At 44.8% G+C, this 72,089-nt stretch overlaps 1 long non-coding RNA gene and 1 pseudogene across 3 annotated transcripts; one reads left to right on the top strand and one right to left on the bottom strand.

Moving 5' to 3' along the window:
* Nucleotides 1–39,980: 39,980 nt before the first annotated feature.
* On the top strand, nt 39,981–45,700 carry LOC147959310 (uncharacterized). 3 transcript variants are annotated; one of them, XR_015611430.1, is made up of 4 exons: nt 39,981–40,960; nt 41,148–41,360; nt 41,769–42,923; nt 45,135–45,700. It is a non-coding gene; the product is annotated as an uncharacterized LOC147959310 (long non-coding RNA). The 3 variants fall into 3 exon arrangements; XR_015611431.1 differs by having other exon boundaries at nt 41,148–42,053; nt 42,838–42,923; XR_015611429.1 differs by having other exon boundaries at nt 41,148–42,923.
* A 16,447-nt stretch (nt 45,701–62,147) lies between these two features.
* LOC147959309 (uncharacterized) lies at nt 62,148–64,661 on the bottom strand (annotated as a pseudogene).
* Between the last annotated feature and the right edge of the window lie 7,428 nt (nt 64,662–72,089).

Raw genomic sequence — 72,089 nt, 5'->3', positions numbered from 1 at the left:
GTGAAACCTATGGCCCCCGGGTCTATTCTCATCATATCAATCTCCATCACTTTAATATTGCTTTGCTTTTTTACTTTGCCTTTACTTTTTACTTTGCATATTTATATCAAAAATACCAAAAATATTATATCTATCAGATCTCACTCTCGTAAGTGACCGTGAAGGGCTTGACAACCCCTAATCGCGTTGGTTGCGAGTAGCTATTGTTTTGTGCAGGTACGAGGGACTTGAGCGTGGCCTCCTACTGGATTGATACCTTGGTTCTCAAAAACTGAGGGAAATACTTATGCTACTCTGCTGCATCATCCCTTCCTCTTCGGGGAAAACCAACACAAGCTCAAGATGTAGCAAGAAGGATTTCTGGCGCCGTTGCCGGGGAGTCTACGCAAAAATTCAACATACCAAGTACCCATCGCAATCCCTATCTCCCTCTCTCTCTCTCTCTCTATCCTCCCTCTCTATTTGCCTCTTTTGCCCACTTGCTTTTTGTTTGCTCGTGTGTTAGATTGCTTGTTTGTCGCGATGGCTCAAGATAATACTAAATTGTGTGACTTCACCAATACCAATAATAATGATTTCCTTAGCACTCCGATTGCTCCTCTTACCGATGCTAAATCTTGTGAAATTAATACTGCTTTGTTGAATCTTGTTATGAAAGATCAATTCATCGGCCTTCCTAGTGAAGATGTCGCTACTCATCTGAATAGCTTCGTTGATTTATGTGATATGCAAAAGAAAAAAGATGTCGATAATGATGTCATTAAATTGAAGCTATTTCCTTTTTTGCTTAGAGATCGTGCTAAAGCTTGGTTTTCATCTTTGCCTAAGAATAGTATTGATTCATGGAACAAGTGCAAAGATGCTTTTATCTCTAAGTATTTTCCTCCCGCTAAGATCATCTCTCTTAGAAACGATATTATGAACTTTAAACAACTTGATCATGAACATGTTGCACAAGCTTGGGAGAGAATGAAATTAATGATACGTAATTGCCCTACTCATGGTTTGAATTTGTGGATGGTTATACAAAAATTTTATGCCGGATTGAATTTTGCTTCTAGAAATCTTTTAGATTCGGCCGTGGGAGGCACTTTTATGGAAATCACTTTAGGAGATGCTACTAAACACCTAGATAATATTATGGTTAATTATTGTCAATGGCATACTGAAAGAACTTCTAATAAAAAAGTGCATGCAATAGAAGAAATCAATGTGTTGAGTGGAAAGATGGATGAACTTATGAAATTATTTGCTACTAAGAGTGTTTCTTCTGATCCTAATGATATGCCTTTGTCTACTTTGATTGAGAATAACAATGAATCTATGGATGTGAATTTTGTTGGTAGGAATAATTTTGGTAACAACGCTTATAGAGGAAATTTTAATCCTAGGCCTTATCCTAGTAATCCTTCTAATAATTATGGGAATTCTTACAATAACTCTTATGGAAATTATAATAAGATGCTCTCTGATTTTGAATCTAATATTAAAGAATTTATTTCTTCGCAAAAGAATTTTAATGCTACGATTGAAGAAAAATTGCTTAAGATTGATGATTTGGCTAGGAACGTTGATAGAATTGCTCTTGATGTTGATTCTTTGAAACTTAGATCTATTCCACCTAAGCATGATATCAATGAGTCTCTAAAAGCCATGAGAATTTCAATTAATGAGTGTAAGGAAAGAACCGCTAGGATGCGTGCTTCCAAAGATGCCTTTATTAAAACATGTTCTTCCAATTCCTATGAAAATCAAGATGAAGATCTAAAAGTTATTGATGTGTCCCCAATTAAATCTTTATTTTACAATATGAATCTTAATGAAACTAAATATAATCTTCCTTTACCTAGAAGGCGTTCTAAAAATTCAGAGTATTTAGATCTTAATGATGAAATTGATAAAAGTGGGATTGAAAGAAATAAAAATTGATAGAAGGTCTCCTGTAGCTTAATGCTGAAGCGCCGATCTTCGTCCAGGTGAGGCCTGTCGCACTGACCTCGGTCGTCGTTGCACCAGCTGCACTCCCCCGGGAGACTTTCGTTGTCCGATGACGACATTTCCTACGTTCATAATTCAAAGATTAAACTTGTACAATTCAATATATGTACTATAAAAATTAAAATAGATCATTATTATTCATCACGGGTTGACTATCGGTCTGCCGAGTCTATATGGTGGAGACTCTCCCTCACTGATTCCTCTATGACATTTGCGACTATCGGTGATGGTCGTTACTCCTCCTTCCTCTAGTGCATAACAAAGGTCTAGCACAAGGAGAAGAAAGAGAAATGACCCCCACGACAACAGTCGGGATTCTTCGTCCTCTCATATATGGTGGAGCCTCGACAGACTTAAAGTCAACCGGAAATATCATTTAATTATCTTTCTAAAAAAGGACATAGCGAGCGCCTGAAATTTGCGGGGGCAGAAATATACATGTTTTTATCTACATCATATGATCATTCAAACTTTGATGGCCATTGCATTTCAATGGTTGAAAATATGAGCAAAAACATTTTAAAATATCTTATAGGACTCATATTGACATGGAGATTTGGCTGGTCTCACCTCGAGGTCAGAGGGGGTCGATGACGGGGACGACGGCGGGGATGATGGAGGGGCTCCTAGATTTCTGCAAAAACAAAAACCCTATAAGCTATCAAGTAATCAAATGCATACGCCTTGCATAGTGCTCTTCAATTTTAGCATTCAAAGTAGGAGTAGTTTTCCAATTTGAGCATTCAATAAGCAAAACCAAATCATAAAATAAATTAGTATTCAAATTAGCATGCATTCAATAAGCAAAACTACAACATCTTTTGCGTACGTACATCGTCGAATATTATCACTAATACATCTCGAATAGTATCATACATATAGCATCGCTAATACAGCTAGAACAGTAGCGCCCGACGGGTATCGGCGCGGGCGGTGGACACCCAAAGAAAAGGAACCATCACAGGATCATAGCTGCAATGAGATCCCTGAAGAACATGTCAGGTATTGTCGAACCTTCCCTCCAATGCAACCATGTAGCGACAGACGTGCTCGTCCTCCTCTCTGACATGGTGACGTACCACCGCCACGGTGTCCGAAAGCTTCGGCACCGCCACTGGCCCACGCGACCGCCACCAAACCCTGTTCGGGTCAATGATGGGCTGGCGCCTCACCAAGCTACGCCCCTCGGAAGATAGCACCTCTCAATACCAGCCCGGCGGAGCCTAGTCCCGGACATGGCCCCTCTGATCAAGCAGGCCTCCTCTGCCGAGTCGACGACTAGGATGCGGGATAGGCATCGTCGACGTCGATGCAGGAATAATTGCTTTAACTAAAAAAATAAAATAGTCCTATTAATTTTCTTACTAAAAATAAACTACTTCTATAGTAAAATAAAGTAATTTTATTAAATCAACTAGTTCAACTAAGCATTTACTATAAATAAAATAAAGTACTACTTACTAAAAATAAACTAGTTTAACTAGTTCTATTATTTTTCTACCTAATTCTATTAAACACTTACTAAAAAACATCTAATTCAACTAATCTAAAATGCACACTAACCTAACATCTAATGCACTAACTTAAATCAGAGAATGTTCAAGTAAAGTAGTATTGCTTGGTTTTTTTAAAGAAATGTTCAAATAGAAAATTTAGTAAAAAAGTAAAGGTTTTGCCTAATGCATTCTTCATATAGAAAATTGTTACTCTGTAATTTAATAATTTAGTACTGTGACTATACATAATAATCTGTACAAATTACTATTATATATACATGGAAAAAATACGTACATATATATATATATATATGAAAAAATGAAAAAAAGAGAGCCAGGGCGGCGGCGGTTCACAGCGGGGCCGGCCGGCGGGGGCGGCTAGGGCATCGGCGGGGGCGGCGAGGGCGTCGGCGGGGGCGGGCAACGACGACACGAGCGATGGCGACGGAGTGCGGGGGCGCGCGGGGGCAGGGGCACAGGCGACGAAGACGGAGTGGGCAGCAGACGTCAACGTTGCGGGCGGCGGATGGCGACAGCGCAGGCAGCGGACGGCGTCGGCGTGGGCTCCGAGGCGGGGGCGACGGTGACGGCGTCCGGCAGCCTGGCGGCGTCGAGGAGGCACGCGCGTCGTCGAGGGAAAACTACAAGATGAAAACCAAAATTTTCACAAGTGTTCCTTATATACATGAAGCTTTACTCCCGGTTCTTGACACGAACCGGGACTAATGTACCCCTTTGGTCCCGGTTCGTAACACCAATCGGGACCAAAGCCCTCTTTTCAGCAGCCCAAAGGGCGGGAAACAGAGACCTTTGGTCCCGGTTGGTGGCACCAACCGGGACTAAAAGGGTGCATTGGTCCCGGTCGGTACCACCAACCGGGACCAAAGGGGGGCATTGGTCTCGGTTCATGGCACCAACCGAGACCAATGGCCTTGGGCAGCGGCATGGTGGGAGTTTAGTCCCACCTTGCTAGTTGAGAGAGTACCGCACCTGTTTATAAGGGGCGGTGCGCCTGAGCTATCGAGCTCCTCTCCAAAGCAGGCTTACGGGCCTAGCCACTCCGTATCTGCCTGTGGGACTACTGGGCCTTCTGCGGGCATGAATCCTGGCCCAACAGGCTGGTTGGGTTTCTAGTCATATTCAGGCCGTGGTGGCCCAATAGGCGGCATTTTTAAAAAAATTCCAGTATTTTTGTTTTGTTTTTTTCATTATTTATTTTCTTTTGTTTTTTGCTTTATTTTTTTAATTCTTTTTGCTTTTAGGTCAGAAAAATTATAAACTTTCTGTTAGTGTCATTAGTTTTGAAATTTGAATAGTTTAAATTTGAATTCTTTGAAATTTGTGTGAATCACTAGTTTGTGATTAACTTTACTATAAAAATAGTTTTTGGAGTGATTCTTTTTCCTGCTATTTAATATTACCGTGTTTTATTATTATATTCAAAAACAGTTTTTGTTATTTTAGTTTCTAACAAAAAAATCTTTATGATAATTCTTTTTGTTATTAAAGTTTCTAACAAAAAAAGATCTTTATGAAAATTCTTTTTGCTTATAATGTTTTGAATAGAAAATACTTTGTTAATTTTAGTTGTGTAAATTTTATATAATTTTAGTTTCAATAATACTACAAATGATTTTTTTAGTTGCATAAATTTTATCTAATTTAAGTTGCATAAATTTTATTTTTTATTGATTCTTTTAGTTGATTCATTTTCCTATTAGAGTTTTATTAAAGCTTTTTAGTTGATTCTTTTTGCTATTGTAGAATATTATAGTTTTATTTTGGTTTTTTTGGGTAAAAAACACCTTTGGTCCCGGTTCCAGATACCAACCGGGACTAAAGGTGGCGGGCCAGGAGCAAGGTCCATTGGTCCCGGTTTTTGTCTGGAATCGGGACCAATGGTCTCAAACGAACCGGGACCAATGGCCCCCGAGGCCTGGCCCGCGCCCTGGTCTCATGAACCGGGACCTATACCCCCATTGGTCCCGGTTCATGGATGAACCAGGATTAATGGGCTTTCCCTGCCTGGACCAAAGCCTGTTTTCTACTAGTGTTTGTACGGAATGGGAATGTGAGAGGCACATGACATATAATCCATTGTTAGGTTAGGGTTTCTCTACCTCCCGCCGCCGGCCACCGCTCCGCCTCCTCTTCGATGGCCCTAGGTGTGATGCCCCCGATTCAATCATACACTAATCATACACGCAAATGTGTACGATCAAGATCAGGGACTCACGGGAAGATATCACAACACAACTCTACAAATAAAATAAGTCATACAAGCATCATATTACAAGCCAGGGGCCTCGAGGGCTCGAATACAAGAGCTCGATCATAGATGAGTCGGCGGAAGCAACAATATCTGAGTACAGACATAAGTTAAACAAGTTTGCCTTAAGAAGGCTAGTACAAACTGGGATACATATTGAAAGAGGCGCAAGCCTCCTGCCTAGGATCCTCCTAAACTACTCCTGGTCGTCGTCAGCGGCCTGCACGTAGTAGTAGGCACCTCCCGAGTAGTAGCAATCGTCGTCAACAGTGGCGTCTGGCTCCTAGACTCCAACGTCTGGTCGCAACAATCGGGTATAGGAAGGGGGAAAAGGGGGAGCAAAGCAACCGTGAGTACTCATACAAAGTACTCGCAAGCAAGGAACTACACTACATATGTATGCATTGGTATCAAATGGAAAAGGGGTAACATATGTGGACTGAACTACAGAATAACAGAATAAGAGGGGGATAGCTAGTCCTATCGAAGACTACGCTTCTGGTAACCTCCATCTTGCAGTAGAAGAAGAGAGTAGATGGTAAGTTCACCAAGTAACATCGCATAGCAAAATCCTACCCGATGATCCTCTCCTCGTCGCCCGGTTAGAGAGCAATCATCGGTTGTATCTGGCACTTGGAAGGATGTGTTTTATTAAGTATCCGGTTCTAGTTGTCATAAGGTCAAGGTACAACTCCAAGTCGTCCTATTACAGAAGATCACGGCTATTCGAATAGATTAACTTCCCTGCAGGGGTGCACCACATTTCCGAACACACTCAATCCCCTTTGTCCGGACACACTTGTCTGGGTCATGCCCGGCCTCGGAAGATCAACACGTCGCAGCCCTACCTAGGCACAACAGAGAGGTCAGCATGCCGGTCTAAATCCTATGCGCGCAGGGCTCTGGGCCCATCGCCCATTGCACACCTGCACGTTGCGTACGCGGCCGGCGAGCAGACCTAGCCTTCCTTATACAAGAGCAGGCGATCCAGTCCAACCCGGCGCGCGCCGCTTAGTCGCTGACGTCACGAAGGCTTCGGCTGATACCACGACGTCGAGTGCCCATAACTGTTCCCGCGTAGTTGGTTAGTGCATATAGGCCAGTGGCCAGACTCAGATCAAATACCAAGATCTCGTTAAGCATGTTATTTTGAAGTAACAGCGGACGCCGACCAGGGCCAGGCCCACCTCTCTCCTAGGTGGTCTCAACCTGCCCTGTCGCTCCGCCACAAAGTAACAATTAGGGGCCGTAGGGAACCCAGGCCCACCACTACCTGGATGGAACCACCTGCCCCTTCAACCCCCAACATCGGAATCACTTGCGGGTACTCAACGAGCCGATCCGACTTCAGTCACAACATGTAATATGTATAAAGTATATAGTATATACCCGTGATCAACACCCGACGTGATCACGGCCCGATAGTATAGCATGGCAGACTGACAAGAATGTAGGGCCACTGATGGTAATCTAGCATCCTATACTAAGCATTTAGGATTGCATGTAAGGTATCAACAGCTCTAACAACAATGACAGGCTATGCATCAGAATAGGATTAACGGAAAGCAGTAACATGCTACACTACTCTAATGCAAGCAGTAGAGAGAAGAGTAGGCGATATCTGGTGATCAAGGGGGGAGGGCTTGCCTGGCTGCTCTGGCAAGGAGGGGTCGTCAACAACGTAGTCGATCGGGGCACCAGCAGCGACGTCAGTCTCGTAGTCTACCGGAGAGAAGAGGGGGAAGAAACAATGAATACAATGCAAACAGATGCATATCGATGCAAGACATGACAAGTAACGGTGCTAGGTGTGCCCTAACGCGGTATGAGGTGATACCGGTGAAGGGGGGAAACAACCGGGAAATATCCCCGGTGTTTCGCATTTTCGGACAGATGAATCGGAGGGAGAAAGTTGCGTGTTCGCTATGCTAGGGATGCGTGGCGGGCGAACGGGCTGCGGGGATTCGTCTCGTCGTTCTGAGCAACTTTCATGTACAAAGTTTTCCCATCCGAGTTACGGATTATTTTATATGATTTTTCAAAGATTTAAATATTTTCTGAAATTTCTGGATTTAATTTTAATTCGAAAATCTCAGTGGAAACACTAGGTGCACCCGGTGCAATGCACCCACAGTGCGCCACCGAGGCTGACAAGTGGGGTCAGATGGCCTAGTTGACGCAGTCAACAAAGACTGGTCAACAGAGTGAATAGTGCATGCGGGTCTCGCATGTCAGTGTCACATGTGCTATTTTAATTTTATTTTCTTTAACTAGGTTTAATTTAACAGGGTGGGGGTCCAGTAGTCATACTCTAATTAGAGGTGGGTAGTGTTAAAGGGGGATTAGCCCCATGGTTAATTTGGGCCGGCCCCAATGGACTGAGGCCGCCGCCGGTGGCCTCGGCTAGGCATGCCCGCGCATGCAGGGGCCGGCGACGGCGCGACCGATAGCGGCGACCAGTGTCGCGGCGTGGAGGCCAGAGGCACGCGGGGGGAGCCGAGCTGCAGGTAGGCGCGGGCGCACGCAAGCAAGCGCGAGCGGCTACAACAGAATAGCGGCGGCGGCAACTAGCAGATCAACAGCAGCGGCTGCGAGCAGTAGCGAAGCAAAAGAGCAGCTATGACATGAGCAGCGGCAGTAGGCAGCGCAATAGCAAGCAAAGAGCAGCAATGGCGGCTTAAGGAACAGCAGCAACACAGCAATAGTACTATGCACACACATATGTACGCATACACACAGGCTCGGGTGAGCTCGGGGACGGAGGCTACGGCAACGAAATCAAAACGAATGAAGGGGGGTCCGGGGGAAGAAGCTCACTGCGAGTTCATTGGCGTGCTCGGGGAGGGTCGGGGTTGACCGAAACGGTGGTAATCGACGATGGACGACGACGTACATGACGAAGAAGACGATGATGACCCACAAGTATAGGGGATCTATCGTAGTCCATTCGATAAGTAAGAGTGTCGAACCCAACGAGGAGTAGAAGGATATGATAAGCGGTTTCCAGCAAGGTATTCTCTGCAAGTACTGAAACAAGTGGTAACATATATTTTTGTGATAGGATAATTTGTAACGAGCAACAAGTAACAAAAGTAAATAAGGTGCAGCAAGGTGGCCCAATCCTTTTTGTAGCAAAGGACAAGCCTGGACAAACTCTTATATAGAGAAAAGCACTCCCGAGGACACATGGGAATATCAACAAGCTAGTTTTCATCACACTCATATGATTCGCGTTCGGTACTTTAATAATTTGGTATGTGGGTGGACCGGTGCTTGGGTACTGTCCTTGCTTGGACAAGCATCCCACTTACGATTAACCTCTATTGCAAGCATCCGCAACTACAACAAAAGTATTAAGGTAAACCTAACCATAGCATGAAACATATGGATCCAAATCAGCCCCTTACGAAGCAACGCATAAACTAGGGTTTAAGCTTCTGTCACTCTAGCAACCCATCATCTACTTATTACTTCCCAATGCCTTCTTCTAGGCCCAAATAATGGTGAAGTGTCATGTAGTCGACGTTCACATAACACCACTAGAGGAGAGACAACATACATCTCATCAAAATATCAAACGAATACCAAATTCACATGACTACTAATAGCAAGACTTCTCCCATGTCCTCAGGAACAAACGTAACTACTCACAAAGCATAAACATGTTCATAATCATAGGGGTATTAATATGCATATAGGATCTGAACATATGATCTTCCACCAAATAAACCAACTAGCATCAACTACAAGGAGTAATTAACACTACTAGCAACCTACTAGCACCAATCCCGGACTTGGAGACAAGAATTGGATACAAGAGATGAACTAGGGTTTTGAGAGGAGATGGTGCTGATGAAGATGTTGATGGAGATTGCCCTCTCCCGATGAGAGGAGCGTTGGTGATGACGATGGCGATGATTTCCCCCTCCGTGAGGGAAGTTTCCCCGGCAGAATAGCTCTGCCGGAGCCCTAGATTGGTTCCGCCAAGGTTCCGCCTCGTGGCGGCGGAGTTTCGTCCGAGAAGATGGCTTGTTATTTTTTCCCATCGAAAGACTTCATATAGCAGAAGATGGCCACCGGAGGGCCACCAGGGGGCCCACGAGGTAGGGGGCGCACCTAGGGGGGTAGGGCGCGCCCCCACCCTCGTGGGCAGGGTGTGGCCCCCCTGGTGAATCTCTTCCGCTGAGTGTTTTTTATATATTCTGAAAACTTCTTCCGTGAAGTTTCAGGACTTTTGGAGCTGTGCAGAATAGGTCTCTAATATTTGCTCATTTTCCAGCCCAAAATCCCAGCTGTCGGCATTCTCCCTCTTCATGTAAACCTTGTAAAATAAGAGAGAATAGGCATAAGTATTGTGACATAATGTGTAATAACAGCCCATAATGCAATAAATATCGATATAAAAGCATGATGCAAAATGGACGTATCAACTCCCCCAAGCTTAGACCTCACTTGTCCTCAAGTGAAAAGCCGAAATCGAAAAATATGTCCACGTGTTTAGAGATAGAGGTGTCGATAAAAATAAAATATGGACATGAGGGCATCATGATCATTCTTAGAACAACAACTTACATAATTCTTGTCATATGATTTCTTATGCTAGAGTAATAATTCAATCACAATTTCAAGTATGAATCGTAAACTTTATTGAAAACTAACAAACTATAATCTCAGTCATTGGAGCAATTGCAATTTATCATAACATAGGAAAGAGTCAACGTATAAGAGCTTTTCAGCAAGTCCACATACTCAACTATCATATAGTCTTTCACAATTGCTGACACTCGCGCAATACTTATGGGTATGGAATTTTAATCGGACACAGAGAAAGATAGGGGCTTATAGTTTTGCCTCCCAACGTTTTACCTCAAGGGTAATGTCAACAATAATAGTTCATGAAAACTCACATCCAATTAGCCATATATACTAGGATCTTTCCAACATACTGTGCTTGCCAAAGGATAAAATGTAAAAAGGAAGGGTGAAGATCACCATGACTCTTATGCAAGGTGGGAGATAAAAGTAAAAGATAGGCCCTTCGCAGAGGGAAGCAGAGGTTGTCATGCGCTTTTATGGTTGGATGCACAAAATCTTAATGGGAAGGAACGTCACTTTATATTGCCACTTGTGATATGGACCTTTATTATGCAGTATGTCGCTTTTATTTCTTCCATATCACATGATCGTATAAAGCTTTTTTTCTCCCACACTAATAAGTCATACATATTTAGAGAGCAATTTTTATTGCTTGCACCGATGACAACTTACTTAGAGGATCTTACTCAATCCATAGGTAGGTATAGTGGACCCTCATGGCAAGACTGGTTTTAAGAGTATTTGGAAGCACAAGTAGTATCTCTACTTGGTGCGATGAATTTGGCTAGCATGAGGGAGAAAGGCAAGCTCAACCATGTTGGATGATCCATGACAATATAATTTATCTCAGATGTAAGAAAACATAACCCATTACGTTGTCTTCCTTGTCCAACGCCAACTCTTTAGCATGTCATATTTTAATGAGTGTTCACAATCATAAAAGATGTCCAAGATAGTATATTTATATGTGAAGACCTCTCTTTCTTTATTACTTCCTATTAATTGCAACGATGACCAAAACTATGTTTGTCAACCCTCAACAACTTTTATTCATCATAATTTTTCTATGTTCGCTCATTACTCTCCATAAGACTCACATGATCTCTTTGTTTCTTTTTATTCTTTTCTGTTTTTTGTTCCCTTAGGATCATGGCAAAATAATCAAGCCCTTGACTCAACACTAATCTTTATTATATAGCTCACGGACTCGATTACATAGAAGAATTATAAAGCAAAACTCACAACTAGATCATACTGAGAACTTTTATTCTACTAGATCAAGATATTACCAAAAGGATCGAACTAAGAAAAACGGTAAAGATAAAAGTGATGGTGATACGATACTGGGGCACTCCCCCAAGCTTGGCAGTTGCCAAGGGGAGTGCCCATACCCATGTGATTATGTCTCCTTTGTTGGTGAAGAAGGTGGAGTTGTTGATGATGGATAGTCGCACATCGAGCGCAGGAGGTCTTCTAACTTGTGGATAATGCCCTTGAGTGCGATGATATTCTCCTTCAACAAAATATTTTCATGTGTGAGATACTTATTTTGTATACGAGCTAACTCAATCATCTTGAAAGATTTCATCTCTGTTGGGGTAAGAAGATTGTGATCAAGTTGAAGGGTGTCTTCTGTGCCAGAACTTGGTCCTCCATGGCCTTCTTGATCCCTTCATCCTTGTTGATCTCCATGGGTTCTTCTCTCTTCAGCTCTATCTTCATTAGCCAAGCATCGTTGCCCTCATGGTTGGAGGAGGAGGGAGACGACATAGTGCCTGGCCTTGACAACCCTGATAGAAAACAGCTCGAAGCAAAGACAGGAGATTTTTGTGTGATACGGGAGTCGAAACCCACGGGAGATTATATAATGAATTTTTACCGACCAAAATACGTAATGTGTAAGAAAACGGAGTCCGGAGAGCACACGAGGTGCCCACGAGGCAGGGGGCGCGCCCAGGGATGTAGGGCGCGCCCTCCACCCTCGTGCAGCCCTCGTGTCCTTCCCGGACTGCTTCTTATTTTTCTATTTTTCTAAATATTCCAAAACAGAGAAATATTGCCTTAAAAACTGTTTTGGAGTCGGTTTACTTACCGTACCACATACCTGTTCCTTTTCGGAGTCTGGGGCGTTCCGAAAAGTGTCCCTTATGTATTCCTCCGGGGTTACAGTTTCAATAATATTGGTTTCAACATTTATGGGATTACCTGAGATATGATGTTTGATTCTTTGACCGTTCACCACCTTCGGATTTGTGTCTTCGAAGTTGTTGATTTTTATGGCACCGGAACGGTAGACCTCCTCGATAATGTAAGGACCTTCCCATTTAGAGTTGTATTCTTTTGTCATGCCATCTTTTAACTTTTTCTTTAAACAACTTGGCATTTTCGTAGGCTTGGGTTCTCCATTCATCGAGTGAGCTAATATCAAATAACCTTTTCTCACCGGCAAGTTTAAAATCATAATTGAGCTCTTTAATAGCCCAATATGCCTTGTGTTCTAGTTCGAGAGGTAAGTGACATGCTTTTCCATAAACCATTTTATACGGAGACATACCCATAGGATTTTTATATGTAGTTCTATAGGCCCATAATGCATCATCAAGTTTCTTGGACCAATTTTTTCTAGATCTATTAACAGTCTTTTGCAAAATTAATTTGAGCTCTCTATTACTCAATTCTACTTGACCACTAGACTGTGGGTGATAAGGAGATGTAATTCTATGATTAACATCATATTTAGCAAGCATTTTACGGAAAGCACCATGAATAAAATGTGAACCACCATCAGTCATTAAATATCTAGGGACTCCAAATCTTGGAAAAATAACTTCTTTAAGCATTTTAATAAAAGTGTTATGATCAGCACTACTAGTTGGAATAGCTTCTACCCACTTAGTAACGTAATCAACAGCAACTAGAATATGTGTATATCCATTAGAGGAAGGAAAAGGTCCCATATAGTCAAAGCCCCAAACATCAAATGGTTCAATAACGAGTGAATAATTCATAGGCATTTCTTGACGTCTACTAATATTACCAATTCTTTGACATTCATCACAAGATAAGACAAACTTACGGGAATCCTTGAAGAGAGTACGCCAATAAAAACCAGATTGCAATACCTTATGTGCAGTTCTATCTCCAGCATGGTGTCCTTCATAAGCTTCGGAGTGACACTTGCGTAGGATCTGTTCCCGTCATGCTCAGGTACACAACGTCTAATAACACCATCTACTCCTTCTTTATAAAGATGTGGGTCATCCCAAAAGTAATGCCTCAAATCATAGAAGAACCTTTTCTTTTGCTGGTATGTGAAACTGGGTGGTATAAACTTAGCAACGATGTAGTTAGCATAATCAACATACCATGGAGCAGTATTAGAAGCATTTATGACATTTAATTGCTCACCGGGAAAGCTATCATCAATAGGAAGTGGGTCATCAAGCACATTTTCTAACCTAGACAAGTTGTCTGCAACGGGGTTCTCAGCTCCTTTTCTATCAACAATATGTAAGTCAAATTCTTGTAGCAAGAGAACCCATCTAATAAGTCTAGGTTTAGCATCTTTCTTTTCCATAAGATATTTAATAGCAGCATGATCAGTGTGAATAGTTACATTAGAATCAACAATATAAGGTCCGAACTTATCACAAGTAAATACAACTGCTAAGAATTCTTTTTCAGTGGTAGCGTAATTTCTTTGAGCATTGTCTAGGGTTTTACTAGCATATTGAATAACGTTTAATTTCTTATCAACTCTTTTCCCTAGAACATCACCTACAGCATAATCACTAGCATCACACATAATTTGAAAGGGTAAATTCCAATCAGGTGGCTGAACAATAGGTGCAGAGATTAATGCTTTCTTAAGAATTTCAAATGCTTCTACACAATCATTATCAAAGACGAATGGTATATCTTTTTGTAATAAATTAGTCAGAGGCCAAGAAATTTTTGAGAGGTCCTTAATGAACCTCCTATAAAATCCGGCATGACGAAGGAAACTTCTTATACCTTTGATGTCCTTGGGACATGGCATCTTCTCAATAGCATCAACCTCAATACCTCTTTCAGAAACTTTGTGCCCCAAGGCAATACCTTCATTAACCATAAAGTGGCACTTTTCCCAATTCAAGACAAGATTAGTTTCTTCACATCTCTGCAAAACTCGATCAAGGTTGCTCAAGCAATCATCAAAAGAAGATCCATAGACGGAGAAATCATCCACGAAAACCTCACAAATCTTTTCACAAAAGTCAGAGAATATAGCCATCATGCATCTTTGAAAGGTAGCAGGTTGATACGTCTCCAACGTATCTATAATTTTTGATTGCTCCATGCTATATTATCTATTGTTTTGGACTATAATGGGCTTTATTTTCCACTTCTATATTATTTTTGGGACTAACCTATTAACCGGAGGCCCAGCCCAGAATTGCTGTTTTTTGCCTATTTTAGTGTTTCGGAGAAACATAATATCAAACGGAGTCCAATCGGAATAAAATCTTCGGGAATGTGATTTTCTCACCGAATGTGATCTAGGAGACTTGGACCCTACTGCAAGGGATCAAAGAGGAGGTCACGAGGGTGGGGGGCGCCCCCCCTAGGGCGCGCCCCCCTGCCTCGTGGGCCCCTCAGTGCTCCACCGGCGTACTCCTTCCTCCTATATATACGTACGTATCCCCAAACGATCAGAACATGAGCCAAAAACCTAATTCCACCACCGCAACTTTCTTTATCCACGAGATCCCATCTTGGGGCCTGTTCCGGAGCTCCGCCGGAAGAGGGCCGTCATCACGGAGGGCTTCTACATCATCCTAGCCCCTCAGATGAAGTGTGAGTAGTTTACCTCAGACCTTCGGGTCCATAGTTAGTAGCTAGATGGCTTCTTCTCTCTCTTTGAATCTCAATACAAAGTTCTCCCCCTCTCTTGTGGAGATCTATTCGATGTAATCTTCTTTTTGCGGTGTGTTTGTTGAGACCGATGAATTGTGGGTTTATGATCAAGTCTATCTATGAATAATATTTGAATCTTCTCTGAATTCTTTTATGTATGATTGGTTATCTTTGCAAGTCTCTTTGAATTATCCGTTTGGTTTGGCCAACTAGATTGGTAGTTCTTGCCACGGGAGAAGTGCTTATCTTTGGGTTCGATCTTGCGGTGTCCTTACCCAGTGACAGAAGGGGCAACAAGGCACGTATTGCATCGTTGCCATCGAGGATAACAAGATGGGGTTTATTTCATATTGCATGAATTTATCTCTCTACATCATGTCATCTTGCTTAAGGCGTTACTCTGTTTTTAACTTAATACTCTAGATGCATGCTGGATAGCGGTTGATGAGTGGAGTAATAGTAGTAGATGCAGAATCGTTTCGGTCTACTTGTCACGGACGTGATGCCTATATACATGATCATGCCTAGATATTCTCATAACTATGCTCAATTCTGTCAATTGCTCAACAGTAATTTGTTCACCCACCGTAGAATACTTATGCTCTTGAGAGAAGCCACTAGTGAAACCTATGGCCCCCGGGTCTATTCTCATCATATCAATCTCCATCACTTTAATATTGCTTTGCTTTTTACTTTACATCTTTATATCAAAAATACCAAAAATATTATATCTATCAGATCTCACTCTCGTAAGTGACCGTGAAGGGCTTGACAACCCCTAATCGCGTTGGTTGCGAGTAGCTATCGTTTTGTGCAGGTACAAGGGACTTGAGCGTGGCCTCCTACTGGATTGATACCTTGGTTCTCAAAAACTGAGGGAAATACTTACGCTACTCTGCTGCATCATCCCTTCATCTTCGGGGAAAACCAACGCAAGCTCAAGACGTAGCAAGAAGGATTTCTGGCACTGTTGTCTTAGTATGCCACAATCATCCTTGCTGTACACACCTTTTGAGAGAGCCATACATGAATTAAAATTTGATAGAATACTCTATGTGCTTCACTTATATCTTTTGAGCTAAGTAGTTTTGCTCTATGTGCTTCACTTATATATTTTGAGCTAAGTAGTTTTGCTCTATATGCTTCACTTATATCCTTTTGAGTGTTATAATTTTGCTCTGTGTGCTTCACTTAGGTCTTTTAGAGCACGGTGGTGGATTTGTTTTTAAGAAACTATTGATCTCTCATGCTTCACTTAAATTAATTTGAGAGTCTCTTAATAGCATGGTAATTTGCCTAATAATAATATGCTTGGTATTCAAGATTTGTGAAACTTTCTTTTGAGTGTGTTGAATACTAACAAAATATTGAAGCATGATAATTGTTTTGAGATATGGAGGTGATAATATTAAAGTCATGCTAGTTGATTAGTTGTGAATTTAAAGAATACTTGTGTTAGAGTTTGTGATTCCCGTAGCATGCACGTATGGTGAACCGTTATGTGATGAAGTCGGAGCATGATTTATGTATTGATTGTCTTCCTTATGAGTGGCGGTCGGGGACGAGTGATGGTCTTTTCCTACCAATCTATCCCCCTAGGAGCATGCGCGTAGTACTTTGCTTTGATAACTTCTAGATTTTTGCAATAAGTATATGAGTTCTTTATGACTAATGTTGAGTCCATGGATCATACGCACTCTCACCCTTCCACCCTTGCTAGCCTCTCTAATACCACGCACCTTTCGCCGGTATCATACACCTACCATATACCTTCCTCAAAATAGCCACCATACCTACCTATTATGGCATTTCCATAGCCATTCCGAGATATATTGCCATGCAACTTTCCACCATCTAGTTCATCATGACACATCCATCATTGTCATATTGCTTAGCATGATCATGTAGTTGACATGGTATTTGTGGCAAAGCCACCGTTCATAATTCTTTCATACTTGTCACTCTTGATTCATTGCATATCCCGGTATACCGTCGGAGGCATCCATATAGAGTCATACTTTGTTTTAGTATCGAGTTGTAAATAAATAGAAGTGTGATGATCATCATTCAGTAGAGCATTGTCCCAATAAAAAAGAGAAAGGCCAAAGAAAAAAAGAAGACCCAAAAAAGAAAATAAATAAAAAGGGGCAATGCTACTATCCTTTTTCCACACTTGTGCTTCAAAGTAGCACCATGATATAGCGAGTCTCATATATTGTGCTTCAAAGTAGCACCATGTTCTTCATATAGAGAGTCTCATATGTTGTCACTTTCATATACTAGTGGGAATTTTACATTATAGAACTTGGCTTGTATATTCCAATGATGGGCTTCCTCAAATTGCCCTAGGTCTTCGTGAGCAAGCAAGTTGGATGCACACCCACTAGTTTCTTTTGTTGAGCTTTCATACATTTATAGCTCTAGTGCATCCGTTGCATGGAAATCCCTACTCACTCACATTGATATCTATTGATGGGCATCTCCATAGCCCGTTGATATGCCTAGTTGATGTGAGACTATCTTCTCCTTTTTGTCTTCTCCACAACCACCATTCTATTCCACCTATAGTGCTATGTACATGGCTCACGCTCATGTATTGCGTGAAGATTGAAAAAGTTTTGAAAAAGTTAGAGTATGAAACAATTGCTTGGCTTGTCATCGGGATTGTGCATGATTTAAATACTTTGTGTGGTGAAGATGGAGCATAGCCAGACTATATGATTTTGTAGGGATAACTTTCTTTGGCCATGTTATTTTGAGAAGACATAATTGCTTTGTTAGTATGCTTGAAGTATTATTATTTTTATGTCAATATAAACTTTTGTCTTGAATCTTTCTAATCTGAATATTCATACCACAATTAAGAAGATTTGCATTGAAATTATGCCAAGTAGCACTCCGTATCAAAAATTCTCTTCTTATCATTTACCTACTCGAGGATGAGCAGGAATTAAGCTTGGGGATGCCTGATACGTCTCCAACATATCTATAATTTTTTATTGCTACATGCTATATTATCTATTGTTTTGGACAATATTGGGCTTTATTTTCCACTTTTATATTATTTTTGGGACTAACCTATTAACCGAAGGCCCAGCCCAGAATTGCTGTCTTTTGCCTATTTCAGTGTTTCGGAGAAACAGAATATCAAATGGAGTCCAAACGGAATAAAATCTTCGGGAACGTGATTTTCTCACTGAACGTGATCCAAGAGACTTGGACCCTACTGCAAGGGATCAAAGAGGAGGTCACGAGGGTGGGGCGCCCCCCTAGGGCGCGCCCCCTGCCTCGTGGGCCCCTCAGTGCTGCACCGACGTACTCCTTCCTCCTATATATACCTGCGTACCCCCAAGCGATCAGAACAGGAGCCAAAAACCTAATTCCACCGCCGCAACTTTCTGTATCCACGAGATCCCATCTTGGGGCCTGTTCCGAAACTCCGTCGGAAGAGGGACGTCATCACGGAGGGCTTCTACATCATCCTAGCCCCTCTGATGAAGTGTGAGTAGTTTACCTCAGACCTTCGGGTCCATAGTTAGTATCTAGATGGCTTCTTCTCTCTCTTTGAATCTCAATACAAAGTTCTCCCCCTCTCTTGTGGAGATCTATTCGATGTAATCTTCTTTTTGGGGTGTGTTTGTTGAGACCGATGAATTGTGGGTTTATGATCAAGTCTATCTATGAATAATATTTGAATCTTCTCTGAATTCTTTTATGTATGATTGGTTATCTTTTCAAGTCTCTTCGAATTATCCATTTGGTTTGGCCAACTAGATTGGTAGTTCTTTCCATGGGAGAAGTGCTTAGCTTTGGGCTCGATCTTGCGGTGTCCTTACCCAGTGACAGAAGGGGCAGCAAGGCACGTATTGCATCGTTGCCATCGAGGATAACAAGATGGGGTTTATTTCATATTGCATGAATTTATCTCTCTACATCATGTCATCTTGCTTAAGGCGTTACTCTGTTTTTAACTTAATACTCTAGATGCATGCTGGATAGCGGTCGATGAGTGGAGTAATAGTAGTAGATGCAGAATCGTTTCGGTCTACTTGTCACGGACGTGATGCCTATATACATGATCATGCCTAGATATTCTCATAACTATGCTCAATTCTGTCAATTGCTCAACAGTAATTTGTCCACCCACCATAAAATACTTATACTCTTGAGAGAAGCCACTAGTGAAACCTATGGCCCCCGGGTCTATTCTCATCATATCAATCTCCATCACTTTAATATTGCTTTGCTTTTTACTTTGCATCTTTATATCAAAAATACCAAAAATATTATATCTATCAGATCCCACTCTCGTAAGTGACCGTGAAGGGCTTGACAACCCCTAATCGCGTTGGTTGCGAGTAGCTATCGTTTTGTGCAGGTACAAGGGACTTGAGCATGGCCTCCTACTGGATTGATACCTTGGTTGTCAAAAACTGAGGGAAATACTTACGCTACTCTGCTACATCATCCCTTCATCTTCGGGGAAAACCAACGCAAGCTCAAGACGTAGCAAGAAGGATTTCTGGCGCTGTTGCCGAGGAGTCTACGCAAAAAGTCAATATACCAAGTACCCATCACAATCCTTATCTCTCGCATTATATTATTTGCCATTTGCCTCTCGTTTTCCTCTCCCCCACTTCACCCTTGCCGTTTTATTCCCCCCCTCTCTCTCTATCCTCCCTCTCACCAATAATTTCATCCTTACTAGGTAATTCTTCTTCACGGTGTTGTCTACTAAATTTAGAGAAATTAAATTCGTGAGTCATATCATCTAAACCGATAGTAACAACATCCCTTTTGCAATCTATGGTAGCATTAATAGTGTTTAAGAAGGGTCTACCAAATATAATGGGACAAAAGCTATCTTGTGGGGAACCAAGAACAAGAAAATCAGCAGGATATTTAGTTTTCCCACACAAGACTTCAACATCTCTAACAATTCCCATTGGTGAAATAGTATCTCTATTGGCAAGTTTAATTGTGACATCAATATCTTCTATCTCAGCAGGTGCAATATCATGCATAATTTCTTTGTATAAGGAATAAGGTATTGCGCTAGTACTAGCACCCATATCACATAAGCCATGATAACAATGATCTCCTATTTTAATAGAAATAACAGGCATGCCTACCACCGGTCTATTTTTATCTTTAGCGCAAGATTTAGCAATTCTAGCAGTCTCATCAAGGAAATGAATAACATGCCCATCAATATTATCAGACAAGAGATCTTTAACAATAGCAATATTAGGTTCAACTTTAACTCGCTCGGGAGGTGTATATGTTTTAATATTGCTTTTATGAACCATAGTTGAAGCTTTAGCATGATCCTTTATCCTAATAGGGAAAGGTGGTTTCTCAACATAAGAAGTAGGAATAATAGGATCATTATAAGTAATAGTCTTTTCTTCAACTTTAATAGGTGCAGCTACTTTTACTTCTATGGGAGGATGATATTTAAACCACTTCTCCTTGGGGAGATCAACATAAGCAGCAAAAGATTCACAGAAAGAAGCTACTATCTCGGAGTCAAGTCCATATTTAGTGCTAAATTTATGAAAAATATCGGTATCCATAAAAGATTTAACACAATCAAAACTAGGTGTCATACCTGACTCCTTACCATTGTCGAGGTCCCAATCTTCAGAGTTGCGTTTAATTCTTTCCAATAAATCCCATTTGAATTCAATAGTCTTCATCATAAAAGAGCCAGCACAAGAAGTATCAAGAATGGTGCGATTGTTACCAGAAAGCCGAGCATAAAAATTTGAATAATCATTTCTCTTGAGAGCTCATGATTGGGGCATGAATATAACATTGATTTAAGCCTCCCTCAAGCTTGAGCGATGCTTTCTCCTTTGCGAGGTCAAAAATTATATATATAATTGTGATCACGATGAACAAGATGCATAGGATAAAACTTCTGATGAAATTCCAATTTCAATCGTTTGTAATTCCAGGACCCCATATCATCACATAGCCTATATCATGTCGTTGCATCTCCCTTCGAAGATAAAGGGAAGACCTTCTTCTTAACAACATCTCCGGGTACACCTGCAAGCTTAAATAATCCACAAACTTCATCCACATATATTAGATGCTCATCGGGATGTTTTGTTCCATCTCCTAAAAAGGGATTAGCTAGCGGTTTTTCTATCATACCTGAAGGAATTTCAAAGCAGACATTTTCATTTTCAGTAGGTTCAGTAGGTTGAGGAGCCACTCTTTGATCTACTGGTCGGGGTGAAGATACCCCGAACAAGCCCCTCGGAGGATTACTTTCCATAGTAACAAGTGACAATAAATTTCAGCACACTATATAAATTTTTCCTTACCAAATTCCACCTACCAAAGGCGCTTCACTCCCCGGAAACGGCGCCAGAAAAGAGTCTTGATGACCCACAAGTATAGGGGATCTATCAGAGTCCTTTCGATAAGTAAGAGTGTCGAACCCAATAAGGAGCAGAAGGAAATGATAAGCGGTTTCCAGCAAGGTATTCTCTGCAAGTACTGAAACAAGTGGTAACAGATAGTTTTGTGATAGGATAATTTGTAACGAGCAACAAGTAACAAAAGTAATTAAGGTGCAGCAAGGTGGCCCAATCCTTTTTCTAGCAAAGGACAAGCCTGGACAAACTCTTATATAGAGAAAAGCGCTCCCGAGGACACATGGGAATATCATCAAGTTAGTTTTCATCACGCTCATATGGTTCACGTTCGGTACTTTGATAATTTGGTATCTGGGTGGACCGGTGCTTGAGTACTGTCCTTACATGGACAAGCATCCCACTTATGATTAACCTCTATTGCAAGCATCCGCAACTACAACAAAAGTATTAAGGTAAACCTAACCATAGCATGAAACATATGGATCCAAATCAGCCCCTTACGAAGCAACGCATAAACTAGGGTTTAAGCTTCTGTCACTCTAGCAACCCATCATCTACTTATTACTTCTCAATTCCTTCCTCTAGGCCCAAATAATGGTGAAGTGTCATGTAGTCGACGTTCACATAACACCACTAGAGGAGAGACAACATACATCTCATCAAAATATCAAACGAATACCAAATTCACATGACTACTAATAGCAAGACTCCTCCCATGTCCTCAGGAACAAACGTAACTACTCACAAAGCATAAACATGTTCATAATCAGAGGGGTATTACTATGCATATAGGATCTGAACATATGATCTTCCACCAAATAAACCAATCAGCATCAACTATAAGGAGTAATTAACACTACTAGCAACCTACTAGCACCAATCCCGGACTTGGAGAAAAGAATTGTATACAAGAGATGAACTAGGGTTTTGAGAGGAGATGGTGCTGATGAAGATGTTGATGGAGATTGCCCTCTCCCGATGAGAGGAGCGTTGGTGATGACAATGGCGATGATTTCCCCCTCCGGGAGGGTAGTTTCCCCGGCAGAACAGCTCTGCCGGAGCCCTAGATTGGTTCCGCCAAGGTTCCGCCTCGTGGCGGCGGAGTTTCATCCGAGAAGATGGCTTGTTATTTTTTTCCATTGAAAGACTTCATATAGCAGAAGATGGCCACCGGAGGGCCACCAGGGGGCCCACGAGGTAGGGGCGCGCCCAGGGGGTAGGGCGCGCCCCCACCCTCGTGGGCAGGGTGTGGCCCCCCTGGTGAATCTCTTCCACTGAGTATTTTTTATATATTCTGAAAACGTCTTCCGTGAAGTTTCAGGACTTTTGGAGCTGTGCAGAATAGGTCTCTAATATTTGCTCCTTTTCCAGCCTAGAATCCCAGTTGCCGGCATTATCCCTCTTCATGTAAACCTTGTAAAATAAGAGAGAATAGGCATAAGTATTGTGACATAATGTGTAATAACAGCCCATAATGCAATAAATATCGATATAAAAGCATGATGCAAAACAGACGTATCAGACGACGATGGCGAGCGTACGAGGCGGCCCGGCTTGCGCCGCTGCCCGGAATGGACGAGGTCGAGCGAGGCAAGCCTCCTGGATGCAATCCCGAGTGACGGTGATGACGGTAGTCACGGAAATGATTGTGAGGCAGCGGTCATCGCGAGTTGTTCGAGCTTGGATTCGAGCAGAAGAGGAGGGCGCCGATGGGGGGAAGAGGGGGGAAAATATGAGGGCGATCTAGGGTTTCGGGGGGGCATCCATATAGGGCCAGGGGCAACGTGGAGGGCATCCACGGCCATGGCGCCCTGGATGTGCGCCACGCCATGGCCCCTGCCTCCCCCTGTACGTGGTAGGGGAAAGGCTGGTAGTGGGCTGGACATGTGCACACTAGAGCCCACTTGGGCAGTACTAGTTTAGGCCTTTTCTCTTTTTTATTGCATTTTCTTTTCTGTTTTCATATTTAGTCTCAGCTTTGCATTTTATTTTATTACCAAATGACTTTGTTCACATTGAAACTTGGCACATAATCACTAGGTAATATTTTGCATTAGCTCACAAAGTTGAGTGTAACCGGAATAAAAAGGTGATGTTGGTCCATAACAATTGATTCTAGGGTCTAATTTGTAGGTCAAATAATGTTGGTGTCAACATGATAATAGATCAGGGGAATTTATAGAATAATTTGAACATTTTAGTTTTATTGTTTGAGAAGTTTTAAATTTCATATATTATTTGAATTTGAAATCAAGTGGAGTTTCAAATGAGAAATTGTTCAAAGTGACTAGGCACAGTTTTGGCAAAATGGTTAGCTTGACCTCAAGGATTATTGTAGCTTAATTATCCGGACGTTACACTAGGGCTATGGAGGCGTGATGGACCCCAACCCTTGCTGGCGGGAGGGATCTTGCTCCATTTAAGGTGTTTTTGTGAGTTCATTTAGGGTTTGTGTCCTGGCTAGGAAGACAAGGCGGTGGCGGCTTGGTGAAGATGGAATAAGATTCTCCCCGCCTAGTTCCCGTTCTGGTGATGCGTTTAGCTTCGTCAGAGGGACGTGTGGAGATGTGTACCGGCGGATCTCACGGGATTATGTCGGTGCTAGTCTTCGGTGGATCCGAATGGATCCCGTCTTTCTTTGTTTTCGTTCGTGAGTCTACAGGTTGGATCGTTTCAATCTATAGTTCTTTTCATCGACGACACTTGATGTTTTGGTGCGCTGGTGCAGTGGGGTCTTAGCACGACGACGGTTGCCTTAGAGAAAGTACAATAGTGGGCTTATAGCCTGCATACATGGCAATTTTACCCATGTGGAGGAGAAAGACATGAAATAAGGGGAGTGGGCTCTCATGCAAGAGCCTAGCTATATGCGTGCTCCAAGGCAGATGCAATAAATGTGAGGAAAGAGATATAGAGAAGATGAGAAGAAGTACTAATCTCATAGCCAACCTTATAGCTAACCTTATTGTATGAGTGACTATATGTGTTGGCTATATATAATATGGCAACATCTTATAGCCAGCACTTGGCTGTATTATTAACCATGCTCTTATCCACGGGCTTTGTAGGCACGAACAAGGGCTCAGCCTTTTGGAAAAATGACATGTGTCATCCATTAATGCAATGTGAAGTCGCTAACTGATACGTCTCCAATGTATCTATAATTTTTGATTGCTCCATGTTATTATATTATCTATTTTGGATGTCAATGGGCTTTATTTTACACTTTTATATCATTTTTGGAACTAACCTACTAACCGGAGGCCCAGCCCAAATTGCTGTTTTTTTGCCTAATTTAGGGTTTCGAAGAAAAGGAATATCAAACGGAGTCCAAACGGAATGAAACCTTTGGGAACGTGATTTTCTCAACAAATGTGATCCAGGATACTTGGAGTGGGTGTCAAGAAACAAGGGAGGAAGGCACGAGGCAGGGGGCGTGCCTACCCCCTGGGCGCGCCCTCCATCCTCGTGGGCCCTCCGTTGCTCCACCGACGTAATTCTTCCTCCTATATATCCCCGTACCCCCCAAACATCCAGGAGCACCATGAAAACCTAATTCCACCGCCGCAACCTTATGTACCCGAGAGATCCCATCTTGGGGCCTTTTCTGGAGCTCAGCCGGAGGGGGCATTGATCACGGAGGGCCTCTACATCAACTCCATGGCCTCTCCGGTGATGTCTGAATAGTTTACTTCAGACCTACGGGTCCATAGTTATTAGATAGATGGCTTCTTCTCTCTCTTTAGATCTCAATACAAAGTTCTGCTCGATCTTCTTGGAGATCTATTCGATGTAATCTTCTTTTGCGGTGTGTTTGTCGAGATCCGACGAATTGTGGTTTATGATCCAGATTATCTATGAACAATATTTGATTCTCCTCTGAATTCTTTTATGTATGATTGATTTATCTTTGCAAGTCTCTTCGAATTATCAGTTTGGTTTGGCCTACTAGATTGATGTTTCTTGCAATGGGAGAAGTGCTTATCTTTGGGTTCAATCTTGCGGTGCTCGATCCCAGTGATAGAAAGGGAACCAACATGTATTGTATTGTTGCCATCGAGGATAAAAAGATGGGGTTTATATCATATTGCATGAGTTTATCCCTCTACATCATGTCATCTTCCTTAAAGCATTACTCTGTTCTTATGAACTTAATACTCTAGATGCATGTTGGATAGCGGTCGATGTGTGGAGTAATAGTAGTAGATGCAGAATCGTTTCGGTCTGCTTGTCTTGGACGTGATGCCTATATACACGATCATACCTAGATATTCTCATAACTATGCTCAATTCTATTAATTTGTCACGCCCTCGATGCGGCTATATCTCCCACGTGTCGAAGCACGACTTAGAGGCATAACCGCATTGAAAGCAATGTCGCAAGTGAGGTAATCTTCACACAACACATGTAATACAATAGGGGAAAAGATACATAGTTGGCTTACAATCGCCACTTCACACAATTACATGAATAAAGCATTACATCATCCAGATACAATCAAGGTCCAACTACGGAACCAAAATAAAAGAATAACCCCAAATGCGACAAAGGTCCCCGATCGACCCCAACTGGGCTCCACTACTGACAAACTAGAACGAAACAACACAAAGGACAAGATCTTCATCGAGCTCCCCCTGAGCTGGGTTGCGTCATCTGTACGGACTCATCGGCACCTGCAAGCTGGTTTTGGAAGTATCTGTGAGTCACGGGGACTCAGCAATCTCGCACCCTCGCGATCAAGACTATTTAAGCTTATGGGTAAGGTAAAGGTAAGAGGTGGAGCTGCAGCAAGCGACTAGCATATATGGTGGCTAACATACGCAAATGAGAGCGAGAAGAGAAGGCAATGCACGGTCGAGAAACTATGATCAAGAAGTGATCCTAGAACAACCTACATCAAGCATAACTCCAACACCGTGTTCACTTCCCGAACTCCGCCGGAAAGAGACCATCACGGTAACACACGTTGTTGATTCATTTTAATTAAGGTCAACTTCAGGTTTTCTACAACCGGACGTTAACAAATTCCCATCTGCCCATAACCGTGGGCACGGCTTTCGAAAGTTCAAATCCCTACAGGGGTGTCCCAACTTAGCCCATGACAAGCTCTCACGGTCAACGAAGGATATTCCTTCTAGCGGGAAGACCCGATCAGACTCGGAATCCCGGTTACAAGACATTTCGACAGGGTAAAATTAAACCAGCAACATCGCCCGAATGTGCCGACAAATCCCGATAGGAGCTGCACATATCTCTTTCTCAGGGCACACTCAGATTGTCTTAGGTACGGGTAGGCCAGCCCAGAGTTGCCCCTGGTGGCCACCGGCAGCTGACAGGTTGGACCAACACTCAGAGGAGCACTGGCCCGGGGGGGTTAAAATAATGATGACCCTTGAGTCTGCAGAACCCAAGGGAAAGAAAAGGGGTAGGTGGCGAATGGTAAAACCAATGTTGGGCATTGCTGGAGGAGTTTTACTCAAGGCGAACTGTCAAGGGGTTCCCATTATTACCCAACCGCGTAAGGAACGCAAAATCCGGGAACATAACACCGGTATGACGGAAACTAGGGCGGCAAGAGTGGAACAAAACACTAGTCATAAGGCCGAGCCTTCCACCCTTTACCAAGTATATAGATGCATTAATTAAATAAGATATATTGTGATATCCCAACAAGTAAACATGTTCCAACAAGGAACAACATCTCCATGTTCCAACAAGGAACAAACTTCAATCTTCGCCTGCAACTAACAACGCTATAAGAGGGGCTGAGCAAAGCGGTAACATAGCCAAACAACGGTTTGCTAGGGCAAGGTGGGTTAGACGCTTGGTTCAACAATATGGGAGGCATGATAAGCAAGTGGTAGGTATCGCAGCATAGGCATAGCAAAAGAGCGAGCATCTAGCAAAGCAAAGATAGAAGTGATTTCGAGGGTATGGTCATCTTGCCTGAAATCCCGCAAGGAAGAAGAACGAGTCCATGAAGAAGACAAACGGACGTAGTCGAACGGATCCTCACAAACGCGACGTTATCGGAACCAACCCGAAGAAGCAACACCGGAAAGAAGCAAACAACATAGTAAACAACCATCACATAATCATGGCACGATGCGCAAACAAGTATGATGCATGTCCGGTTTAATGAGGCATGGCATGGAAAAGGGCACAAACAAAACTACAAGTTAAATGGAGCTCAATATGCAATGAGTTTCATATTGATGGAACACCACATCAAGTTATTTAGTTCGATCTCGTTTATGTACCCAACAATATTAAATGTTGTTAAACATGGCAAGAGGGTGAAGCAAATGAAAACTACCTATCTAGGCAAGTTTAAATGAGGCCGGAAACAACGACCATCAATTCCGGAAACTCCTCATATGCATATATTAGGTTTGGTCCTGTTCTGCCCTAAACCATATTTTATAGTTATTAAACATGCAAGATGATGCCACCATGTTAAACTAGGCAAAATTCTACCCCATTTACATATAAAGTTTATTAAATTCGGAGTTACGGTTAATTAGTTATGAATTAAAGCATTTTAACATGGCATAGGAGCAAATTTAATCAAATAACATTTTAAACATTTCAAACATAGATGAAAGTTGGATATAATGAATCTAGACAAAATTCTAAGCAAGTTTCATATATAACTTATTTAGATCCGATGCACGGTTCATGAGTTATCATATGCATGATCCACAAGGGTTTTTCTGCAAAAATGCTCTCCTCTGGAAAAATAGACAAATTGTAGATCTGGAAAAAAAACAGAGGCGGGCCGAATCGGACTGGGCCAACAGTGCACAGTGGGGTTCTCACCCAGTGGGCCTTTGCCCAAGGCGGTGGAAACAGCAGGCCGGGCAACTGGGCCGGGAGCTGGGCCTTCGGGCACATCGGCCCACGCGGGGCCCACACGAGAGGCGCTATTCCTCCTCGTGCCCGCACGAACCGAAAGGCAGAGACGGCGGCGACGGCGCACGCCAGCGAGGGCACAGCAATGGCGGGGAGGTCGCGGTGACATGGGGATGGCTGGATCTGGCCGCGCCGGGTCCATTCCGGCCGGATCCAACGGCGGTTTGTCGTGGGCGTCGGCGAGGGAGCCCTGGTGGCGGCGCTGACCACATGGAAGCGCAGAGAGGTCACGGAGAGAAAAGAGAAGAGAGAGAAAAGGGAGAGGAGAGGGATGGGGTCGACCTGTTGGAGCTCGTTGCAGCTCCGGCGAGCAGCTCCGGCGAGGACGTCGACGGGGCCTGGTGCGGGAGCTCCCTCCCCTGGAGCTCGGGGACGAGGGAGCGGGAGGCGACGCGGGGGCTGTCCCGAGCCCCAGATGGGCTCAGGTGGGCCGCGGCAGGGATCGCAGGGCCGGCGGCTGTGGGGAGCGCTGGGGTGAGGTGGCGACACCACATGGCGGCCCAGGGGTGGCTGGAGACGGCCAGGGGCGACGTGGCACGCCCAGATTGGTCCGGGGCACGGCGGCGGCGGCGCCAAGTGGCGGTAGGAGGCTGGATGTGCACGGAATTCGAGGAGGAGGTGGGGATTGCGGCTGGCTAGAGGTAGGGGATAGGTTTAGGCTAGGTTTGTCCAAAAATGGGATAGGGAAGGTGTATATATAGAGAGAAGGGGCTAGGGTTAGGGGGGTTTCGGAGCCCTCCGATCGTAATCGAACGGTTCCGGTCGGAGGGGGGTTTAGTGGGCTGGACTCGGGCTGTGTAGGAGGGTTGGACTGAGAGGAGAGAAAAGAACTGCAGCCCGACACGGGTTTCCGAAGACCGAAAACGTCCGACGAAAATACCGGCAACGGTGCCGCTATATATATAACGGTTGGGCTATCAAACGAGCTCCGAATGCGACGAAACTTGACAGGCGCTCTGTCTACACTATAATAAGACCGCATGCCAAGTTTCATCCCATTCCGAGAACATTTTCCAGCCACTTATAAAATACTATCTCGGACATGCCGCGGGCGCGTGCAAGTGTGGTTGGGCTCAGAACGGACAACGGAGAGAACTCGGAGAACCCGGACGGATGCAAGTTTCGAAAACATGATGATGCAATGCAGATGATGACATGGCAAGATGCAACATGCAAGCGAATGACAAGGCAACAACAGCGAATAACTGGAGGACACCTGGCACGACGGTCTCGGGGCGTTACAACACTCCACCACTACGAGAGGATCTCGTCCCGAGATCTAGAATGGCACCGGAGGGAAAACGGAAGAGAAAGAGAAGAGGTAAAACTAAGTTGCTCCTTTGACCAATGAGTGAAACCAAAGAACCTTGCAAAAGTTAAACAAATTGAAAGAAAGAATACAATGGAGACGAACGAAGTTGAAAACACTCCGTTAGAAAAGAGGGACAAGGAAGAACAACTTCGAGCAGCACTCCGGTTGAGAAGTTATGCAAGACTTGATAAGGCGAAAAGAACTTGAGCAAAAGGCACAACACTCCGGTTAAATGGATAAGCATGAAAAGAACATGATCCTGACAAGAACAAGAAGAAGGTTTGAAGAAAGCAACATCACAATGCCTCCAAAAGAAGTGAGAGAATGGAACTGAATGAACGGGGGAGAAAAAACAAGGTCTTGAGAGAGCACGCTTACACCAAAAGCTAGAACGAAGTTGTTGGGTTATCAACAACGAAAAGGATAAGCTTGATATGGACTTATAGAATACATCTCAAAATTATGAGGTGACAACCTGCCATTCACGGGAAAAAGAATTGGATTGATAAGAACAAGGAGACGAGAAGCTATCTCACCGGGAGGATAAAGAAGAGCTTGGGTCCTTTATAAGCACCATAATTAGCAACAATCCTTAGGGAAAGTTTTAGGTGAAATATAACCCAAGATAACTCCAATGAAGAGATTGATGGATTTACAATACCCCATTCTTAACAACCTGTGAATCATGAAACATGAACTCAAATATCAAGAATGATGTAAAACCACCTCCAATGATATGGTAGAAAGAAATGCACTCCGGATTGCAAGATGAAGAAAGCTTGAGCTCCTTAGAAAAGAAACTCAATGAAAAACTTCTAGACGGAAATAAATCCTTGATGAACCATCATGTAGAGCCTCCATGAAGAACTCCGGTAACAAAAGAATAAAAAGAAAGAGAAATTGAAAACACAAGGTGAATCCTTGCAATGGTTTAGATGGATCTCCGTGATAATTAGAGCTTGGAACTCCGGGAAAGGAAAGATAAAGCATCTCGAACTGAGAATATGATATGATGAACCACTCTGGAAAAAGGAATTAATCACTTGGATGGAACAAGAATAAGAATTATGTTAAGCGTATCCTTCAACAATTTAATTGCTAACAAGCAACAGATTTGGCATACTACTTATCCTCGTAGAAAGACTAAGATAGATATAGCTCAAACTTGAGAAAGTCTTCAATGATCCACCGGTAGAATTTGAAAAGCACGAATGCATAGATATGATACACGAAGGAAGAAAACTCTTGAACGAACCACCGTAAGAATTGAAAATGAACGAATAAAAGATAACAAATCACCGGGAAGAATTTGCAGATGAACGAAGATGCTTGAGAGAAACTAGATACATGAGAACGAAGGGATCACGAACTGATTAAAGATCACTTGAACGAAGCACCGGTAAGATTGAAGAACGAGAGCTGAAAGTTGAGAATGAATAATATTTGAAAAGATGGATTCCGGATAACAAATTGAGAATACTCTTGAATTTGCTCCGGATAGTTGAAAAGAATTCTCACAATCCAAAAACAACTATGAGAGGATGGCAACAAGCTAGAATCACGAATCTTGAAGAGAATGGAGCAAGATATGGAGGAAAAATTCTTCTTCGGTCTTCAAGTGTTATGAAAGACGATGAGAGACACCACCATGAATTATTGAGACACTCCGGAATGAAGAATGGAAAAGTTGATCCAACGATGAAAAGAATTTGAAAGATCTTGAAGAAAAGCATTTGACTGATGATAAATCATTCTTACGTCAAACTTTGAGATGAATATGAGCATAACTCCGGAAATTAGAAGAGTCAGGTAAGATCCTGGGAAAGACCTGTGGGTTAGGGCCCACTCAAAAGATACACCGTTGAACTATTTAAAAGAGAAAACACCGGTTGAGTTAAATGGTTTGAATTAGATAACATCCTCAAAATAGCTTGAACGGATTAAGAGTGGAAACACAAATCTTCGAGACATCTTCAGCACTCCGGAACAATTGAATAGCGACAAATGAATGAATATGAGTAGCACCGTCAAGAGAAGGTATTTGAAATGAGGAAAGGGGATATAATCGACAAATCTTGACTTGAATCCACCAGAGAAGAGAAGAAACAAAGAATGATAACTTGAAGCTCCGTTAGGATCTTCATGAGAATCACCGGATAAGAATATTGACGGAAAAGGATGGAGAGACTTCACAAGAATAAAAGGATACTTGATTAAGAAATCCGAGTCCTTGAGGAAAAAGGGTGGGTGGGTGGGAAAACAAAGGCAACTTGGAGACGGATGAAACAAACACCGTTGAGAAGAACTGATACTTGATCTTGCGGTTGTTGAAATGATCGGATCCACTTGAAGAGAAGTACATCGGTTGAGAAGAAATTTAGATGACAAGCTCGATGATCGAGAAGGATTAGTATTCCCATAGAAATATGAGAACACCGTTTAGAGAAGGTATGGAATCAACATTTGACTTCGAAGAAACTCGAATACCACAACTCAAAACAAAAACAAAGGGTTGGCTTGCAGAATAAGCCGGAACAAACATATGATAGAGATTTCGCCCGAAGTTTTCGTGGTGGGGCCTACACGGGCTCGATCGTACAGCACCATCGGGGGGGCCCGAGCCATCAGTGAGATACCACTCTGGAAGAGCTCGGATTCTAACCTTGTGTCAGACCCGCGGGCCAAGGGACAGTCTCAGGTAGACAGTTTCTATGGGGCGTAGGCCTCCCAAAAGGTAACGGAGGCGTGCAAAGAATAGATTTTTTGTTTCTCCATACAGAATTAGTTTCTTCAGATTCTGACGTAACAAACAATTTTTATGAGACATAAGAACCCCCATAAAAATATTTTTTACTTTACTAGACTTTTGAACTTAGAACACTAACAGGTCAAATTTTAGATTTTTAAGATTTTTATTTTAATAAGTAAAACAAGTCAATACAAGGCAGTGCACATGACATACGAAGCGTCCCCAAGTCGGCATAGCCAAGGACTCTTTAAGACACAACGAGACTACTGTAAAACCGACCGTGAATAGGCGGACCACTAGACGTCGAACCCCAATTTCATATCATACATCCGTCGGAAAGATATCCTAAGAGCTACTTGAATTCCCACCGATGAAACTCCCGAACCTTTCTGGTTATGCAATCAGGTGTTGGGGATACAGGGGAAGCATAATATCTCACCCAAAACTAGCAAATCCTACATCCAGCTGTATCCATCCTTCAACACATAACCAAGAAACCTTCGGAAATCATCTACCTCAACCTTCGAAAAGCATCCGTTATACAAGTTATGGCAATACTCCCGAACTCCCGCCCCAGTACTGGGTGGCGTCGAGGTTATCTCACCAACGAACTGCATAAAAGAGATTTTCGATGTCAGCGTACTAAACTCAGGTATTCCAGAATTGCAACGATAAAATTATGACGGCAACACCTTAGAGCTCAACTCCCCAGGACACTGCCACAAAACCCCTGACAGGAGGCACCAAGACAATGTTCTCGTCACAAAACCATCGGAACGATTCCAAGATACCCGCGTGATCCTAAAAATTTTTTTAGTGAAATTTGAGAAGAGAAGAGTCAAAACTCTACGTCAGGATGCCTTACCAGAGCCATGAGGAGACTGGGGAGTAAAAAGAATTCCTAAACTCTCCGATATATAATTCCTAAATGACTCAAAACATTTTTCTAGACTCAACAGCGGCTGCTAAAAACGATCAAGCAGTGGGGGCTCCTAAGGTCGGGGAAGGCTCTGATTACCAACTTGAAACGCCCTCGATGCGGCTATATCTCCCACGTGTCGAAGCACGACTTAGAGGCATAACCGCATTGAAAGCAATGTCGCAAGTGAGGTAATCTTCACACAGCCCATGTAATACAATAGGGAAAAAGATACATAGTTGGCTTACAATCGCCACTTCACACAATTACATGAATAAAGCATTACATCATCCAAATACAATCAAGGTCCAACTACGGAACCAAAATAAAAGAATAACCCCAAATGCGACAAAGGTCCCTGATCGACCCCAACTGGGCTCCACTACTGACAAACTAGAACGAAACAACACAAAGGACAAGATCTTCATCGAGCTCCCCCTGAGCTGGGTTGCGTCATCTGTACGGACTCATCGGCACCTGCAAGCTGGTTTTGGAAGTATCTGTGAGTCACGGGGACTCAGCAATCTCGCACCCTCGCGATCAAGACTATTTAAGCTTATGGGTAAGGTAAAGGTAAGAGGTGGAGCTGCAGCAAGCGACTAGCATATATGGTGGCTAACATACGCAAATGAGAGCGAGAAGAGAAGGCAATGCACGGTCGAGAAACTATGATCAAGAAGTGATCCTAGAACAACCTACATCAAGCATAACTCCAACACCGTGTTCACTTCCTGGACTCCGCCGGAAAGAGACCATCACGGTAACACACGTTGTTGATTCATTTTAATTAAGGTCAACTTCAGGTTTTCTACAACCGGACGTTAACAAATTCCCATCTGCCCATAACCGCGGGCACGGCTTTCGAAAGTTCAAATCCCTACAGGGGTGTCCCAACTTAGCCCATGACAAGCTCTCACGGTCAACTAAGGATATTCCTTCTAGCGGGAAGACCCGATCAGACTCGGAATCCCGGTTACAAGACATTTTGACAGGGTAAAACTAAACCAGCAACACCGCCCGAATGTGCCGACAAATCCCGATAGGAGCTGCACATATCTCTTTCTCAGGGCACACTCAGATTGTCTTAGGTACGGGTAGGCCAGCCCAGAGTTGCCACTGGTGGCCACCGGCAGCTGACAGGTTGGACCAACACTCAGAGGAGCACTGGCCCGGGGGGGTTAAAATAACGATGACCCTTGAGTCTGCAGAACCCAAGGGAAAGAAAAGGGGTAGGTGGCGAATGGTAAAACCAATGTTGGGCATTGCTGGAGGAGTTTTACTCAAGGCGAACTGTCAAGGGGTTCCCATTATTACCCAACCGCGTAAGGAACGCAAAATCCGGGAACATAACACCGGTATGACGGAAACTAGGGCGGCAAGAGTGGAACAAAACACCAGGCATAAGGCCGAGCCTTCCACCCTTTACCAAGTATATAGATGCATTAATTAAATAAGATATATTGTGATATCCCAACAAGTAAACATGTTCCAACAAGGAACAACATCTCCATGTTCCAACAAGGAACAAACTTCAATCTTCACCTGCAACTAACAACGCTATAAGAGGGGCTGAGCAAAGCAGTAACATAGCCAAACAACGGTTTGCTAGGGCAAGGTGGGTTAGACGCTTGGTTCAACAATATGGGAGGCATGATAAGCAAGTGGTAGGTATCGCAGCATAGGCATAGCAAAAGAGCGAGCATCTAGCAAAGCAAAGATAGAAGTGATTTCGAGGGTATGGTCATCTTGCCTGAAATCCCGCAAGGAAGAAGAATGAGTCCATGAAGAAGACAAACGGACGTAGTCGAACGGATCCTCACAAACGCGATGTTATCGGAACCAACCCGAAGAAGCAACACCGGAAAGAAGCAAACAACATAGTAAACAACCATCACATAATCATGGCACGATGCGCAAACAAGTATGATGCATGTCCGATTTAATGAGGCATGGCATGGCAAAGGGCACAAACAAAACTACAAGTGAAGTGGAGCTCAATATGCAACGAGTTGCATATTGACGGAACACCACATCAAGTTATTTAGTTCGATCTCGTTTATGTACCCAACAATATTAAATGTTGTTAAACATGGCAAGAGGGTGAAGCAAATGAAAACTACCTATCTGGGCAAGTTTAAATGAGGCCGGAAACAACGACCAACAATTCCGGAAACTCCTCATATGCATATATTAGGTTTGGTCCTGTTCTACCCTAAACCATATTTTATAGTTATTAACATGCAAGATGATGCCACCATGTTAAACTAGGCAAAATTCTACCCCATTTACATATAAAGTTTATTAAATTCGGAGTTACTGTTAATTAGTTATGAATTAAAGCATTTTAACATGGCATAGGAGCAAATTTAATCAAACAACATTTTAAACATTTCAAACATAGATGAAAGTTGGATATTATGAATCTAGACAAAATTCTAAGCAAGTTTCATATATAACTTATTTAGATCCGATGCACGGTTCATGAGTTATTATATGCATGATCCACAAGGGTTTTCCTGCAAAAATGCTCTCCTCTGGAAAAATAGACAAATTGTAGATCTGAAAAAAAAATAGAGGCGGGCCGAATCGGACTGGGCCAACAGTGCACAGCGGGGTTCTCACCAAGTGGGCCTTTGCCCAAGGCGGTGGAAACAGCAGGCCGGGCGACTGGGCCGGGAGCTGGGCCTTGGGGCGCATCGGCCCACGCGGGGCCCACACGAGAGGCGCTCGTCCTCCTCATGCCCGCATGAACCAAAAGGCAGAGACGGCAGCGATGGCGCACGCCGGCGAGGGCGCAGCAACGGCGGGGAGGTCGCGGGGACATGGGGATGGCCGGATCTGGTCGCGCCGGGTCCATTCCGGCCGGATCCAACGGCGGTTCGTCGTGGGCGTCGGCGTGGGAGCCCTGGTGGCGGCGCTGACCACGTGGAAGCGCAGAGAGGTCAGGGAGAGAAAAAGAGAAGAGAGACAAAAGGGAGAGGAGAGGGACGGGGTCGACCTGGTGGAGCTCGTTGCTGCTCCGGCGAGCAGCTCTGGCGAGGACGTCGACGGGGCCTGGTGCGGGAGCTCCCTCCCCTGGAGCTCGGGGACGAGGGAGCGGGAGGCGACGCGGGGGCTGTCCCGAGCCCCAGATGGGCTCAGGTGGCCGCGGCAGGGATCGCAGGGCCGGCGGCGGTGGGGAGCGCTGGGGTGAGGTGGCGACGCCACATGGCGGCCCAGGGGTGGCTGGAGACGGCCAGGGGCAACGTGGCACGCCCGGATTGGACCGGGGCGCGGCGGCGGCGGCGCCAAGTGGCGGTGGGAGGCTGGATGTGCACGGAATTCGAGGAGGAGGTGGGGATTGCGGCTGGCTAGAGGTAGGGGATAGGTTTAGGCTAGGTTTGTCCAAAAATGGGCTAGGGAAGGTGTATATATATAGAGAAGGGGCTAGGGTTAGGGGGGTTTCGGAGCCCTCCGATCGTAATCGAACGGTTCCGGTCGGAGGGGGGTTTAGTGGGCTGGACTCGGGCTGTGTAGGAGGGTTGGACTGAGAGGAGAGAAAAGAACTGCAGCCCGACACGGGTTTCCGAAGACCGAAAACGTCCGACGAAAATACCGGCAACGGTGCCGCTATATATATAGCGGTTGGGCTATCAAACGAGCTCCGAATGCGACGAAACTTGACAGGCGCTCTGTCTACACTATAATAAGACCGCACGCCAAGTTTCATCCCATTCCGAGAACATTTTCCGTCCACTTATAAAATACTATCTCGGACATGTCGCGGGCGCGTGCAAGTGTGGTTGGGCTCAGAACGGACAACGGAGAGAACTCGGAGAACCCGGACAGATGCAAGTTTCGAAAACATGATGATGCAATGCAGATGATGACATGGCAAGATGCAACAGGCAAGCGAATGACAAGGCAACAACAGCGAATAACTGGAGGACACCTGGCACAACGGTCTCGGGGCGTTACATAATTGCTCGACAGTAATTCGTTTACCCACCGTAATATTTATGCTCTTGAGAGAAGCCACTAGTGAAACCTATGGCCCTCGGGTCTATCTTCCATCATATTAATCTTCCAATACTTAGTTATTTCCTTTGCCGTTTATTTTACTTTGCATCTTTATTTATCTTTATCATAAAAGTACCAAAAATATTATCTTATCATATCTATCAGATCTCACTCTCGTAAGTGACCGTGAAGGGCTTGACAACCCCTTTATCGCGTTGATTGCGAGGTTCTTCTTTGTTTGTGTAGGTGCGTGGGACTTGAGTGTGATCTCCTACTAGATTGATACCTTGGTTCTCAAAAACTGAGGGAAATACTTACGCTACTTTGCTGCATCACCCTTTGCTCTTCAAGGGAAAACCAATGCAGTGCTCAAGAGGTAGCAAGAAGGATTTCTGGCGCCGTTGCCGGGGAGATTCGCGCCAAGTCAAGTCAAGATTTGACTCCCAACAACGAGTCATTTTTGGCGCCATTACCAAGTCAAAACATACCAAGTACCCATCACAAACTTTTATCCCTCGCATTACATTATTTGCCATTTGCCTCCCGTTTTCCTCTCCCCCACTTCATCCTTGTCGTTTTATTCGCCCTCTCTCTCCGTTCCCCTTCTCTTTCCCTCTTTGCCTCTTTTTGCCCGTTTCTTGTTTGCTTGTGTGTTGATTGCTTGCTTGTCACGATGACTCTACCTAGATTTGGTGATCTTCACCTTAAAAGGTTAGAAGAGATCGAAAGCAATATCAGGAGTTTTATGGTTTTACAATTTGACCATAATAATTTCTTTAGGAACGAGCTTAAGGAACAAAAAAGCTTTATGGGTTATATGAATAAAGAGCTCGATGATATGTCTACAGAATTTTATGGTTTGAAATCTCAGATTGCTCATCTCAAAAAATTAATTGCTGAAGTTTCGGATAAGCAGGCCACCCTAGTTAATAAGATGGCCGCTAAGCCGGAAAAATTTTATGATAAAAAAGATGAAGATCTAAAAGTTATTGATGTGTCCCCTATTAAATCTTTGTTTTGCAATATGAATCTTGACAATGATGGGGCTGAAGATGAGCCACCTTTACCTAGAGGGCATTCCAAAAATTCGAAGTCTTTAGATCTTGATGCTAAAATTGTTAAAACTGGGATTGAAGAGGTCAAAACTTTAAATATCAATGAACCCACTCTTTTGGATTTCAAGGAATTTAATTATGATAATTGCTCTTTGATAGATTGTATTTCCTTGTTGCAATCCATGCTAAATTCTCCGCATGCTTATAGTCAAAATAAAGCTTTTACTAAACATATCGTTGATGCTTTGATACAATCTTATGAAGAAAAACTTGAGTTGGAAGTTTCTATCCCTATTAAGAAAAACTTTGTGTGATTTGCTAGGTTTCTGTGATTTTAATGATTGTTCTTTAAACTTGCACAGATTCCACTATTAAGAAACCTATGGGAAGAATTAATGATGTTCTTATTGTTGCAAATAGGAACTATGTGCCCGTAGATTCATTGTTCTTGATATAGATTGCAATCCTTCATGTCCTATTATTTTCGATAGACCTTTCCTTAGAATGATTGGTGCAATTATTGATATGAAGGAAGAGAATATTAGATTTCAGTTTCCATTAAGGAAGGGCATGGAACACTTTCCTAGAAATAAAATTAAATTATCATATGAATCTATTATGAGAGCCACTTATGGATTGCCTACCAAAGATGGCAATACCTAGATCTATCTTCGCTTTTATGCCTATCTAGGGGCGTTAAACGATAGCGCTTGTTGGGAGGCAACCCAATTTTATTTTTATTCCTTGCTTTTTGCTCCTATTTAGTAAGAAATAATTTACCTAGCCTCTGTTTTGGTTGTGTTTTTTGTGTTTAGTTAGTGTTTGTGCCAAGTAGAACCGTTGGGAAGACTTGGGGAAAGTCTTTTTGATCTTGCTGTAAAAAACAGAAACTTTAGCGCTCACGAGAATCGCTGCCATTTTTATTTGGAAAGTGCTATTTAGTTAATTATTTTTGCAGATTATTAATAGATAAATTCCTCATGTCCAGCAATTTGTTTTAGAATTTTTGGGGTTCCAGAAGTTGCATTAGCTACAGATTACTACAAACTGTTCTGTTTTTGACAGATTCTGTTTTTCTTGTGTTGTTTGCTTATTTTGATGAATCTATGGCTAGTCAAAGAGTTTATAAACCATAGAGAAGTTGGAATACAGTAGGTTTAACACCAATCTAACATTCTTAAGAAGTTGCTCCCCACTTCTACCTATTCTTTCAACATGCACACCATCCACATCAGCTTTAGGCCACATCATCAATCACTTTGCAAAATCAGCCAATCCCTACCGTCATGGCATTGAAAAAAAACTGATCCAACATCATCATCGTGGCATGTATGCTTTAAAAAAAATCCCACTTTGCCCTCCCGCTGGCCCGCCGCTCATACCGCATAGGGCAACCCAATCTTCCCACCTTCCAAGCGCACGACCGCCGGTTCTCCCGCATATTTGATCCCAATTCCCAACCCAGCCTGACACCGCTGGAGCGCCGCCCTTCCTCCTCTCCTCGCTCTGGTTTCCTCCTCCTCCCGCTGCGCACTGCACCGACGGTGACCACGCCTCCACCGTGCCCAACACGTGTGCCACCGCTCCTGTACGCCTCCTCTGCCCGGCCAAATCCCGCCATCATCTTGAGGCCAGCGCCTCTGCTCACCGGGTAATGTCCGCCCATCTCACTTGCCCGCGCCGCCTGTCCACCACCACGCGCTGCAGCCCATCCACCGACGCGCGCTGCCACCATCCGTCGTCTGTTTCGGCCGACCGGCGACCGCCGGTACCACGTCTCCTAGGCACGGTTCCACTGCTGCTGCCCCAGGTCGTCGAGGAGCAAGAAAAATCGGGCTGGTGCACCCATTTGTCTGCTCCGAGCCTCTAGGCGCGGTTGCGACGCGGACCGTCCATTGTTTGATCACCGGCGACCCAGAATGTCAGATCGTGGACGAGTCAGCATGCCATTTTTTAGCAAAAATCAAGCATGCCTTCTCCCATTCTCTGCAACGCTTCCTCCAACCATCCCCAAATTTGTCGTTCGTTCTTCTCTTCACAGTGAGCATCTCATCCGGTCATCAACCATTGCAATTGCGAGGGGTTTGCAAGGTAATGGCCTGACACAGCCGCATAGATGTCATACTAGGTGAGTACCTCTCCGGTCGCATCCTCCTCTACGCTGACTATTTGGACAACCACGGTGACCTCCTCAACGACATGGTCCTCCTCTGTCTAAATCCAGCCACGTAAGAGCGATTAGTGTTTCTTGATTTCAGTCAGTTGTTGAGCCTATCTGGCTACCCAAGCATACACCAATACTGCCGTCAAGCCTACACCAATATTGCAGTCAAGTTATACTGCAATTACTAGCAGTCGTCCCTCTTCAGGTAACAAATTGTATTTCTTTGTAACCTTCATCTGTTGGTGAATGATTGGCAATGTATTGTGTATTTAGATATGTGATTTTGAATTATAAGTGTACCTCTGCATTAGTAATTTTCCCCCGCGAGAGCAAAGATCAGTCTATACACTGCAACATAACTTAACTTTCTCCATGCCCTTTCTGTTTTTCAGATTTTGCAGAGAGGGGGAAAAGAGCATGTTAAAATAAGATCGCCAAGAAAATAGGTAAAAGAAAATTTCACCCAAGATTTATTAATGGATCGGTTGTCCTATATACTAGAGATGGTGAGTCTGATTTGCCTACGAAGTTGTCTAGCAGTGTTGTGATATCTCTCTAATGTCCATTCAAGTACTTGATGAATAGGCATTGCACCATATTTGAGGGTAAGATCTCCTATATCGATCACTAAACTTTCTTCATTTTAGTACTATTGAACCATATATTTATTTGGCTTAGTTTGTCTTTGCAAATTTTGATGGAACTACTATTTAGCTACTCCACTTATTTTAAATTATCTTGAAGTAGAAAAAATATGGAAGGCCAGTCTTTTGGTTGCCCAAATAATTCCTTTTACTAACTAAGCAAGCTGGGTTTGCTAATGTTGTCTGTAACATTCATCTAGCCTCATCGTGATGGAAGAGGGGTTAGTGGATAAAGGACAGACGTGGTTGGGGCTTTATTAATTTAAAGCCAAGCAGAACTTGCGCTTTTCATTCTAACTTTATTGCCACATTAGTGCAATTTGATCTTATCCCTTCGGTTGCAGATATCTGATGATTTTTATCTGGCAGGTCTATTTGTCTTCACTTGAGATAACATAAGGCTCTAATTGGCCCAGTATACAACCAAGGGTGGTTAGATATTTCTGATTTATTAGAAAAGTCTTAAATGCACAAGGATATTCCAACATTTTCTTTGTTCAAATGTATTAGTTATACTAATATATTTGCCTCATTGCATTTTACATGTCTCCCCCAAAATTTACTGTTTTGGAAGATGATTATGGTCACACTGAACAAAAGAGAGACCGATACATGTTCAATGCAATGCTTATAAGAAAGGGACATCATACTGAAGTAGGTTATGCAAGTGTTCATTCCTAATTGTGTACTTAAATTAAAAAGAAGTTACTATTTGCATATTTAATATTTTTAAGTCATGCTTGTGAATGTTTCATTCCTTTTTAGGTGATAATAATCAATTTCCTCTTATATACAGGATGTGCCTCTTTTCATAATTACTTTGAATAATTTATCTCTACAATGTATGTACTGCAGATTCGCTCTTCTTGAACATTTGCAATAAATATGATGACTTCCTTACCTATAATTTATGAATAATTTCGTCAAACTCACTATTAGCAACAGTAGTCTGTGAATTGTGTTGCTTATTATTTACTGCTTTAGTCATGGAGAAAATCAAACCACAAGTTTTGTTATTTCCTCTTCACCTGATGGGTGTATAAATGCCTTTGTTGTTCGTTGTAAGACAAACACTTAAGCATTGTAATAGAATGTTAGCATGACTTCTCCTATTTTATAGATCCTTTTTATCATATATATTTCTTTGTTTCAGTGTAATACTCTTAAACATAGAGATCTTATATATGTGAAACGAGTGCTATTTCCTTATCTTGCAGTTGCATGATCTATTTCTGCCCAGTTGAACTTGCCTAATTAAAAAAAGTCTCTCTGTCCATTTGAACTTGCTTATGCACTACACAAGTTCCCGCTGCAATGCGCGGGGAATCTTCTAGTATAAATAAAGAATGAGTTCATTACAGTACCTTGAAGTGGTGTTTTGTTTTCTTTCGCTAACGGAGCTCACGGGATTTTCTATTTTGAGTTTTGTGTTGTGAAGTTTTCAAGTTTTGGGTAAAGATTTGATGGATTATGGAACAAAGAGTGGCAAGAGCCTAAGATCGGGGATGCCCATGGCACTCTAAGGTAAAATTCAAGGACACCGGGACATCCCCTCTTTCGTCTCCGTCTATCAGTAACTTTACTTGGAGCTATATTTTTATTCACCACATGATATGTGTTTTGCTTGGAGCGTCTTGTATGATTTGAGTCTTTGATTCTTAGTTTACCACAATCATCCTTGCTGTACACACCTTTTGAGAGAGACTCACATGATTTGAAATTTATTACAATACTCTATGTGCTTCACTTATATCTTTTGAGCTATATAGTTTTTCTCTAGTGCTTCACTTATATCTTTTAGAGCACGGTGGTGGATTTGTTTTATAGAAACTATTGTTCTCTCATGCTTCACTTATAGTATTTTGAGAGTCCTTTAGAATAACATGGCAATAATAAAAACTTTCATATAAGTGCATTGAATACTATGAGAAGTTTGATACTTGATAATTGTTTTGAGATATGGAGATGGTGATATTAGAGTCATGCTAGCTGAGTAGTTGTGAATTTGAGAAATACTTGTGTTGAAGTTTGTGATTCCCGTAGCATGCACGTATGGTGAACCTTTATGTGATGAAGTCGGAGCATGATTTATTTATTGATTGTCTTCCTTATGAGTGGCGGTCAGGGACGGGCGATGGTCTTTTCCTACCAATCTATCACCCTAGGAGCATGCACGTAATACTTTGTTTCGATAACTAATAGATTTTTGCAATAAGTATGTGAGTTCTTTATGACTAATGTTGAGTCCATGGATTATACGCACTCTCATCCTTCCACCATTGCTAGCCTCTCTAGTATCGCGCAACTTTCGCCGATACCATAAACTCACCATATACCTCCCTCAAAACAGCCACCATACCTACCTATTATGGCATTTCCATAGCCATTCCGAGATATATTGCCATGCAACTTTCCACCGTTCCGTTATTATGACACGCTTCATCATTGTCATATTGCTTGCATGATCATGTAGTTGACATCGTATTTGTGGTAAAGCCACCATTCATAATTCTTTCATACATGTCACTCATGCATCATTGCACATCCCGGTATACCGCCAGAGGCATTCACATAGAGTCATATTTTGTTCTAAGTATTGAGTTGTAATTCTTGAGTTGTAAGTAAATAAAGTGTGATGATCATCATTATTAGAGCATTGTCCCAAGTGAGGAAAGGATGATGGAGACTATGATTCTCCCACAAGTCGGGATGAGACTCCGGACGAAAAAAAGAGAGAAAAGAGGCCAAAAAATAAAAAAAGAAAGAAGGCCAAATAAAAAAATGAGAGAGAAAGAAAGAAGGGACAATGCTACTATCCTTTTTCCACACTTGTGCTTCAAAGTAGCACCATGTTCTTCATATAGAAAGTCTCCTATGATATTACTTTCATATACTAGTGGGAATTTTTCATTATAGAACTTGGCTTGAATATTCCAATGATGGGCTTTCTCAAAATGCCCTAGGTCTTCGTGAGCAAGCAAGTTGGATGCACACCCACTTAGTTTCTTTTGTTGAGCTTTCATATACTTATAGCTCTAGTGCATCCGTTGCATGGCAATTCCTACTCACTCACATTGATATCTATTAATGGGCATCTCCATAGCCCGTTGATACGCCTAGTTGATGTGAGATTATCTTCTCCTTTTTGTCTTCTCCACAACCACCATTCTATTCCACCATAGTGCTATATCCATGGCTCACGCTCATATATTGCGTGAAGATTGAAAAAGTTTGAGAACATCAAAAGTATGAAACAATTGCTTGGCTTGTCATCAGGGTTGTGCATGATTTGTGTGGTGAAAATAGAGCATAGCCAGACTATATGATTTTGTAGGGATAACTTTCTTCGGCCATGTTATTTTGAGAAGACATGATTGCTTAGTTAGTATGCTTGAAGTATTATTATTTTTATGTCAATATTAAACTTTTATCTTGAATCTTTCGAATATGAACATTCATGCCACAATAAAGAAAAATTACATTGAGAAATATGTTAGAAAGCATTTCACATCAAAAATTCTTCTTTTATCATTTACCTACTCGAGGACGAGCAGGAATTAAGCTTGGGGATGCTTGATACGTCTCCAACGTATCTATAATTTTTGATTGCTCCATGCTATTATATTATCTACTTTGAATGTCAATGGGCTTTATTTTACACTTTTATATCATTTTTGGGACTAACCTACTAACCGAAGGCCCAACCCAAATTGCTGTTTTTTTTGCCTATTTTAGGGTTTCGAAGAAAAGGAATATCAAACGGAGTCCAAACGGAATGAAACCGTCAGGAACGTGATTTTCTCAACAAACGTGATCCAGAAGACTTGGAGTGGGCGTCACGAAACAAGGGAAGAAAGCACGAGGCAGGGGGGCGCGCCCTCCACCCTCGTGGGCCCTCCGTTGCTCCACCGACGTACTTCTTCTTCCTATATATATCCACATATCCCCCGAACATCCAGGAGCACCACGAAAACCTAATTCCACCGCCGCAACCTTCTATACCCGAGAGATCCCATCTTGGGGACTTTTTCGGAGCCCAGCCCGAGGGGGCATTGATCACGGAGGGCCTCTACATCAACTCTATGGCCTCTCCGGTGATGTCTGAATAGTTTCCTTCAGACCTACGGGTCCATAGTTATTAGCTAGATGGCTTCTTCTCTCTCTTTGGATCTCAATACAAAGTTCTCCTCGATCTTCTTGGAGATCTATTCGATGTAATCTTATTTTGTGGTGTGTTTGTCGAGATCCGATGAATTGTGGGTTTATGATCCAGATTATCTATGAACATCATTTGATTCTCCTCTGAATTCTTTTATGTATGATTGGTTTATCTTTGCAAGTCTCTTCCAATTATCAATTTGGTTTGGCCTACTAGATTGATCTTTCTTGCAATGGGAGAAGTGCTTAGCTTTGGGTTCAATCTTGCGGTGCTCGATCCCAGTGACAGAAAGGGAACCGACACGTATTGTATTGTTGCCATCGAGGATAAAAAGATGGGGTTTATATCATATTGCATGATTTTATCCGTGTACATCATGTCATCTTCCTTAAAGCATTACTCTGTTCTTATGAACTTAATACTCTAGATGCATGCTGGATAGCGGTCGATGTGTGGAGTAATATTAGTAGATGCAGAATTGTTTCGGTCTACTTGTCTCGGACGTGATGCCTATATACATGATCATACCTAGATATTCTCATAACTATGCTCAATTCTATCAATTGCTCGACAGTAATTCCTTACCCACCATAATATTTATGCTCTTGAGAGAAGCCACTAGTGAAACCTATGGCCCCCGGGTCTATCTTCCATCATATTAATCTTCCAATACTTAGTTATTTCCTTTGACGTTTATTTTACTTTGCATCTTTATTTCTTTTTATCATGAAAATACCAAAAATATTATCTTATCATATCTATCAGATCTCACTCTCGTAAGTGACCGTGAAGGGTTTGCCAACCGCTTTATCGCGTTGGTTGCGAGGTTCTTATTTGTTTGTGTAGGTGCGTGGGACTTGAGCGTGATCTCCTACTGGATTGATACCTTAGTTCTCAAAAAGTGAGGGAAATACTTACGCTATTTTGCTGCATCACCCTTTTCTCTTCAAGGGAAAACCAACGCAATATTTACATTTGAACTATTGTTATACTGGGATATTTGCATTTATTTATAGATGAATTGTGCTATTTTCCATAATTATTTTAAGTGTTGCGGAATTAGGAAAAAAAGAAGGGGCTGACATTTAGATGACAATGTTGAATGGTCGGCTCCACCATCCGTGTCCGTGGACAAATATAGTGTTTTACAGGGGATAGCGTTGGAGATGCCCTTATGTCACGTGTGAAACAAACTTGATATTATCAGATATGTTTCCGAAAACTATTTGATATATGTAAGTTGTAGTTATGAACCTATGGACAAAATATCACAGTAAGAATATTACAATCCAAAGGTTTCATTTGAGAATAAAAATGCGTTTGTCCAATCACATGTCAAGATTTTAGAACCAATGGCATGAGAATACGACGGCCGGGGACATCTTTTGCTCCTAGCTAGGCTCCTAGACATGCATCGAGACAGAAACCTCCCATCCCATGCTGATGCTGGTCCACCGATCGGTTTGGTTCTTGCTTGGTGGCATTGAATGAGCTGCCTGTCCGGCAAAAGCGAGCGCACCAACCATGCATCGCAATTGGTTTGCACATGCCAATCAGCAAACTACTGTACTTGATCAAGAACATCCATCCATCCACATGCAAAACATGTCTACACTCTACCCTGAAATGGGATTCAGATACATACATACGTACGTACATACAGTTATTTTTAAAAAAAAGAAGGATGACCCCCGGCCTCTGCATCTGGGCGATGCATGCAGCCACTTTATTAATTATTCTCACAAGACCTTATAAAGTAATACAACAATAAGACTAAAGCCGCCGTCTAAGCCACTCTATCCAGTTGATGAAGGGGCGCAGATAGCCTGAGCCTAATACCAAACAGGCATCGCAGCCAAACCTAATATCTAAGACCTGAGATCCCATCCAGGACGCCTGCCAGGCATGGGTCTCACCGGTCCGGCTTGCACTCAGAGGCCGCCGCCACCAACTTCCACCGCTCCATCTTCAGAACTGTACTAATGCATCAACCTTGCTCGGTCCAGCTATCGTCGACGCCACCACGGCGCCCAACGGCACCTCCTTCCTGCGCGCAAACATCTGAGGACGTCGCGGTCGCCACTGATACACCTCAGCACCATGCTGCCAAGTACCACCAGCCGACACAGCTTGAAGTCTTTGGAAGATCTGTCGTGCGTAGCACCTGCCGACCAGGCATGACAAAGCGTAGCACCTGTCGGTCAGGCATGACTTGACATCTCCACCGAAGCTCCGTGCAAGATGAAGCCGCTCCACCTCCAGCCTCTCTGAACAGGACGGGAGCACCCCAGAAAGACACGGCGAAGAGTTGGGCACCACAATCACCACGAGAGCCGGACCAGCCGACCGCCATGGCGAAGCGACACCACTAAAGAGAACCGCCGCCATCAGGAACGCCAAGAACGCGCTGCAGCTATCCCACCTCCCCGCGGACCCAAAGCGGCGCCTTCAAGAAGGTGACGGAGCCGGGCACCGCCGCCGCCCAACCAAAATTGTGGGTTTTCACCCGGGTGCAGGGGGAGGATGAGGGGGAGGGAGCTGGATCTCGAAGCCGCCTTCAAGAAGGAAACAACGCCAGGGGCGCCGCCGGCGTCGTGGCTGCCGCAGCCGGCCAAGAAATTACTCCGATCCAGAGATCCCAACCCCACATCCGCGCAGTCCGCCACCGGATCCGGCCGGATTGACGAGGAGGAAGCAGCAGCACGGGGGAGCCGTCTTCAAATCTGGCGAAGGAGAGCAGCAAGGGATCCCTCCACGTGGCGGCCGCATCCACCGCCAACTCGCCGCCCGCGCGGCCGAGAAGACGCGGTCCACAACTCCGGCGAGCGCCGCCCGCCTCCCGGACGACGCCGCCCTCACCAGCAGAGGCCGCCGCCTCAAACCCTAGGCCCGGGCCGGACAAATCTGCCGGATCCGATCCATGCGCCTGCCCGAGCGTGAGAAGCTCCCCGCCGCCACCTTCCTTGGCTGCGCTTAGGGCCTGCCCGGCGCTAGCCTCTGGCGGTGACGAGGACAGAAGGAATGTGGTGACGACGAGGGGCGGCGGCGCGAGATCGCCCCCGTGTCGCCCTAGCGGGGCGACGCGGAGGTACGCCCTTTTACGTGTATCTGATTTCCATTACTTTGTGAAGTCGTAGCCACGTACATACAGTTATGCATATGCTTCATCTCTTTGCAATCAAGTGGTGAACATTTCAGGAAGAAAGGTGTGTACTTAACTACTCCCTCCGTCGCATAATACAAGAGCATTTTATGTTATGGGATGGAGGAAGTACGTACTTCCTGTTTTGCTATCTTCGGTGTTCGGTCCTATACTGAAAAGTTTTTACGGGTGTTACGTTTCCTCTATTAGATCCAAGCTAGCTAGCCAGTTCCCTGTAGCGAGGCTGTGACATGCGAGCATGGTCACCACGGCGTGCCATGTTGAGCGTGCATTATAGAGTATTTGCTAATATTTGTTGTTGCTTCTGGAACCTGACCATTCCATTCGTGTACCTGACCGAACAGTGCCTTTTTTTTCTTTTTGCAGGCTAATTGGAGAGCTTTATTCATATGAAAGCATTCTTGAAACAGTCAGCCAATATGTTGGTTACCAAGAAGCTTGAAGTTTCATCTATATCCAGCTATCTGTGACATCCAGTGCACAAGCACGTTTTGCATATAGATGTGCAGGAAGATTAGCTGATCTACTTACTCCCTCCGGTCCTTTTTAGTTTGCATATAAGATTTGTCTGAAGTCAAGCCTCGTAGAGTTTGACTAACTTTATAGAAAAAAGTACCAACATTCACGATGTGAAATCAATACCAGTAGATGCGTCATGAATTAAAGTTTCATATTGTATAACTTTAGCATGATAGATGTTGATATTTTTTCATATAAATATGATCAAACTTTACGAAGTTTAACTTCAGATAATTCTTATATGCAGAGTAAATAGGACCGGAGGGAGTACATGATAAATATCAAAAGTTGTAAAGTAAGTACTGAACTCTCCTATCTCATCTAATAAGTAGGCCACAATAAAACGAGAATTGTGACGAGAATTCCAGAATGTCACCAACTTCAAGCAGTCCACTTCCATTACCACATGGGAGAAGCCTCGGAGAGTAGCAAAGCGAACACCACCACGCAAGGAAAGACCCTCCATGATCAGGGGATCCGTTATCCCGGAATAATGCTTGCATCAAGCAGGGCCGAGGGAGAACGAGCAACTCCCCCGTCCATGCCTTGACAATGCTCATTTCGCCGATCTGTAGCGACCATGCTAGCTGCTCCCACCACTTGGTCCCAGGTCCACAGTAACTACATAGGAGTATATAACAACACATCGAAACGGAAACCGTAGGCGTCGCAGCGACTCGATCGGCCCATCGATCCATGCTGACTCGTTCAGCACGTACGTCCAATCAATCATTGAACGAATCGTGCATGCAGCAAAGGCAAAGCCTCCGTCGACGTCGAGGCGGAACGCGATCGAAGGCGACCGCCGATCGGTTCGCCGCCTCGCTCAGTCCCCGTCACCGACACGCCGACCCGACATGGTTCGTCACTGGCTCCGCCCGCGATCGAGCACCCGGGCACTGTTGGATAAGGAAGAGCGCGCGCGCGCGTACAGGCTGCCCGTGACGCGACGTGTGTGTGTGACGATGGTGACATCCAATCGAGTCGGGCGAGCGAGCGTAGGGCCGCCCGGCCAGCCGACAGGTCGCCGGAGCCGGAGCCGGGCCCGGCGGTGGCGGGACAGGGGAGGAGAGGGCCGGCCGCATGCATGCATGCACGACATGCGACAAGGGCCATGGCGTGCCCATGCCTGCAAGGTGTGGGTTAGTGGGGGTTTACGTACCCACACGGGGCCGGCCACCCCTTAACAACAGCGGTGGGGCAGCAATTATGCCCGTGTTTCCTCGCTGTTTAATCCTGTTTCAATGCCTGATCAAGCTCCGGCGTCCCTTTCTCCCTCCAACCGGGCTCACGTGTTGGTGGGCTAGCTGCTCGATCGTGTCTTGCCTTCCTGCACAAATAACTAACCATGAATGGATGTAGCATGGGCGAGTGAATGACTGCACAAATGGATGGAATTAAAGGAAATAACTAGAGAGACAGGAGTTAACTAGCAGTTAGCTGGAGGCCTGCCGCGGGTATTACTTCACAGTGATGAGATCGGAACATTGCTGATTAATACCCTTAATTAGCCGGTGGCCTTAAGGCAGGTTTATTAATTTCCACAATAAAAAGAAATTGGAATCACGCTGATTAATCCCCTTATAAATGGAGCAGGTTTGGTTTATTCCACAATAAAAGAGGCTTGTAGCGTTGCAGATTAATCCCATATGACCACCTCGACATCATGAATGAATTGCGTCTTCAATTCTGCTCCAACGGATTCAAGATGGCAATGATGCCAATCGATGATGAGTTAGTGCATCTGCAGAGCAAGTTCCAGAGCATATGTGAGGTGTTGGAATATGTGTATTGACATTTGGTAATCATGCATGCTCTGCTCCTTTTCCTGCAATGAACAAGTTGTTGTCGAAACGTCCCAACTAATCCTCCTGTCAAGTCTAGAGAGAGATACTAGCTGCACCTAGCATGTCATGTCTCAAACTTCACTTCACCTTTTCCTCCCCGGATGGATACCCTTCGTAGCACACACGTCTTAAATAATGCCAAGTTTCATCTTTCTGGCAATTGCACGCACTCTCCCTCAAATCATATAATTTCTTGAAGGGTCAATCACATGATTAAGCCCAGCCATTGCTTCCTTAAATAAATTGTCGAGAAATTACTCGGTTAGACGAATAATATGAAATCCAGCATGCTGATGAGTAGCTCGAATTGATAGCGGGTAAAGTGGCACAGCGACAGCTCCAGGAACCAAGACTGGAGCTGCCTTTTGGACACTACTGAAAGCACCGGTAGTGGCACAGTAAACTGAAAGGGCGCAGATGCATTCTCTGTTCATCAGGCATCAGCCTCGTCCTTGATCTCACCTTGAGACTAGAGAGAAAGCAGAGAGAGGCTGGGTCAGATTCAGCAATTTAATGTGAGAAAAGAGATGCTAGATCCCACACCAGCTAGTGCTAGCTAGAAGCTAGGTGTGTCTGTGAGTATGTCTGAACCTCTAGCTACAACTTTTTGGGGGTGTTGCAATTGGCAAATCTTTGGACTATGACCTAGCTGGTGTGACCATCACCCATGATAGAATGATAGTAGATCGTAGATACACTGCATCAAACCATTTGAGATTATTTTTTGATTTAATGGGAACATATATCTGTATATAGAAAGGCATCTTTGCTTTTGTATATACTAGCAAAAGGGCCATGTGTTGCAACTGGAAAAGAAATATCACACGTGGTTCAAGATTTCACATGTCTTCTATTTGATACATCAGTCAAACTACGGTTTCCAGTTGAAGCATCATTTACTCAGGGCATGTTCAGTAGCATTCCAGCACACACTGGCCAGTACTAATTAAGCACATATTCCTTCTTTATCTTTTTTTTGAAACAAGGCAAAAGATTTGTCATTTTCATTGATTAAGGAAGAAGGTTTAAGACAAGTGACCGCAAAGCGGGATACAAATATCTACTCTCGCGGCATTACAATACTCAAGTGGGTGGCACCGGCAATAGTCCAAAGATGGGCCTTCTCTTTTATCTTCGCGACCAGCATCATCGTCGTAGCGGCAGTGTTACGAAAAACCCTTGCATTACGCTCTTTCCAAATCTCCCAAGTCATAAGCATGAACAAGGAGGCGAAAGCCTTTCTCTGATCTCGACGCCCAGTCACATTTTTAATCCACCATTCTCGAACCGAAGCCTCATTTCACCAGCTCCTCACCATATCACCATGTATACCAAGCCATGTTGCAACCTCGATCCAGACACGATGAGAGAACCTGCATTGGAAGAGAAGGTGTGCCGCGGTTTCCTGAACTTGCTTGCAAAGCGGGCAGAGGTTGCAGTTCGGCCATCCACAACGGTACAATCGGTCGGCTGTCCAAACTCTGTTTTGAATTATCAACAAAGCAGAAAATTTGCATTTCGGAGGGGCCCAACCCTTCCAAACAGCAGCAGGCATGATGCTTGTCGTGTGTCCTGCAAACTGTGCCATATAGGCAGTCGACGCCGAGTATTCTCCATGAGATGTGAACTTCCACAGGATAGTATCATGCACATCATTGTCGAGAGTAACAGAGGATAGCTTCTCCCAAAGCAAGGCAAACTCCTGAATATGCTCCATGGTGAGCCCATGTTGGGTCTCAATCTAGCTAACCCAATAATGGTTGAGGAGAGCTTTTTGGACCGAGCTAGATTTCTTTTTGAGAGGTCAAAAATCTTTGGAGCAATATCTTTGGGTCTCATGCCTTCAAGCCAAGACGATTCCCAGTACTTCGCCTTACATCCATCTCCAACACTAACCGTGGCGGCTGCCGCAAAAAGGTCTCTATCATCATCATTGCACGGTATTCCCGTCAGGCTCCCAGCCCATGTCCTGGGGGATCAGCCCACTCATACCAAAGCCATCGCAGTCGAAGGGCAGTAGCAAACTTCTCAAGGTTGAGGATGCCCAAACCACCGAAGCTCTTGGGCTTACAGACGAGTTCACAATTGACCTTGCATTTTCCACCAGTCACCTTATCGCAACCCGCCCAAAGATAGGCACGCCGCAAGGTGTCAATCTTCTTCCTCACTTCCACCAGCAATTCCAGGGGCGACATATTCCTTCTTTATCGGGTCTCTCTCTTATTGCACCTTATAGACATACACCTCCTCTACGCAACTTTCGGTCCTTCTTTACAGGGTTTGTCATTGTCAATAGCCACACCTCATCTGATGTTTTGTTTATTTTTGAAGAGGGTAGTTCATTGTCCATTTGAGGACATATATAAATTGATGGAATCTTGTGTAAATTAGCGGATGGTGCTATTAATTTCTAAAAATACATTTTTGGTAGAACTTTTTTAGATGAAAAATCAGAGAAACGTACCTTTTTTTAGAATGTGTACCTTGATTTATTAGTAGGTACTAGCAAAAGAGCCTCTGTGTTGCAACAGGAGAAAAAATAACACACACTCTTAACCCAATAATCATGACTTAAGACGTCCTTTATTTTGACATGACATCACATTTGTGTTGTTGCTTATCTTCCTTCTCGCCCTAGCCAGCGATGCCTTTAGTGCTCACACAATCAGAACACGTTTGAATGCGGAATGTGGTCAATCCTAACGCATCTCTCTCTCTCTCTCTCTCTCTCTCTCTCTCTCTCTCTCTCTCTCATCTCTCTCTCTCTCTCTCTCGCGCGCTCTTTTCCGTGCAAGGTTTTTCAGATGTGTGCATGCATGGTTATCGATGTTTTGTTCGTATCAATTTGGTTTTAGTGAGGTGTTTATTTGCAATCCGCTCACCGTCGGCAAGAAAGAAAATAAGATTGTGCGCTATAGATTAAGTTTGCACCCAAAAAACATAAAAAAATATTTAATAGGTAAAATAACATCATATTCAGATTATACATATTATTCTAATCAAATTTTATATATAATATGTTAAAATTGGAGTTAGAGTTTAAAAGATATGAATAATTTAGAAAGGCATTTGTTTTAGATGGGCGTGGATAGGTTAACCCAAAAGGCAGGGGATTTTTTGTTAAACACAAAAAATATTCATTTGACTTAAATATGGATCATGAGTTAATAACCTAAAAAGGAAGGGGGTTTTCTAAAAAAATGCAAAAATTGTTTGCCCGTGACTTAAATGTGCACTACGGCTTAATTCACATAAAATACAAAGGGTTTTCTCTAAAATTGCGTGACGGACGGACCGGAGCACCAATCCCTCTATTAGTAATAACGTATAATATAAATAGATCAGTTAACAAAAAGGTATAGATTGACAGATTTTTTAGCTAAAATCGTACAACAATACTTTATGGTATTTTCATTATCATAAATTAAATATGTACAACAGTGAAAGTATCAATAAAAGTCACCCAATACCAGCTCAAGGAATCATAAGTAAAACTATATTACACGTTCTCTGCCTTGACTTGCTTAGCTCGAAGTTTGGTTGCTTCAAGACCATCTTTCAAATAGTGCTTCCATGTGTCCAGATGGGGTGTTGTAGATCTAAAAATCTTATCGTTCCTGACCATCCAAATACCCCAACATCCCATAATGATGATCACCAATGCAATTGTTGTTGAAGTTTGGTCATGGTAAGATGTATCTCATCATATGCAGAAATGCCTCTATGCTTAGAGGGGATCAGATTATGCGTGCAAAAGGGTAGTTCCAGAAAAGATGTATCAATGTTTCTTCTGTAGCATCTGCACATAATGCACAATTTTAGTCCTTCAAATATATGCTTCTATGCCGCAACAAATTCCTTGGGTTCACTCTATCATGTAGAAGTAGCTAGAAAAAGATTTTGTGCCTGAGTTTGCAGGCAGTGCTCCATAGGTGTTTGAAGATGTCAGAGTTGTGCTAGTCCCAATGATGGCCTTATACATTTTCATGGATCAATAACGAGGAGAAGTCCATGTGTAGAACCATTTATCTTATGCATATGTAGTGTCTCTATTGTTGATGACTTCTTGAAGGGCATTGCATTGAATGTATGCTTGTTGTGATAGATGTCGATGGAAGAGTTAACCAATCTTTGCAAGCTCAAGAATCTTGGACAGTGTGATATCTTTGTTGATAACAAGGGAGTGTAGCTCTGGGAATTTGATGTGAAGTCGTTGACCTAGCCATTTATCTGTCCAGAACAGAGTAGTATCCCCTCTACCAGCATTGCACAAAGCATGACGCTTATAAATTGAGAGTAGCATGAGGGCAACTTTCCACCGTAAAGACCCAACCATTTTGTCCCCTGGCAAATTGTCTTGATAATGTGCTTCCTAGATGATGTTTACACAAGGAATGCCATCCTTATTGAAAAATTTATGAAGATACTTTGCAAAACTTGCTTATGCTTGTGGATTTCCAGTAAGTCCACCATGAGATTTAGGTTGGCATACTTTATCCCAAGATATGAGTGCATCACCTCTTTCTTGTGAGCCATATTGTCTCCAGAAGCAGTTCTTGAGGTAAATGTTGATTTGCTTGACCACAGTCTTGGGTATCATCGGTGTGCACAGGAAAATATGGGAATACTAGAGAAAACTGATTTAATTAGGGTGAGTTTGTCTCTAGAAGATAAGAGAGTAGAGCAACCTAGCAATCTGTTTTCAATCCTCTTTAACATATGCACAAAATCCTCAATTCTAGGTCTGGTAATGCATAAGGGCAGACCAAGGTATGTGTGTATGGTAGAACACCAATTTTGCAACCAAGGAGGGTGGATGACTCATTCATTTTGTCATCAGGGGTATTGATAGATACAAGGTGGACTTCAAGTAATTCACTTTAAGACCAGTGTAGGTAGCATAGTGAAGCAAGAGATTTTTAATATGCTGCAGTTGCCTAACATCTGCTTTTCAACCAAGATGGTATCATCTGCATACTGGATGATGAGGTAGTCAGGGAAGGAGTTGTGAATAAGAGGTGTTTTCACTAATGAATTATGCATTGCTTCATTGAGCATGTATTTTTTTTGAGAATCACCGGGGGGAGCTCCCCCACCTGAATATATTACTCAAAGGACCGCCGTGGCAGTGAGTACAGAATTACATAGGCACAGTGCAACGTGCAGAGAGGTAGGAACGCCACGAGAAGACGTCCTCCTTGTCTTGTGAACTCACAAGACGATGTGACCAAAGGTCCAAAGAAGAAATAAGGTTCCTCAAGGTTATTACAGATCTTTGGTCTATTGATCTAAAAACCATGTCATTACATGCTGTCCAAGTCATCCAAAGCAAGGCCAATAGGATCGAGGGCCATGCTGTGGTTGGGAGGTGAGGAGGGGTAGGGACGTCCCATAGATCTGTGATGTCGCTGGAAGTTGGTAGGAGCCCCAACCGTTGCCAAATCCTATTGGCAAGAGGGCATGTGATGAAGAGGTGGTTGGAGTCTTCGGTTGTCGTAGCACATCAGGGGCATATGTCTGAGTCGATGACATGCTTGCGTGCAAGGTTAACTCTAGTGCTGAGGCGATCTTTGAAGAGTAACCATGCGAATACTTTTAGCTTCCGAGGAACCTTGGCACTCCATATGAGAGGGGCCATGAGATCAGTGTCAGGCCGAGCCATGAGGACATTGTATGCATGCTTGGTGGAGAAGCAAATGCCATGTCGTAGGAACCGTTGATCTTCCCCCGCCGACGGCATGAAGTCCTGTAAAATAGCCAGAAGCGGCACAAGCTCTTGTTCTGCCGTTAGAGAGAGGCGATTATGGAGGTTAGCTTCAATACCGAAACGCAAAATGTTAGCCACTTTAACCAGCTGTAAGGTGGAGTGTGAGAATAGGTGGGGAAGGTGATGGCGAGTGGTTGAGGGGCGAGCCACGTGTCTAACCAAAAATAAGTATGTGAGCCGCTATTAGTGATGAAGGAAATATTTTGGAGAGTAGTTATTTGTTGTGAAATGGTGCGGCACAGGAAGGAGGTTTGTGGTGGAGGGGATACTAAGGCATTCGGATGTTGAAGATCAAGCCACTCAAGCCAGGGTGTTTGGGCGGTGGAGAGAGCTTTAGCTGCAAATTTCATGAGAAGGCAGTTGTTTTGAACATGTAAGTTTTTAAGCCCTAGACCACCGATTTTTTTGGTAAATAGACATTTTTCCAAGCAATAAGACATTGAGCACCTGATCAGGCATCCTCTCCTGCCCAAAAAAACCTCTTCTCAGCGAGTCCAAAGTTTTGATTGTTTTCTTTGGGATGCAGAAGACAGACATGAAGTAGGTGAGGATTGAATCCAGAACCGCGGAGATGAGTATGAGTCGATCGCCTTTGTCAAGAAGTTTGGCCCGCCAGCCGGTAAGAAGTTTCCTAGCACACTCTACTAGGGGGTTGAAAACATTGGTGAGAGGTTTGGTCGGAGCGAGAGGGAGACCGAGGTATATTTGCGGGAAGGAGGCGCATGAACACCCCATGGCAAGGGCGATGGAAGCAGTGGTGTCATCGTTTGTGTGTAGAGTGGCTAGGGTAGTTTTGGAGAAGTTGATGGCGAGGCCCGTGGAGTGAGCGAAATTGTTTAGGAGAGTTTTAAGGGATGTGGCGGCTGCGACGATGAGTGTGTCATCGGCGTATTGGAGGACAGTGGGGGCGGCTAGGAGAAGATGGGGTGGTGGAGGGACGGGTAAGAGTTCTGGATGATGAGCTGCTGGAGAAGGTCGGCTACAATGAGGAAGAGGTAGGGGGAGACAGGGTCTCCTTGCCTCAACCCATTTTTGCATTGAATCCAATTGCTTGGGATCCTGTTCAAAAGTACTGCCATTTTGCCTGTGTGGAGAAGATTTTGTATCCAACTGCGGAAGAGAAGTGAGAGGCCACGAACTTCTAGGATTTTGTCGAGGGCAGGCCATGCCACTGAATCGAAGGCTTTTTGAAGTCTAACTTGAAGACCATCGTTGGTTTTTTTCGCGTGTGACAAGAGCTAATAAGATCTGCTACAAACACAAAGTTTTCGGCGATGTTTCTTCCAGAGATGAAGCCAGTCTGGTTGCCATGAACTAGCAGAGGGATGAGCGGTTTTAGACGAGAAGTGATCACTTTGGCAACAGCTTTGATCGGGCAGTTTTGTAGTGAGATGGGCCTGAAGGCGTCCGGCATGGTTGGCGCCTCCTTTTTGGGGAGGACAACGATGTGGGCATGATTTAGGCGTTCAGTGTCTGCTAGGTCTTGATGGAATAAGGAGAAGAAGGATAGGATTGGATTTTTGACTAGAGGCCAGAAGGATCTGTAGAAAGAGGGTCTGAACCCGTCTGGTCTAGGGCTGGCTTGGGGGTTCATTGTGAAGAAGGCAATTTTTATTTCCTCTTCAGAGAAGGGATCATCTAAGGTGTGTAACCCGACCATCGGCTGTGGGTAAATAGAATTTAGATCAAAGGCCCAGGATGTTGGAACGACGGTGCCAATTACTGACACGAAGAAGTCACGTAGGATTTCAGCCTTTTGTTGGTGAGCAGAGTATTCAGAACCATCTCGACAGAGGGTGAGGATTTTGTTTTTGCGTAGGCGTTGAGAGGCTGACATGTGGAAGAACTTAGTGTTCTCACCACCGTTTATGGCACGTGAAACCTTTGCACGCCAGCGCCAATATGACATTTTTCCTGGATGGTGCATTTGAGTATGGATACGATGATTTTGCGCGTGAGAGACTCTGGGGAGATAGAGATCTGTTTTCCTCCATGAGATCTAGGGCAGAGATGGCAGCGTGGCAGCGTGCTTCGGAGAGGGGGGTGGGGATGCGCGAGCGCGCCCATTTTTTGAGGCGGGAACGTGATTTTTTGAGCGCGACGACAAGGGAAGCGGCAGCGTTGGAGGGAGGTGAGGGCAAAGAGGCCCAAATTTGGTTGATGATGTCACCGCAGGGTCATGAAGTGGCCCAGCCCAGTTCAAATTTGAAAAAGTTGGAACGTGGGATGGTGGTGGTGACATGGATGAGGAGTGGGACGTGATCGGACGTGAAGCATGTGTGAGAGGACAAGGAGGTGTTAGGGAAGGCATCTGCCCATGCAAGATTAAAGAAGACCCGGTCTAGGCGTTCTAAAGTGAGAGTAGCTCGATTATTCGACCAGGTGAACCTGCGATCGAGTCGGGGCAGTTCGACGAGGGCTAGATCATCCAAGGTTTGGTTAAAGGCAGTGGCTTCAGCGTGGTGGAACGCATGGTTGCTTTTCTCAGACGGGAAGTGGATGAGGTTAAAGTCCCCAACAATAATCCAGCTGGTGTCGTCGGGTTGCGAGATGGACGGGAGCTCGCTTAAAAAAGCTTGCTTGAGTGATCGTGATGATGGAGCGTAGATGTTTGTGATAGCAATGGGTTGGGCGCAGGAAGCTGTGCGTAGGAGTAGGGTAGAAGAGAAGGTTAGGTGTGAATAAGAGACGACTTGGAAGAAGGTGGAGTTGAGGGCAGAGATGGTGCCACCAGCGGATCCGACGGCTGGCAGCGAGAAGGCTTGATCCAGCGTGCGTGGCAGAAAAGATTTTAGTTTAGGTGCACGGAGGTCGTCGAGTTTTGATTCTTGCAAGAGGGTTACGTGTGGTTTAGTTGTCATTAGTTCGGAGAGGACGTCAGTGCATTTATAAGCATCGCCAAGGCCACGTACATTCCAGGAGTAAATTAAAAAGGTGTCATTACTCATAAGATTTGTTAATGCACCAGATAACAAGGGCGGGGTACAACAAGCGTACAGTTACAAAAGTTACGCGCAGGTCCGAAGTGGCAGTGGTACAGGCAACAATGTTTTCAGCAACCAAAAGTACAAGTAGACAACATCAACGATCGGTGAAGCTAAAGGTGGCGGAGACAGGCAAGAACGCGCCACCGGGCCAAGGTCGCAGAAGGTGCAGTTCATGGAGCCTCATCGTCACCAAAGGTAGAGGCCTCGGGTCCAAGGATGGCGTCCACCTGGCCGTCGTCGGCGCCGCAGAGCAGCGCAATGGCAGCGAGGTCTTTGGCGGATGCGGAGGGGCGTCAGACTGATGGAGACGGGCTTCCTGGATAGTGCGGTCAATGGCCGTGCCAACATTCGAGGTAGAGAGGCGTGCCACCTTGGCCTTGACGGCCCTGGCGAGCATGGGGGAGTACTTGGCCTCCTTGTCGGCCAGCCGCGCGCTCCGCCGCAGCTTGTCCTTGGAGACGGACTGGTCGCGAGCAGTTTTGCGGCGCTCCCTGCGAATGGTACACTCGTGAGTGTCCAGATCCTGCAAGGGGAGAGTTGCATCCATGGTGGTCTCAGTCAGTGACAGAGGAGCAGTGGGCAAAAGATTGTGTTGATTGAGCGGGGGAGGGGTAGGGGGATTACCAGCATCACATGAAGACTCGCCAGCCGAGAACGTGAAGGTGGTGGGGCCCGCGGAAGCACCTGCAGGTGGGATAACCACGACGAACGCGGACGAGCTGGATGGCATCAACGGGCCCACAAGAAGCGGGGCGGCGGCCGGCCCAGCGCAAGGGCTGGGAGGCGCGACAGAGCCCACCTAAGGCGTCTGGCGGGTGACAGGTGGGGTAGGTTCAGCAAGGGGGGGTGCATGCACCGCGTCCAACGAATCGGAGGAAACGTCATGCAGGAGCGGGTCGTGCATGTCCTCTGAGGCAGCAGAGCTATCGTCGGAAATGAGGAGAGGCTATCGCATGGTACCAGGAGGGAGGGAAAGGTGAGGCCAGAGCTGATCCCCCTGATGCAGAGCCAGGTGAAACAACAGTTGCATGGGGGGCGACCGACCTAGAGCCGCCGTAGGTAGGATCGGTCTGCCACCCCGCACGAAGCGCAAAGACGACGGGGGCGAGGTGAGCAGGGGAGAGAGGACGTGGTGAGGCGCGCTGTGAGAGTGGTGCAGAATCTCCGTCAGAAGAGCCACTCCCAAAGGGGGTGGCTCCATCACCGTGGTGCCAACGAGAAACCTCGACAACTTTGGCGATTTTGATTTTTTTGATGGGTGGAAGCTGGATGATGATGCCAGGGGGAGCTGGTTTGCCAGATTGGAGGAGCACAAGGGCGCGGACCGTGGTGTAGTCGATGCCATGGAGACAAAAGTCATCGACGGCACATACATCCCCCAGGAAGGCCAAGGCGAAGCGTATGCCGTCCTCGTGCCATAGTTCGTGAGGAAATTCATAGACCTCGACCTCAGCGAGATCAGTGAAGATAGCGATAGAACGGTCGACGTGCTCGGCCGGCTCAATGGTGACTACGTTGCCCTTGAACTCAATAGGACTGTGGCTGATCACATCATTACGTGCGACGAGTGTGTGGAAAATGAGGCAGGCGATCCCCCGCCATGAGCCGCCCATGATGAAGGAGGGGTTGCCGCAAGTGTGTTGGATGGCTCGGCGAATGAGAAGGGTGGGGTTGGGGTCAGGGTTCTAGAGGTGTGCGAAGGCAAAGCGGCTAGGGCAGTGGACTAGGCAAGATGGGCAGCGACTAAGGGCATGTCCCTGAAGGGCGGCAGCATACCGGCTTCATGGAACGGCCGTGGCGGCTTGTCCTCGGTGTCGGTGTCAGAAACGTGAGAAGGGGACCTAGTGTATTGGGAGGCGAGGAAGACGTTGGAGAGACGCGCTTGCAGTTCATGGGTGTCGAACAGAGACATGTGCGAGTGCAGGTTGCTTGGTGAGGGTGATGTGGGTGTGGGCGGAGGTACAGAGGTGCAAGGCGGCGAGGGAGGAAGGGGAGCCCCGTTGGCATTGACCGGACTGCCGTTGAGGATGAAGGGCGAGGGGACGTAGAGCGCGGTGAAAGGCTCTGAGAGGATGACGGGGACGTCTCCGATCATGAGCGTGCACGAGGCGCGGGCTGCCGTCGAGGAAGAGCCGGCGGAGTCCATGTTGCGTGTGCAAAACGCGGGGTTAGGATGAGATGAGAAAGAGTCGGGAAGAGGTGGGAAGAAGGGCCAGATTCGTCTATACCTGTAGTCCCGACTGCGGTGGCCGCACTGCCAGCAGCAAGCACAGCGGACGGGGTCGCGACAAGTCTCTACGCAATGGTCAAGGGCGAGGCACCAGAAGCAGCGACGCTTTTTGTGTTTGGGAGAAGCAGAGCGAGAGTGTGGATGAGTGGGGCGGAGGCGCCGAGGGGTTAAATAGGTGAGGCGAGGATGAGGATGGCTGCGGTCGAGAGGGGAGGGGAGGAGAGAATCTTTGTAGGAGGGCGTCGTGTTGCTGTTGGAGCGCGTGGGTGACAAGGTCGCCGTCAGGGCGGCTGGGGCCATTGCATGTGTCAGAGGGCGAGAGGGTGACGAGCTGGGACGTGGTGACCGAGCGGCCGGTGTAGGCTGTAGAGAGGGATTAGGTGTGATGATGAAGCCTAGATGCTGATCAGAGGCGTCGTGGATGAGCTGCATCGACGGGCCGGCGTGTGCTCTCTCCAGCTCGTCGGTTCCCAAGGCAAGATTCTCTGTTACTGTGGTTGATGGGGCTGCGCGTGGGGTGACAGAGGGCGGCGCAACGGGGTCCGGATTAGACGCGGGGCGGGCAAGCGGGCCGTTCAAAAATGGCACAGACAGAGAGACCGAGTGGGGTTCCTGGGGGCGCGCGACAACTCCGGTCGCGTGCGGCGACTCCGGCACAACGTACGGGTCTTTTGCAAGATTTGGTGTGTCAGAGAGCGCCGCACGGTCATAATTATGCATGAGGCGGGTCCCAGGCGCATGCGGGGCAGGGCGGACATGCGACGAGCATGCGACCGCGGGGGGGGGGGGGGGCTGTTGTGGCACGTGGGCTTGAGCAAGCTGGTGAGCAAAAGGGCCAAGAATGGACTCCGATCGAGGGGGCAGAGTAGGGTATGCGAACTTTGTGTAATCATGAAGGAAACGACAGCAGTGGGCAACGGCCGGTTCGAGTTGGTCAAATAAAAAGAGACGAAACCCTTCAAAATCAAGGGACCCATGCTTGATAATTTGAATTTTGGTTGAGTGAGAGAAGATGCCAGATTTGTAAATATGCTCATAAACTTTGACTGCTAGGAAATCTTGTTTGACCAAAAAACAGTGGTTTAGTGCTGACTCAACTAACAGTTCATTAGGTCTAACAAAGATCGGCAAGAAAATAACCCAGAACAGGTATGTATGTTGGGTGTAGTGCACGTGAGGTGTAAGCTGGAAGAAGCGATTAACATTAAGCATACGATAAAAGAAGCTAATACTAGGCCGTTGTCGACGCTCCTTGGGTAGATCAAGAGTTGTGGACGCAGGTGGCAGCAGTGCAGGATCGGCCGGCGGCGGCGAGGAAGAAGCGGTTCCAGCAGACGATGGCAGTGGCAAGCGAGGAGGCAAGCAGCAGGTGGCACCCCGAGGCAGAGGCCATGGGAAGCGGATCAACATGCCCAGCTTCCTGAAGTCGCCCATGAAAGCGATGAGCGAGGCAACGTCAGGCGACGCAACAGTGAAGGAGAAACATGAGTCTCCATCATCCGTGACGTTGAAAAGGTGGTGGATGCCGCCAAAGAGGCAGGCAAGGAAGAGGCTCATCAAGAAGGCATCTAGGAGGGTGTTTGTTTTCAGGGACTTATTGGTCTAGGGACTTAAATAAGTCCCATCTAAATCAAACAGGAGGGACTTATAGGGACTTAAAGTGGGCATTTGGGACTTATGAAATAAGACTCTCAAGGAGGGACTTATAGAGACTTATAGTTGTAATATGGTTTTATAGAGACTTATAAGTCCCAGGAACCAAACAGGTAGGGACTTTTTAGGGACTTGGGACTTATAAATTGGGACTAAAAAAGTCCTAGGACTTATGAACCAAACAGGGCCTAGGTCAAAAGGGAACTGGATGACACGCGCATCCATGCAGCATCCATGCAGCTGTGTGCTTGAGAGAATGGAGACCGGCGAGCGGCATTGTGCCCATGCGACCCGTTCGAAGTGGTCACCCAGGTCGTCTGGGATTTGGAGAAGCTGAGTAAGAGTCATGCATGTTGCCGTAGAGCGAGGAGGGGGCGGGAGCGGTGGCAAGGTCCTAGCGAAGGAGAAGGAGTAGTTGCGGAAGCGGAGTGGATCTTGGACAAGGATGATCTCAGCTACGCGCGCAGAAGCAATGTGGAAGCGGAAGATTAGGGGGGGAGCATCGCGCGACGAAGAAATGGGCAGCAGATCCACCCAGAACGGCCTGGAGCAGAGCAGCCACGACCATGGCGTTGAGGTGGCGGTTGGAGTAGCTGAAGGTGATGTAGAGCGGCGAGGCGAGGTGGAGTGCCGGGGTGGCGATGTCGAGGCGGAGGTAGTAGCAGCAATCGTCTTCAAACTCCACATCCATGACATTGCCACAGTCCAGGAAGCATCGGAGCGCGACCTGCCCGGCCTTGACATAGGGCAGATCAAAAAACGGCGAAGGTGGAGGAGCGACAGTTGGGAGCAGCTCGTCGAGGGGGTTGGTGGAGAGGGCTAGACCCAGCGCATGGGTGGCCGGAGGGTGTTTGATGGCGGGAGCGGGCTGGGTGGCGGCATCCGACGGAGAGGCCGGCGAGGATGGTGGAGCGGGGGCAGGAGCGGGAGAAGCCATCCAGTTGTCAGGTTTAGATGGAAGGTCATGGACTGAAGCAAGGTGCTAGAGCTACAGGCTTGTTTTACAGGGTTTATCGTACAAACTGATGTGGAGTAAACTGATTGGCTTAGGATTAGCAGCAGGGTCCCCACCCCCTGAAATCAGGGGGGACAAGCGAATTAGCGAGAAGGGATCCGTAACAGACGTGTAAAACACCTGTACGTCTAGGATTATTGCATCTGGGGGAGGGGCAAGACTACAGCGGAACTGCAGGGGGCGAAGGGATTGGTTAGGACTTAGGAGGTAGTCCGTAATTTTGATTGCCCACCTGCAGAGCTTTGGCTCGTAGCGTCCAGGCTGCGTTCTGCATACACGCGATACCGAAAAATAAAGAACGAGTTGCCGAGCATGAATGAATTGGACGCCGGACCACTGAGTCACTGACCGCCATGTACACGAAGAAGCTCCCAAGAGTACGTATCGATCGAGTTAGTTCCGTGTTCGCCGCCGAATGTGCTCGAGTGTCCGCTAGACCATGAGGGAGATCGAGCGTAGCGCGTACGTACGGGCATGGTGGCCTAGCTCGACGCAGCTAGGACATGCATGCGCGCGGTGGCCTCGCGCCGGCCCGGCCGGCTTCCGCCACCGGCGCCTCATGCGGCATGCTTGCATGCCACCGGCAGCGCGCGGCCGGGAGGACCACGCGCCGCGCGCCCGTACGCCTGTGTCGCCGTGATTGTGCGTGTGTGTTATGTGAGGCCGCTTGCATGCAAGCATGCATGCAGGGGTGAGCGCCTACCACTGCGCTCATGGACGAACGTACTCATGGCCGGGTGCGCAGAGCGGACACTACTGGGCCAGAGCTGTGCATGGCATGATTGCGCTGGCCTCTCTCTCCTCTACGTAGCCATCCCTGTCGATCCGCGTTGGCTCCGGTCAATGACGTTGACGGCCGCCGGCCGCCGCCCTGCCCCGACCAGGTCGATCCGTTACCGTTGCGCCACTCGCGGCCGTCGCGCCCCGTGAGCTACCTGTAGTCTCCGCCCGGTTCGCTCGCGCGTCACTCCGCGACCGCGTTCGGTGCGATGCCGCATCGGGCTTGGCCAGGACCGGCCCCACGTACGTCGTGTGCTTAGCCGGGCAACGCCGCTGCGGATGGGCGCGGGGCCCCGGCCGGCAACTCGCCGGCGGGAACGCCGCGCGTGCCCCACGGGAAATCAGATCTATGCGTGGGCATATGGCCACCTGCTGCATGCGAGATCGCCCTCCATTAATTAACCGGTCCCTCGCTCTTTTGGGGCAACTTGCACGCGAGACCACCCATGCATCCTTTGCTCCAAATGCAGTGTACGCACGAGTATCTGCATGGTCGGGACGACAGACAGCCCCAACGCTTAGACTGTTCGGTAGTGGAGTATACGTACGTGCATGCCTAGCTTCGGTTGCAAACTTGCAGTACACGAGAGGAGTGGTTTTGAATTCAAAGCCATCTTACAGCAGGGTTAGGCTTTGCTTCTCCCATGCGTCAGTGCCTCGAGAGTTGAGACCCCTGCACAACGGGACTCAACCGGAAAGGAGAAGATCATGATCCTAGACGTACACGTGTTTTACACGTCTGTTACGGACCCCTTCTCGCTAATTCGCCAGATGCATGCGCCCGGGATCAGTGTTCTTGTGAACCTAGTTTCCAGTGACATGTCACGCATGCAGTGTAGTACTTCCTCCTTTTATCTATATAGGGCTTAATGTGTTTTTCAAGACCGCCTTTAACTATTGATAAAATTAATACTACATGACATGCATAATGTGAAAATTATATCATTGAAAGCTCCTTTCACATACGAATTTGATGATGTGCTTTGTGTAAGTTGCATGTCATATATTATTGCTCTAACATTTGATCAAAGTTAGTCTCAAAAAACGCATTAAGCCTTATATAGATGAAAGGAGGAAGTACCATGACATTCACACTAGCCACTGGCCGATCGGATCCGTGCATGGCAGCATTTTCGTTGTCCAGCATGACGAGCCCTGGCTGACGACATCCGCGACGTACGTGCACGCCGCTGAGGTACTGCGTCTGGGCACCGGCTCTCCCTTGTCATTTCTCGAGTACCATAGAATGGTTCACGCCGATCAACAGGTGTGTGAGGGCACCGACGTGGATAGTACTTCCTCCGTTTTAAATTACTCGTCGTAGAAATGGATGTATTTAAAACTAAAATACATTTAGATACATTCATACCTGTAACAAATAATTCGAAATGAAAAAAATAGATTGCAGAGTTTGTTTTTCACCTACGATACCAGGCTTCAATCAAATTTTTTTTCATAGGAAACCTTCTATAAAATTGAGAGAAGATGGAAATTGTACTGGCAGCACCTTGCATAGCAAACTTTTTCTTTTTGCAGAAAAAGTTTTTTTACGGTACCTCATACTCCTCCTCGGACGGTGTAGTATTGAATCATCGCTCGTCGTTGCCTTCACTGGTCATCCACGGCGCCCAGCCAATAGTTGATCACGCTTCAGAGCTCACAACATATGTTTGACCTAAGAGCATCTTCAACAGCTGTCGAACGCGTCGCGCGCTAAAAACTACTTTATCACGTGTTTATCGTCTGGTTTGGCGCGGCGGTCAGCGCTGGCTCCAGCAATTGCGCTAAAATGCAGCGCGCGCAGCTTCAGCGGCACGTAAAAATGCAGCGCGCGCGACTCTTGCACAAACAAATATACAGTTCAAAACAAAAGCAAAAAGATCAAACACAAACAAAATAAATCAACAATAAATAGTATAATTTCGTTATTACAACTCAAACAAACAGTTTATCGTTCAATACAATAAATAGTGCAATAAAACACAACAAATAGTTCAACAATACAATATCAAACGCATAAATCATGATGCTCTTTTTCGTCCATTCCATGTCCACCACTCCTCAATGAGATCATTCTGAAGATCATTATGCGCCGCGGGACGTCGAATGACATGATAGGAGGCAACAAAACGGGCCACCCTTTCAGCCCTCCGTCGCACTCGCACGGGATGTCCCAACAGCTCATACTGAGAGTAGTTTACATCTTGGCCACGCTCATTCTCAATGATCATGTTGTGCATGATCACACAAGCGTGCATGATGTACCAAAGCATTTTTGATCCCAAAATCTAGCCGGTCCTCTCACAATAGCAAATTGGGCTTGCAAAATCCCAAAAGCTCTCTGCACATTTTTTCTAGCCGCCGCCTGAGCATTGTGAAAATCAAGGTTTTTCTTACCTTCCAGCTTTTTCAACGGCTTCATAAAGGTTTGCCACTTTGGATAGATGCCATCCATTAGATAATAGCCATAGTTGTATGTACGGCCATTTGCTACAAACTGCACCGGTGGCAAATCATCATTTGCAATCTTATTCATCAGTGGTGACCGGTTGACAACATTGATGTCATTCAAAAATCCAGGCATTCCAAAAAATGCATGCCAAATCCAAGTCTCTTGATCGGCCACCGCTTCAAGGATTATTGTGGAACCCTTTTTTTGGCCGTGGAATTGCCCATGCCATGCCTTTGGACAATTCTTTCAACTCCAATGCATGCAATCTATAGAGCCAAGCATACCAGGGAAGCCGTGAGCTTTGTTCATCTCCAATAGCCTCGCGGCGTCTTCACCATTTGAAGATCTCAAATACTCCTGGCCAAACACTTGCACAATTTCAACTACGAAGCGCTTGACACACATGATGGCTTGGCTCTCACCCATAGCCAAGTGATCATCAACTAGATCAGCCGGGATACCGTATGCCAACATACGCAAAGCGGCTGTCACCTTCTGAAACGTGCTATGGCCGAACTCTCTGGCGGCATTCCTCCTTTGTTGAAAAAATCGTTCATGGCTCGCTAGTTTCTCTGCAATGCGCCTGAACAACTCGGTGCTCATCCTAAACCGGCGACGAAAATACGACTCAGGGTATGTGGGATTCTCCGCAAAATAATGCCTGATCAATCTGTTGTGGGCATCCTCCAAATTTTCCGCCGACCCATAACCGAACCACCGTGCTTCAGTTTTTTTATTGATGTGCATAGCTAGGATCATTGCAAGATCCTCCTCCTCTTTCATATCAAATTCTTCTTCGGAAGAATCATACGACGAACTCATCTATAATGTTCAATACTATGCTAGAAAAACTACAATCAACATGCACCAAATTCATGAAGTTTGAGCAATACATACCTTGTAGGCGTTTTGTCGAACACCTTGCGGGCGCCGAGCGGCTGCGAGCTGCCGGGCGTTGTTCGTCGGAGGACGGACGCGTGCGAGGGGCGGCGGTGACTAGAGGGGGGCGGAGGAAGCCGCGGCGGCGCGGGGATAGGCCGGGGAAGCGCCGGAACAGTCGACGGGTGGCGTGGGCGACGCCGCGGCTGGATGGGGGTGGTCGAGTTGCGAGCGAGCGCGCGAGAGCAGGCACAACAAATAAGCAGCGCGCGATGGAGTTTCGGCCCGCGCGCTGAACTAGATATGCCGCGCGCGGTTTTTACGCGCCCGCTGGAGCCCCTCTACCGATTGCGCGCGCGCTAAAATGGGCAATTTTACGACGCGGCGCTTGTTTGACGCGGCTGTTGTAGATGCTCTAATGGCATCGATGAAGAAGCCATCGCCATTCAGGAATCTGGGCTTTGCCCTGGCCAGTACTATTTGACGCACAGGTCGCCAAATAGCGACCCAACACGTACCCTCACAGTGCGCATGCCGTCTATATGGCCCAGCCCATACTGTTTCTTAATCGGTTTTGGAAAGATTCTAGAATCGAACATATATATTTTTTTCTGGGGTATTATTTCTTTTATCTTTTATATGTTTTTCATTTCCCCCTTTCCTTTTAATTTTCTTCTCATTTTCGTTTTTTCTTTTCTCTTCAATTTTCCATATTGCTATTTTTATTTCTCATTATATAATACATTCTAAATTCATGAATATTTTTACGAATAAAAAATAATGTTTTTAAAATTATGAACATTTTTAAAATCTGTTAACATTGTTTTAAAAATTCATGAAATTGTTTTTTGTTTTTTTGAAACTCATGAATATTTTATAATCAAGGAACATTTTGGAAATCTCGGAAAATTTTCTGAAATTATGAACATTTTTCGAATGCATGATTTTTTAATTAATGATTTTTTAAATCAGAGATTTACTTGAATCTGTGAATTTATTTAAAAAAATTGTGAAACATTTATGAAATTGACGAATTTTTTAATTCATTTTGTCAACATTAGAAAATAACTCTATGAAATTCCTAAAAGTTTGAAATATTTATTTTTTTAATATTCGGATATTGTTTCAAAATCATGATTTTTTTTAAATTTCTGAACTTTTTTTATTTTTTGGACGTTTTAAAAAATATGAACATTTTTTATTTCATAAACATTTTATGATTGCTCGAGCATTTATTTCAAATTTCGTATTTTTTAAAAATTCGGAACTTCACTGAAATCCTGAATTATTTTAAAGAAGAAAAGAAAATAAATAAATAAAAATGAAAAAAACAGAGGACGTCCTGTCCTACGCATGGGGCGGCCCAAAAGGGCACACGGGGGAAGGAGTGCGGGTGCGCGCTGGCTCATTCACCAGCACTTAGCGCGCCAATTAATATGAGGTCCCCTCTGCAATATACTCCCTCCGTTTTAAATTACTTGTCACAGGTATAGATGTATCTAGATGTATTTTAGTTCCAGATACATTTATTTTTACGACAGTAATTTGAAACAGAGGGAATACCTTTCAAGCGGGGGATCTGGGCATTCTAAAATAGGCCACGAAGCCACCGCTAGATCACCATAATCGTCGACATTGTTGAGGCTGTAGCTGCTCCGTGGCTCATGCTACCCACCTACCACCGTTCCTTCCAGTAGCCATGCACATGCCATGGATACTTCGACGTTGGCGTGTGGACTTTCCCGAGCGTGTCAGTGGCATTGTGGCGACCATCAACATCGACGGCGACAACACAGCAGCCGCAGGGCTCGATCGATGTGAGTGTACCACTTCGATATGGTAAGTTGTGTGTCATGTCTCGCCGACCGAAGTACTTCCTCCGTTCGGAATTACTTGTCGCAAAAATGAATGTACTAAACGTATTTTAGTTTTAGATATAGTCATTTTCGAAATAAGTAATTCCGAACGGAGGGAGTACAATGTGAGATGATAATCTATTCCGTACACAGATGTAAGGTTGTGTGTTGTTCAGTTTTAGTTCTCCTTCTCTATTATATTTCCATACATTTTTATTCATGAGCGTTTATTAAAGTCTATGAACTTTAGAAAGCAAAAATATAATTAAAATTCACGTTTTTACATATTCATTAATATTTATTACATTTGCTGATATTTTTCAAGTTCATGATGACTTTAAAGTTTGTGATCATTTTTTAAGTCTGAAACATGATTTAAATTGCGGACATTTTTCTAAATCCATGCATAAAAATTTAAATTAGTGATCATTTCCTAAATTCATGGCTTTTAAATTCCCAATATTTTTAAAATCATTGAACGTGTTTTAATTAAACTAACCTTTTCAAATAAAAGAAAACAACTGATTTTTTTCTGAGTTAGCAATGTGGTGAGCGGAAAAAACTTAGGGAACGGGGGGAGCAGGGAGCTAAGCCGAGCGAGCAAGAGCTGTGTGGGCCGACTCATATGAGCTTTAACAATAATTCCATGATTTCAACATGGAATGGAAGCTCCCAATAGGCTCAAACGACCACCACCAAAGTAACACCAAAGGATCAACAAATGAGCATACCGACACATAACTTTGAGCAAAACAAATTAGAATATACTAAATAACATAGCCATGGAACATAATAAACATGAGTGAATATGATCATGTGAGACATGTATTGGAACACAAAGCATTGAAGATAAATTACTGAAAGTATTGTAGTAGAGAAAAAGTGACCAGTGGTGCTCGATGCTTGATGGAGCAGATGATTTGGTACACTAGTTCACGTTTCTGCAAAAGAGCCATGTCTGGTTGGAGGGACTTGTGATTGAACAGATGAGCAAACCTCTCTCCGTCCTATTCTACTTCAATGTGAAGATGACCAAACTTCAGTTGATTTCACTCAGCGTAGATGCTTATCGACGATCTCCAAACCTTCGACAAACTTACTTCGCGAATCACAATTACTCTTGGTTACTAAAGACTTTGTCTTGGTGAGGATGACCGAGCGCCATGATACGTCCATTTTGCATCATACTTTTATATCAATATTTATTGCATTATGGGCTGTTATTACATATTATATCACAATACTTATGCCCATTCTCTCTTATTTTACAAGGTTTACATAAAGAGGGAGAGTGCCGGCAGCTGGGATTCTGGGCTGGAAAAGGAGAAAATATTAGAGACCTATTCTGCACAGCTCCAAAAGTCCTGAAACTTCACGGATGAT

Source organism: Triticum urartu, chromosome 7A (assembly GCF_056163025.1).
Source record: "Triticum urartu cultivar PI428250 chromosome 7A, HENAU_Tu73, whole genome shotgun sequence".
Taxonomy (NCBI): Eukaryota; Viridiplantae; Streptophyta; class Magnoliopsida; order Poales; family Poaceae; genus Triticum; species Triticum urartu.
This window is presented reverse-complemented; position numbering and strand designations above follow the sequence as displayed.